Source organism: Nicotiana tabacum, chromosome 5 (assembly GCF_000715075.1).
Source record: "Nicotiana tabacum cultivar K326 chromosome 5, ASM71507v2, whole genome shotgun sequence".
In the NCBI taxonomy this organism is placed as follows: Eukaryota; Viridiplantae; Streptophyta; class Magnoliopsida; order Solanales; family Solanaceae; genus Nicotiana; species Nicotiana tabacum.
The window spans coordinates 4,819,293-4,891,381 of record NC_134084.1 but is presented as its reverse complement, the minus strand read 5'-3'; the positions used below and the strand labels follow the sequence as shown (position 1 = coordinate 4,891,381).

The window sequence follows — 72,089 nt, the reverse complement described above, 5'->3', positions numbered from 1 at the left end:
GTAATGTGAGTACTCCAACTCAGTGAGTAATAAAAGTAAAAGCAGCTGAGCGATAAGAAAACACGTAAAATACAACAAAATGCTACAACGAGGCAGTATAAAACCAATACAATGCAATAAAATAGTGAATGCTCGTAAGAGCACCTTAATTTAGTGAAAACCTTTTTAAAACATCTTTTAGCAATTTAAACGAGTGAACGAAAAGTAGTGAGAGTATATAGAAACATAAATCGGCCCCTCGGGCAAAATACCAATAGAACTAGCCCATCGAGCTATCATACAATCACTTGTATCAGCCCCTCGGGCAATAACATGGAACAACATCAGTTCCTCGGGCTATATCACATATCACACTAGGTACCCGCGCTCACTGGGGGTGTACAGACTCCGGTAAGGGCCCCTTACTGCCCAAGCGCAATATCAAGCCATCTCGTGGCATAATCAAATAGGCTCTCAGCCTCATATCAAGCCACCTCATGGCGTACGACTCAGTCCCTCGGCCTCATAATCATGAATCAACTCCATACCGCTGCGGTGTGCAGCCCGATCCCTTAATAACCTCACAACATAGGCCCTCAGCCCTACTCAATTAGAAATCTCTAAAAGCCACTCGGGCACAGTAAAATATGATGCTCAGCTCAAAATATCATTAAGATGTCAAAACAGAGTAAAACATGGCTGAGTTAAGAAAATAGTAGAATATAGCATGACTGAGTACAAGTATAAAGTCAAAACGGTGAGGAATAATAGTACAAATCCGCTAAGGGGTCCAAAACAGTTGGCACGAGGCCCAAATATGGCGTTCAGCCCAAAACATGATGATAACAAACAGTTTTCAATCAAATACGCAGTAAAACAATCATACGGGATGGACTAAGTCACAATCCTCAATGGTGCACGACCCCATGCTCGCCATCTAGCGTCTACGTCACCTCATAATAGCACAACGATGTGAAGTCCAAGGTTTCATACCCTCAGAACAGCATTTACAATCATTACTCACCTCTATCCGGTCCAAGCTCTAGCCAGCGATGCCTTTGCCTCTCGAATCGGCCTCCGGATGCTCCAAATCTATCCAAAGTTAGTATATAACCATCAAAATATGCTAAGGGAACAAAGCCCACTCGAAAGAAATCAAATTACAACACGAATCCCGAAATTAACCAAAGCCCAACCCCCGGGCCCACATCTCGGAATCCGACAAAATTTACATCAACAAAATCCTTATCAGTCCACGAGTTCATTCATATCAAAAGTCCCAAAATTTGACAACAAGTGACGCTTCAAATCCTCAAGTCCAGGTCTCCAATACCAAGCCCTAATCCCCAATTTTAAACCCTTAATTTCCATTAAATTCAAGCCAAATTAGTGAAATAACACCATAAAAACGAGTTTAGGATCCAAAAACCTTACCTCTATGAAATCCCTCTTCAAAATCTCCCAAAAAGCTCCAAAGCCGTCTTAGAAATGGTGGAATAACCAAAAATGCTCGAAAGAAATCTTTTATACTTTCTGGCCAAGGGTTTTCGCACCTGCGGCCCTCTTCCCGCTTCTGCGGCCTAGCCAACCGCACCTGCGGTTTTCACTTAAAAGCCCAAGACCGTATCTGCAATCGAATACTCGCACCTGCGCCATCGTAGGTGCACTTAGCACACCGCATCTGTGGTGTCGCACCTGCGGTCTCCAATCTGCAGGTGCCGAAACAACAGGAGAAGAAAATTCTGCAATTCCTCAAAAACTCCAAACTCTCCGTCAACCATCCAAATCCATCCCGAGGCCCCCGGGACCTCAACCAAAAGCACCGACAAGTCATATACCACCATCAAAACTTATACCAATCTTCAAAACCCCTCAAACAACATCAAATCAACCAAAACACATCGGATTCAAGAGGTTCCAAACACTTAGTTATCACTGTTTCACCACCTTCTTAATTAAGTAGATATCATGCCTATAGGACCCCGTCTAAACACTTAGGCAAGCCTTAGAGTAATAACTGTAAAATTGAATCCGCTTTTTTGTTAATTGCTACAACCAGCAGGCAGGCCAGATATGGACTTCTTATCTGAGTTATGTAATAAACAAATCTGCTTCAATAATCAAACTCCCCTCGTCTTTAGTATTTTAATCAGACCTAAAAAGTATGTGCAAGTCATGCTAGTTATGTGCTTTTGTTCAAGGAGGTGTATTTGAGCCTTTATCTGTTTATATGCTTTCTCAACATGCAGTATGTGTTTTGTATGTCGCCTTAGATTTTTATCCTTTGAAACCAACCAGCCTAATATCCCACCCTTTAGGACTAGTAGTCCTAAGTGCCTCCGGGACTGATAGGAATGGGACGGGTAATAGCATGCAATAATAGTCGAGACCAATCCGCACTTTAATACCTTAACGGGGTGGGAAGGGTAGATATGGATATGATGACTGGTGCTCTAATACCACGTGTAGCCCCTCTTTGAGGAGTGATTACCGGGTATTGCATTGATGTGATCCATATTACAAACAAACCTAGGACCCCTTTACATTCATCAACATGCTTAGTTATAACTCTTTTCAAAACTTTTGCTTTATTTAATCATTTTTCAAATACTTGTGTATTTAAAATCCCATCTTATTTGAGCCTTGTTTGTTTACTTGTTAATTACACAAATTCACAATAAACTGTATGGCCGGGAACCACGCTAGTGGATCCGGAGGGGTACCTAACACCTTCCTCTCGGGATAATTTCAAGCTCTTACCCAATCTCTAATTATCCAAACAAACTTAGAATTGAACCCCATTGGTGTCCTAATGCACCTCAAATCATTACGTGGAGACTGTTCAAAATGCAAAACCCAATTCCCAAAAGGAACGAGTTGCCCTCCAAATGTCATAAACCCGATTTCGCGAGAAAAAGGGTGCGCGACAGCATGGCGACTCTGCTGGGGACTTTAGGCTTTTACCATTTCAGACTGTTATTGTGAATTTATACCTCTTTATGTGGCAATTACTTGTTTGATTTTTTTTAAGCGTTCAATTCCCTTTTCAATTGCAAAACTGACTTGTCTTCTTTGTTTCTTTCCTTTACTACTGCTTTAAATTATGAAACTGCTGTATTTACTGCTTTCTTAACGTGCAAACACGTGCCAACATGCTTTTATTTATTGCATAATCATGCTCAACATCATATTTCACTCGTTCCCAAACAAATACCATAGCAACGCTTATAATGAGTGGTTGCGCTCTTCCTATATTATACCCCCTAAATCCGGAAAAGGCATATTTGTGGTAAAACCAGTCGATCAATGATGTAGTCGATGGTTCCGTACCTTTCCCCCTTGAGTTGTCCGCTCAAGGGTACCATTCTAAAACCTCATAGAAACCTTATTCTGTTTAAACTGTGAATGCATCATGGTCAAACCTAGCCGAGTCAGTCATGTTGTTCGCATAATGACTTTTTAAGATAGCCTTGTCCAAAGTCCACTGGGTTTCCCTGAACCCAAACGAACACCACCACGTTCTGTGCATTTATTTGGAGAACTAAATTGCTTCAACTAAATGCTTTATGCTAATTGTTGATGTTAAATAGTCGAGTCTGGTGGGGGTAGGGTCTTAACCCTTTTGTTTTGTAGAAAATGAAGAACGAGGTCCCCAGCTTTGGTATGGTTAGCATACCCTCACTCTTGCTAGACTGGTGGAGGAGTCTTCCATCAAATGACCAGATCAATGAGTGGAAAGAGAGGGCCGCCAAATCTAGTGAAAAGTTAGAATATCTGGAATATAGTCTGCTGGAATTGGAAGGAAAAGTAAGGAAAAGAGTCACCGACTACCAGAACGCTGAGGTAAACGAAGGAGAACACCTGGCAAAAGCATTTTTACTGGTGAACCTACACGAACTTGAGGATCTGATCAACGAGAGCATTCAACTTGAGGAAGGTCCTTCTGGGACCAAGTAGATAGGAGTTCATCTTTTTCACTTTATAAATGTAATAAGGTCAATGGCAATTAGTGACTTTTATTTCTTGCTTATTTAGTGTCGATTTGGGATTCGTCTGTTTTTATCAATAAAATGAGGCATTTAGCATCCTAAGTTCTCCAAATCAATCTGTCGCTAGGCCTACCTCGGGCACAAAGAGGTCCCAAAATTAGGGAACGATTCACATTCTCGCACTATGTGTTTAAATATTGCAATGCTTTTTATAAACCTCACTAACTTGGTTACCTTTTTGTTTTACTTTTTGTTTATTATTCCCCCCACCCCAAAGGTTAGTTCGTGCACTCTCGCAACATTATCTTATTCCACGAGATCCAGGGGCCCTCCACCCACATCTTCCTCTTAGTCCTGTCAAAAACAAGAACAAGGGGAAAATGGAAGATTTGAACAACGCCAGAAAAGAGAACTCAACTGAACGGGTAGAGGTCACTCATGGTCATGGTATTCAGGTTTCCAAAGAAAATGCATCCCAACTCGAACAAAAGCTGTTGAAATTCCAAGAAGAACTTCATCAGGTTCGGAATCTGGCAAATATGTCATTTTCCCTCACCACTCTAGATATCAATTTCCCAAATGCTCAGAACCCTACACCTCTATAGAATATCCCAAAGCAACAAAACCATCCCGCTCCTCACCACCACTGCAACACCTGTCATACCTTAAACAACATCCCATTGCTCATCCCAAAACTCCAAAACTCCACAAATGACCACTTTCACACCCACCATAACACCCCCATCTACGTGGAGACCATGTTACACTCCACCCAACCAATCTCAAGCACACACGAGTTTGATTATAAAGATTTGCTCATCAGGAGCTTGGCTGAAGAACTTAAGAAGTTGACTAGCCGGATTCAAGGCGTTGAAGGGAGTAAGGGAATTGAAGGGCTGAACTACGAAGATCTTTGCATACAGCCCGATGTCGAACTGCCCGAGGGGTACAAACCTCCGAAGTTCGAAATGTTTGATGGTACAGGGGATCCAAGAATACATTTGAGAACATACTGTGACAAGTTGGTTGGGGTAGGAAAAGATGAAAGAATCCACATGAAGCTTTTCCTGAGAAGCTTGAAAGGAGATGCTTTGTCCTGATACATTAGCCAAGATCCTATGAAGTGGTCGAACTGGGTAGGCATGGCGTCTGACTTTATGAATAGATTCAGGTTCAACATAGAGAATGCCCCAGATGTGTTTTATATTCAAAATCTAAAGAAGAAGCCTACAGAAACATTCCGCGAGTATGCTACTCATTGGAGGTCCGAAGCTGCTAAGGTCAGACCTGCCTTAGAGGAGGAACAAATAAACAAATTCTTCGTCCAGGCTCAAGACTCGTAGTATTATGAAAGGCTAATGATGATTGAGAGCCACAAATTTTCTGACATTATCAAGCTGGGTGAAAGGATTGAAGAGGGCATCAAAAGCGGTATGGTTACAAACTTCGAGGCCTTACAAGCTATAAATAAGGCCTTACAGTCTGGTGGTGTGTCCAAGAAAAGGGATGTAGGGGCCGTAATGGTTGCACAAAGAACCAAATCTCCCATCAAATACCAGATTTACCCAACACCTCCACTCACATATCAACCAACTCCGAACTACCTAGCATCCTCACCCTCCTACCAAACTCCACCACCCACTTATCAATCACCTCCACCTCCCACATATCAGCCTACTTCACCCACATATTCCCAACCCGCACATGTTTACCAAGCCTACAATGCTCAACCATCCCACTATCAATCCTCTCCTACACGCCAAAACTTCCCTAGACCTCGACCAAACTTTGATCGAAGGCCTTCGAAACAATATACGGCCATTGCTGAACCTATTGACCAATTGTACGAAAGACTCAAAGTTGTTGGATATGTCACCCTCATCCCTGCTACAACACCTGAGAACCCCTCTCAGTGGGTTAACCTGAACAAATCCTGTGCATACCATTCTGGCATGAAGGGACACACCATCGACGAATGTCATTCTCTGAAGGACAAGATCCAGACTTTAATTGACAACAAAATTATTATGTAAAGGAACTCGCTCCGAATGTACATAATAACCCCCTACCGGACCATAAGGTGGAGGTGTTCACATGATTGAAATAGAGGATTATTGGGATCCCGAGGGATCAATCGGGTTGATCGCAGAAGTTGATTACCCAAAGAAGCCAATAATTACTCTTAATCTGATCGTAGTCCAGCTTCAGCCCTCTGGAGACGCTGAGGTAAATATGTTCCTGCCACTTGAGTTTGAAGCAACGTCATCTGCAAAGACACCAGTGCCAATTGAGGTCAAATTCGTGTCTCCAGCAAATGCACCCACACCGTTTGAAGTTGCGGTTTTGCCACCCAAGGCCCATGATCCATTCGGAGTAAAGATAGCCATGCCGATCCCAGTGGCAATGTCGACCATGCCACCTTTCCATACGAAGGTTGTCCCATGGGACTATATGATAACTAGGGATTTTGACGCATTTTATGCTCCTTCTTGCTTGCGCTTTGATTATAAATTCATACAAAATAGTCCCAAAAGGCTCATAAATTGTGCTTGATTGCAGGTTTGATCAATAAAGTGATAAGATGTCAAAGATCAGCTCAAAAGGAGTGAAACTTGCACAAGTACCAAAGACAAGACAAACTCAGGAAAAACAGGCCTAGTGCGGCCGCACTACACTTTGCGCGGTCCGCGGTGGACCTCTGCGACCGCACTCCCATTCTGTGTGGTCCGCACAGACAAGGTTCAGAGAGATGCCAAGTTCAGTGGTTCAAGCCTGTGCGGTCCGTGGTCGAGTTTGTGCGGACCGTGCTAGAAGCCTCCGCGGCCGTAGTCCATTTTATGCGGTCCGCGGAGCCTGGGTTCAGAGAGTCAAGATTGCAAGTTCAAGAGCCTAGTGCAGCTGCACACCATTTTGTATGATCTGCACTAACCCCGCAGGGGCAATTTTGTCCAGTTTTTCCAGCTTAGTATAAATAGAACCTTTTTTCATTTTTTGGGCATTAGATATTATCAGACGTTAGTTGCGCTCGTGAGAAGACTTTTCTTAGCCATTTTGGGCATTTTTACTTAGTTTTTATCATTGAATCTTTGTGTTTACCTTAGCAATTAATTAATATGTCTTTATTTTCATCTATTTCTCAGTTTTTCTCTTCAAGCATGAGTAGCTAGACCCATTAGCTAGGGTTGTGGCTCAACCCTAGTGTGAGTAATTGATGGGTGTTGTGATTTAAGGTTAGATTGAATATGGGTGTTTGTTATTTGGGTTAATTTCATGGTTTAATCTATGAATTAGTGGTTGCAAACACTAGTTTGTGCTAAGTTGACTTGGGTTCTTCTTGAGAAAGAGAGCCTAAGTCTCCGAAATTGACCCAACAAGGAATTGGGATAGACTCAAGAGAATTGATAGTCCCAATTAAAAGGTTAAACCTCGAGAGAGTAATACCCGACTTGAACCCCAGTTGCTTGAGCATATTTGCCTACCTTATTGGTATTGAGAAAGTCAATTGGACAAAATCACTCTCTCTACCAAGAGGTGTGAGAGTGAGTAAAATTGTGCAATGGTTATAGCATATTTCCTAATCATATCAATCATGCCTTAGGTTCAATTACTCGTCAATTGGCCACCTAGGAGGATGCCACTACTCTAGTGCCTTTTAAACTATTAGATACAGCCTGTAGCAATTTACTCGTAGTTAATCTAGTAGCAATTATAATTTGTAGTTTGATAATAGTAGAATATAAAGAAAACCCAAAAATGATTAGAAGTGATATTTGGAACAAATACGCAATTCCAACCTAAATAGATACTCGACTCCATTCCTAGCTCTCTGTGGAAATCGATCCCGACTCACAAATCCGGTAAAAGCTATTACGACCCTCTCTTCCTACTTTTTAGTAGTGTGGAGTAGGTTGCGATCACTATACAGCCAAGGCAAGGAGGAAAGGCAAGGTTATAGTTCAAAGAAACTATTGCGACACAGGGTATGACGAAAATGGGTAGAGTTTATACCACTGAACACTTAGTTGAGTCAAGCAAGCAGGCCTCCAATCGGCCACCCATCATCGAAACCAGGCCGAATAATCTTTGGAGAAAGATACAAGCCAAAGAATACTCGGTCATCGATCAGTTGAACAAAACACCGGCGCAAATTTCCATCCTTGCTTTGCTACAAAATTCTGAGGCACACAAGAATGCCCTGTTGAGGGTTCTGAGTGAAGCATACGTGCCAAGCAACACCACTGGCGGGGAAATGGCTAACATGGTAGGATAGGTATTGGAAAGTCATAAAATTACTTTTCATGAGGATGAGCTGCCACCTGAAGGATTGGGTCATAACAAGGCACTACACATCACCGTGCAATGCGAAGACTATTTTATCACCAGAATCCTGATCGATGGAGGGTCCAGTCTCAACATTTGTCCGCTAGTAACACTCAAGAAGTTGGGTAAGGGGCTTCATGAAATAAAGGATGGAGCTATCAATGTGAAAGATTTCGACGGCTCCCAAAGGTCTACCATTGGGGAGATTAGTCTGTGTTTGCAAATGGGGCCAACTTGGTTCGATGTTGATTTCCAAGTGATAGATGTACCGACATCTTACAATTTTCTATTAGGACGGCCATGGATTCATGTTTCTGGGGCCGTAGCATCAACACTACATCAAGCGGTAAAATTTGAATGGAATCACCAGGAGATGATCATTCACGGCGATGGTAGAAACCCTATATACAGTCGCCAGACCATTTCGTCAATCGAAGGAAGAAGGAAGCTGGGTGGAGAGACGTACCATCACATCAAACGGGTAAATGCTGTTGATAAAGATAAATGGTGGGATAACAATATCGAGAGTATACTGAATTAGAGTGGGTACGAACCTGGCAAGGGGCTTGGCAAGAACCTCCAAGGAATCACTAAGCCCATAAAACTCAAGAAACACGGCACCACTTTCGGTCTAGGATATAAGTACACCTGGGAAGAATTCAACAACTGGTCGCCACCATGGCGCGGTCCTTACTATCTGCTGGAGCAGCCAATACCACATTTGGAGCAGACTTTCCAATCGGCCGACATTATTTATAGGTCAGAGGAAGAAGAAGTACTGGCAGCGGTGAAAAACTTGTTCTTAGAAGATAATGACATGGACTGTTGTGTTGTTCTCGAGAAGGAGGGGGAGGAAGGCCCTTCCATACAGGTTGTAAGCAGAGGGGTTGGCCTCAATAACTGGACCATCAGGACAACCAGAGCACAACGAGCCTCAGGGTAGCAAGGCTAAAACAAGCATCATGCACTGTTTTTATTTATTAAATTATTATTTTTTTTCGCATTTTTAATTTTCGCAATAAGATCTCCAATGTTCCAAAACAGTTACGCAATTTATCAAAGCATTTTAACTTTTCTTATGATTCGACGTTCATTATAATTTTTCTCTCATTACTTTACTTATACAACATTACTATTACTTATCTTGATGAACCAAGGACTGTGACATGCAACGAGACAACGAGAAAAACGGACATAGATTCAGAGGAAGATGACATACCGGAGGAGATTGTTAAAGAAGTTGAGAATTTTGAAAACAGACTGAAGTCCAACCTGGACGATACCGAGGTTGTTAACCTGGGAGATACAGAAAACGTCAAAGAAACATGAATCGGCGTCTACTTATCGCCATCAGAAAAGAAGGAATACACAGATTTTCTAAGAGAATATGGGGACATATTTGCCTGGTCGTATGATGACATGACTGGTTTAAGTACGTCTATTGTGGCTCACAAACTGCAAACCGATCCAATATGTCCGCCGGTAAAGCAAAAGCTCAGAAAGTTCATGCCTGATATGAGCCTGAAAATCAAGGAAAAGTCACTAAGCAAGTTAAAGCTAAGGTTCTCAGGGTAGTATAATACTCGACATGGTTAGCCAACATTGTACCAGTACCAAAGAAGGATGGTAAGGTTAAAGTCTATGTCGACTAGCGAGATCTCAACCGGGCCAGTCCAAAAGATGACTTCCCTTTGCCGAATATACACATCCTAATTGACAATTGCGCCAAGCACGAGTTGCAATCATTTGTAGATTGTTTCGCTGGTTATCATCAGATCTGGATGGATGAAGAAGATGTTGAGAAAACGACTTTCATTACACCGTGGGGGATGTACTGTTACAAGATGATGCCGTTTGGGCTAAAGAATGTTGGGGCCACCTACAGGAGGACCATGACTACCATTTTCCATGATATGATACACAATGAGATAGAGGTATATATGGATGATGTTATCATCAAGTCCAAGAAGGCCACTGATCCCAGGGAAGATTTGAAGATATTCTTCAATAGATTGCGGAGGTACAACCTAAAACTGAATCCCGCAAAGTGCGCATTCGGGGTTCCCGCTGGAGAATTACTGGGATTTATTGTGAGTCGCCGAGGAATAGAATTGGATCCATCAAAGGTCAAAGCCATTCAAGAACTACCACTGCCAAAGAACAAGAAGGATGTGATGAGTTTCTTGGGGATACTTAACTATATCTGCCGGTTCATAGCACAGTCTACAATTATTTGTGAGCCAATCTTTAAGATATTGAAGAAGGACTCCGCTACCAAATGGACTAATGACTTCCAAAAGGTTTTCGACAGAATCAAGGAATACCTGTCAACACCACTAATCTTAGTCCCGCTCGAGCAAGGTAGACCCCTATTACTCTACCTCACAGTATTGGATGGAGCTTTCGACTGCGTTCTGGGGCAGCATGATGAAACGGGGAGGAAGGAGAAGGCCATCTATTATCTTAGTAAGAAGTTCACCCCATACGAGGCCCGATATTCTTTGTTAGAGCACACCTGTTGTGCTTTGACTTGGGTAGCTCAGAAACTAAGGCATTATTTCTGTGCCTATACCACATATCTCATATCAAGGATGGATCCTTTGAAGTACATCTTTCAGAAGCTCATGCCCACTGGCAAGTTAGCCAAGTGGCAAATCCTATTGAGTGAATTTGACATTGTCTATGTGAATCAGAAGGCAATCAAAGGACAGGCACTAGCAGATCACCTTGCTGAAAATCCCGTGGATGGAGAACACGAACCCCTGAAAACGTATTTTCCTGACGAAGAGGTATCATTCATAGGAGAAGACATCACAGAATCCTATGATGGTTAGAGAATGTTTTTTGATGGAGCAGCAAATTTCAAAAGAGTTGGCATAGGAGCAGGCCTAGTATCATAAACCAGTCAGCATTATCCGGTGTCCGCCAAACTCAGGTTCCCGTGCACGAAAAACATGGCCGAGTATGAAGCCTGCATCTTAAGGCTCAAAATGGCCATTGACATGAACGTTCAAGAGTTGCTAGTGATTGGAGATTCGGGCCTACTTATACATCAGGTCTGAGAAGAATGGGCAACCAAGAACTGCAAGATACTCCCGTATCTGCATCATGTACAAGAATTGAGAAAGAGGTTCATAGAGACAGAATTCCAGCATGTTCCCAGAATCCAGAATGAGTTGGCCGATGCATTGGCTACCCTATCATCTATGATACAGCATCCGGACAAAAACTTCATTGATCCCATTCCAATAAAGATCCATGATCAGCCAGCTTATTGTGCCCATGTCAAAGAAGAAGCAGACGGAAAGCCCTGGTTTCATCATATCAAGGAATATCTGGCAAAAGGCGAATACCTAGAACTTGCAAATCCTACTTAGAAATGCTCACTTCAGAGGTTGTCCAACAACTTCTTTCACAACGGAGGAATCCTGTATGGGAGGACTCCTGATTTGGGGTTACTAAGGTGTGTCGACACAAAAGAAGCATCCAGGCTACTAGAGGAAATTCACGTTGGGACCTGCGGTCCACATATGAACGGTTTTGTCTTAGCAAAGAAGATACTCCAAGCTGGTTACTTTTGGATGACTATGGAAACGGACTGCATCCAGTATGTCCGGAAATGCCACCGCTGTCAGATACATGCAGACATGATAAAGGTACCTCCAAATGAGCTCAATGCAACAAGCTCACCATGGTCGTTCGCCGCCTAGGGAATGGATGTCATGGACCAATTGATCCCACCGCTTCCAATGGGCACATATTTATCCTGGTAGCAATCAGCTATTTCACCAAATGGGTCGAAGCAGCATCTTACAGAGCAGTAACCAAGAAAGTCGTGGTGGACTTTGTCCGCGACCGCATTGTTTGTCGATTCGGTATTCCAAAGTCAATCATTACTGATAATAGCTCCAATCTCAACAGTGACTTGATGAAAGCTATGTGTGAAACTTTCAAGATCAGACACAAGAATTCTACAGCCTACAAGCCTCAGATGAATGGAGCCGTAGAAGCCGCCAACAAGAATATCAAGAAGATATTGAGGAAAACAATAGATAAGCATAAGCAGTGGCACGAGAAGTTATCATTTGCTTTATTAGGATATCGCACCATAATTCGCACATCAACCGGAGCAACCACATATATGCTGGTTTACGGTACAGAGCCAGTCATCCCGCCGAGGTAGAAATTCTTTCCCTAAAGATCATACAGGAAGCTGAGCTTGACGACGCAAAGTGGGTGAAAAGTCGTTATGAGCAACTAGCCCTTATAGACGGAAGAGAATGAATGTAGTTCACCATGGTCAACTCTATCATAACAGAATGTACAAAGCCTTCAACAAAAGAGTCAAGCCAAGACAATTCACACCGGGGCAGGTGGTGTTAAAGAAATTTTTCCGCATCAAGATGAAGCCAAAGGAAAATTCTCTCCCAACTGGCAGGGTCCATACATGGTTCACCGGGTTCTGACAGGAGGAACACTCATACTTGCAGAAATGAACGGAGAAGTCTGGCCAAAGCCCATCAACTCAGATGCAGTCAAGCGTTACTATGTGTAATCTTTATGCTTTCCTATATGATGCAAATTGAACTACGCCTGAACTGATTCCCGTTTAAAAGGGGATACGTAGGTAGCCCTATGGGTTCGGTCACAATTCAATAAAATTTCCATTCTCCCCGCTATTGCAAAACTAGTCGCAATTGGAAACTGGGGCAGAATTTTGAGGAGGACCCTTAAAATTCCGAAGTAATTTCAGCCAATCGTCGCAAGCAACGGTCAGAAGCATCAACCCATTAACTGGGGCAGAATTTTGAGGACCCTCAAAATTCCATAGCAAAAGAGGTTGCAATGTCCTGAACCACATCACAATCGTCGGTTCATCTAAAAGTGTTTCTTAATTGTATACTTATATCGTATTTTTTACAAAATCATGCATATTTATTACTGAAATTGCCTTGTTTAGCAATGCTACCTCAATGATACATACAATATCACCAGATCAAAGCCGAGCAGGTCAAGCAGAGCCAAACTAACCTTCCCCCTTTACAAAACTCACAATTTTTTTGGATGCAGGCACTGGGATTACAAAAACATCAGACATATTATATACTCACAAGATAAACATTGTTCAAGAATACAACTCTCAGAACTGTCGCACTTACCAATATTTTCTATCCACACACGCCAGTGATATTCCGTATGCCACAATGTCCCCAGCAGTCACAATATCGCAACCTGCTATCAGCTAAGAAAGCTCTATTACCGATTGCCCTTTTATTTCTTGCATAAGGCTACCATTCTGCCTTCCGAGACTATACACTGTCTCCATCTACGTTTTCTGCATTGCATGAGGCTACCATTCTGCCTTTCGAGACTAAACGCTGTCTCCATCTACATTTCTGCATCACATAAGGCTACTATTCTGCCTTCCGAGACTAAACGATGTCTCCATCTGCATTTCTACATTGCATAAGGCTACTATTCTGCCTTCCGAGGTTAAGTTCTACCTCCATATTCATCTGCATGGTTGAAATATCGCCACTTTATTTGCATCTGCATGGCTGAAAGATTGCCACCTTATCTACATTTGCACGAGTAAAAGATCTCCACCCTATCTGCATCTACATGGCTGAAAGATCGCCACCTCATCAACATTTGCATGGCTGAAAGATCGCCACCTCATCTACATTTTCACGGCTGAAAAATTGCCACCTCATCTACATTTGCACGGCTGTAAGATTGCCACCTTATCTCCATTTGCATGGCTGAAAGATCGTCTCCTTATCTCCATTTGCATGGCTGAAAGATCGCCACCTACTACATTGCATAGGCTGAAAGATCGCCAAACCATCCGAAGGCGTCATTGTTCGGAGGCACCATTTTCATAGCCCGAGAATGCCATGTCATGGCCTGAGGACCCCTTTTTAATCTTTTGCATATCATTATTCAAAGGCATCATGGCTCGGAGGCATCATCCTCATAGCCCGAGAGAATCATTTCATGGCGTGCGAATCCTTTATTATACGCTTCATGGCCCAGGACATCATGGTCTAAGGACATCATTCTAACCATCCGAAGACAATCCTCATGGTCCGATGGGAAATTGCATCATGTTTAAATTTATGCACAATATATGCTTGTATTGCATATTTGCAGGTAAACCGGCGAGCAAACGACCATCTCAGCAGGAGAGATTCCGCTCCGATTCCCGCAGCCCTATCAGACCTTAACCATTCACCCCGTCCTAGATATTGCGTCCGTTCTTGAAAATCTCCATCGGCATACTCCGCCAACGGATTCTAAACTACATATGGACCGATTCCTATAAAACCAGGGATATGTAGGCAGCTCAGAAGCCAGGACACGGCCTAAACTTCTTCGAACCATCTCGCTCGATCAAAATTGGCAATCATATCTTTACCCGACAACTCTTTCATCCCTCCCGGGTAAAGAGGCACAGCTGTTGATACCCAATTTTTCCCTATATATATTTTCTAATATGCAAAATAATTTCAAAATAGCATACGTATGCATATATAAGTATATTATTTTTCCTTAATTTTTAAAAGGTTTTAAACCAATTTATTTCCTTATTTTCCAATAATAATTTCCAAAATTATTATTTTTGATGATTCATTTATTGAATTCTCATATTCGTACTAAAATATAGCTAATATATATTTGCATATTTTAACAAAGTCATTTAGTATTTTTAAAGCTAAATTGCATATAAATTGTAATATTAGCCTCTTTTAGATTTAATTGTGTTTATATTTATAAAAATTAAATCCAGTATTTTTAAATTGATAATTATGTATTACAAATCCTTTTAGTACCTTCAATTTGTTTTTAGAAATTAATTTTCTATTTTTTATAAAATAAATAAGGGAAAAGTGGCTATTTAAAATCTAGCCCCAATTGCATTTCAATTATAGCCTGAATTGGACCCCCAATTTAAACCCAATTACCCAGCCCAATTGCCATCTGAACTAACCCAAGCCCTAAATCTGCCTACCCGACTCAAGACCCGCTAAATCCTGGCTGTTGATCTAAAAGATCAACGGCCCTCACGATTCCTTTCCTTTTTTAATTCCAACGACCCCCAACCCTAGCCTCATTTCCAAACTTCGCCGCCTCTGAATTCCCCTTCTCTCTCAATCCTCTCTCAAATCTTCTCAAACCCTAGACTCCTCCATCAAACTACAAGCCTAATACCTCCCAAATTTATGGCTTTCGAGGTCATCGGAGACCTGTATCTACCTCCCATGGCTTCTACGTGTTCGATTATGTGATCTCATGACTAGATTGTGAAGGGGATTTGTCCAGTCATTGCTCGATGACTGTTTTCGGGTCGTCTCTGACCTTTATCCAGGCCATCCATGGCTATTCGAGTCAAACTTTTGACTTTCCTGCTTAGATCGAGGGTTTTCAAAGCCTTTCTCATCATTTGGGGCTCTTTTGAAACCCTAACTTCTAAGGTTCTTTCGATTTCTCTTAGATCCATTTCAGATCTATGTTTCCTCTGAACTTTTAAGCATTTTTCTCGAAGTTTCTTTTAAAACTCTGGTTTCAAAACTCCTTATCTTTTCAATTAGGGTTCTGTTAAGTTATTTCAAAAACTTTCTTTGATTTTTGACATGTTTTGCTGTGTTTGCTCGTATTATTCTTCTGCCTGAGTTTGCATGTTAAAAGTCTTAATTCCTTTTGAACTGTTTATTAGACTAATGCTGGGTTGCTTGAGTTTTGCCTGATTTGTTTGTTTATCCATCTTTTAAAATTCTTCTATTGTTGAAAACCCTATTGTTTTGGATCTGAGGCTGTTAGTTTAAGTATAAGGCTCGATTTGAAGTTCTTTATTTCGAAACCTCTATTCTTTTGTGTGATCCTTTTGATTCTAGGTTCCTATTTCCTCTAGAACTCAAGTATGCTCGAAACCCTAATTTTTAAAAAGGGGTTTTCCTCACATGCTACTGCGAGACCTTCGCATGCTTTTGATATTCTATGTTTCTTCACTACTGATTCAATTGACTATCATGCTTCGAGTGTTGCTATCCATTGAATTTTCTTTTTGTGCTACTAATGTATGCTATTTTCCTTTTGCCAACAGGTTTGGCCTCGCATGTATAATGCTTATGCACCTTATTTATATGCTGAGTCTCCTTCTTTGACTGATTTTCAAACTTGTGACTGATTTCAAACTTTTCCTTTGTGAAATTCTGATTTCACCTGCCTGTTAAGGTTAACTGATTTCTTTTCCTGTTTTGCCTTACTGAATCCTTTCCAAAATTAGAGTATTTTTGTACCTAGACTCTATTGTTTGCTTAATGTTTTACTACTTCTTTTATGGCAACTGTCAGCCTGCTGACAAATTGATTTCTTTCCTTGTTTTGAACTTGTCAATGCCCATTAAGCAAGTGATCCCTTAATTAAAGGGAATCACTTGTATAATTGATTCTGTATCATGATTGTTTCCATGTTTGTAGCTCATTACCTCTCTCTTACTCGTTTTCAAAAACTATAAATACCTTGTACTTCTTTTCGTTCAAAGACACACAAACACAATGCATAAACACTTGAGTTCAAACACACACTACACTAAACCTCTCTCTCTCTTCTTTACTACTACTATATTGCTGCCTTACCTAGCCGGCTAAAATCCAAGGCTAGGCTGTGGGGAAATTTGCTTATTTTCTGCATTTGTATTTCTTACTGGTATGTTCTAATTAAGTTTTCAGCACCAACAACAACATGCTTATTTACTATTTCTTGCATTTTTGTCTGCCTACTGTTTGTATTTAGCCCAGTACCATTGTTTAGCATGCTGTAATTTCCTTTCTCCTGTTCTGAATCAATGTCTTATGACTTGTGAATCCTAAATCCCTACCCCAATATGTTTAATACTTGTGGTTGGTTTGGGGCATGACAACATTGGAAATTGATGTGCATGAACCAAACTTGATCCTCCTAGGATCATAACCTCCATATTTCTCCTATGTTGTGTATTCTGGTTGATTTACAGGCATGTCAGCACTTCCTATTGATGTGCTTGCCCAAAGTTAATCCATGCCTAAGTGTATAGGCTCCTTGCAATGGATTCCCAATCCCCTGCCCCTTTATATGAAGTTATTGACTCCCTGAAATGTTAATGGTTGTCTCCCATCACCTTTCCCCTCTCCTTTATTCCCTCAGCTCCTAAAACTTAGTTTCTCCACTTTCGCTCTCTTCTTAGACTTAAGTTCTTCCCCCCTCATGTGAGCCTTGCCTTGGGACCCATGAGCTCCCTTTAAACTTGGACACATGAAGGCTGACATTTCCACAATGCACTCATCTCTATTCTGGTTATGTAACTTGGGTGTGAGCACTGTCGGGGATCCTATTGAGGCCCTTAGGGAACTCTGACACACTCAAGTATGAGAAAGGCTTTGGATCAATGGCATTTTGAGGTGGTTTATTCAATAACTCAGAGAAGAAGTAAAGAATCAGGCTTCCTCTAGTTGTAACTTTTCTTTGTACTCTTCTGATGTAATTCAGTATTCCTGGGTTGTAATAATTTGGAATGAACATTTGGGGATAGCTAGTGAAAAAGGGTTGGGTAGTTACGCATGCTCAAGGGTAGAAAACATGCCTATAGGACTGTTTTTTTCTACATGTTCAATTCGCATTTAGAAAATATGCCTATAGGACTGCTTTTAAATTCTGCATACTCACATCACATTTAGAAACCATGTCTATAGGACTTACTTTAAATCCTGCTTGTTCACATCTAGATAACCTGCCTATAGGAATTATTTAAAATTATGCGCGTTAGTCACTGTTTAGATATCATGTTTTTACCTAGTAGCATGTAAAAATCGGTATAATGTATAGAAATCATGCTTATAGGAATTTCCCAGTAAGAACCTGTATGTTTCCATTGTTTACTATATATTATGCCTATAAGGTTTAACGTTATTCATTTAAATACTTTGTATACAAAGGTTTAAAATCAGCAATTATGTCTATAAGGGTCTAAAATCAGTAATCCTAGATCTCGTGTTCATAGGAATAAAAATCAGCAATAGTGGATACTGTCATCTGCAGAAACTGAAACTAGTCTAATTTAAAATTCATCCATTCTGGACCCTTTTAACTAATCTAATTTCCTTATTTTAACAAGGTTTAGCAAGCATACCTATAAGATTTCAAGCAATTCGTTTTGAGTTATCACTGTTTCACCACCTTCTGAATTAAGTAGATATCATACCTATATGACCCCGTCTAAACACTTAGGCAAGCCTTAGAGTAATAACTGTAAAATTGAATCTGCTTTATTCTTAATTGCTACAACCAGCAGGCAGGCCTGATTCGGACTTCTTATCTGAGTTATGTAATAACAAATCTGCTTCAATAATCAAACTCCCCTCGTCTTTAGTATTTTAATTAGACCTAAAAACTATGTGCAAGTCATGTTAGTTATGTGCTTTTGTTCAAGGAGGTGTATTTGAGCCTTTATCTGTTTATATGCTTCCCCAACATGCAATATGTGTTTTGTATATCACCTTAGATTTTTATCCTTTGAAACCAACCAGCCTAATATCCCACCCTTTAGGACTAGTAGTCCTAAGTGCCTCCGGGACTGATAGGAATGGGACGGGTAATAGCATGCAATAGTAGTCGAGACAAATCCGCGCTTTAATACCTTAATGGGGTGGGAAGGGTAGATATGGATATGATGACCGATGCTCTAATACCACGTGTAGCCCCTCTTTGAGGAATGATTACCAGACATTGCATTGTTGTGATCCATATTACAAACAAACCTAGGACCCCTTTACATTCATCAGCATGCTTAGTTATAACTCTTTTCAAAACTTTTGCTTTATTTAATCATTTTTCAAACACTTGTGTATTTAAAATCCCCTCTTATTTGAGCCTTGTTTGTTTACTTGTTAATTTCACAAATTCACAATAAACTGTCTGGCCGGGAACCATACTAGTGGATCCTGAGGGGTGCCTAACACCTTCCCCTCGGGATAATTTCAAGCCCTTACCCAATCTCTGGTTATCCAAACAAACTTAGAATTGAACCCCATTGGTGTCCTAATGCATCTCAAATCATTAGGTGGGGACTCTTCAAAATGCAAAACCTAGTTCCCAAAAGGAACAAGTTACCCTCCAAATGTCATAAACCCGATTTCGCGAGAACAAGGGGGCACGACAGGTGGGTGATGGTGAAGTGGCTGGCGCTGAAGTCAATAGCTGACTCCTCTGCAGAGATGAAATCCTAAGACGACGAGGACACTGTCTCCACATATGGCCCAACTCTCCACACTCATAACAACTCTCTTGTGCTGGAGACAGGTACTGAAGGAAACCCCTAGCACCGAAATGACTAGCAGATGCACCTGGCATATAAGAGCCCTGAATTGATGGAGCATGAGACGAACTCTGGGCTGGAAGGGCACTAAGTGATGAATGGCCCTGATGAGAACTGTGAGAACCATGACCCGACGACACCCCACGATAACCTGGGCGAGCTGACTGAGCATGTCTGAATGGACGGCCTCTGCCGTGCTGAAACTCACCCCTCGGAGGAGCACCACCATAACTACCAGATCCCTGAGGCCTCTTGGCCTCCTTCTCATCTCGCTCCAGGCGACGAACTGACTCAATATCACGAGCAATGTCTACAACCTCCTCAAAAGTAGCACCAGACAGCCTCTCCCTGGTCATGAGAATACGAAGCTGATATGTGAGGCCATCAACGAACCTCTTAATCCTCTCTCTCTCTGTAGGAACCAACCAAACAGCATGACCAGCTAACTCCGATAAGCTCATCTCATACTACATCACAGTCATCTCTCCCTAACGCAACCACTCGAACTGCCTACACAGCTCTTCTCTGCGAGACTATGGCACATACTTCTCCAAAAAGAGAACGGAGAACTGCTGCCAGGTAAGGGGTACTGCACCAATAGGCCTACACCTCTCATAGGCCTCCCACCAAGTGAAGGCAGCTCCAGAAAATTGAAAAGTAGTGAAAGCGACCCCGCTGGTCTCCAGAATACCCGCTCTACGAAGAATCCTCTCACACTTGTCCAAGAAATGCTGGGCATCCTCGCCCTCTACACCACTGAAAGTTAGAGGCTGAAGTCTACCAAACCTCTCCAATCTACGATGCTCATCCTACGACATAACATGAGCCACATAATCCTGAACAGTTGCAACCGGTTGAGTTGAAGGTGCTCTCGGTGTCTAAATTCCCTACACGACCTACTCAGGTGTGCGAGCGGTGTCTGAATGCCTCTCCCGGCCTGAGAAGTAGTTGCAGTTGTAGTAACTGAGACTGCCTGAGCTAGGCCAGTGCATACTGATAGAATCTGAGCCAAGGCCTCCTAAAGACCCGGAATCACAATGGGCACAGTTGGTGCTTGAGCTGGTGCTGCTGGAGAATCCACAACTAGGACCTGATCATGAACTGGGGCGGCTGGTGGATTTGTAGGTGTTGCCCTAGCTGTTGTGCGGGCTACACCCCTGCCCCTACCACGGCCTCGACTATCATGACCCTAAATCCGGACCCGGTTGTGATGACGCCTCTCGTGAAGACAAATCCAGCCAATTAATCCCAATTTAGATTTTTAAACAGTTAAGCATTAACAATCAGTCTAAACATGAGTAAATAAGCCAAAGACTAAGCAAAAGATAGTATAATGTGCGGATTACAGCCCAAACACAGCCCGATATCGGGGTGTCACAAGTCACGAGCATCTACTAGGGTCTAAATACAACTGAAAAGTCTGAAATGTACAAAATACAGACTAATAAAATGAAGAGGGAGAAAAGCAGTGTTGCGAACGCCGGCAGCTACCTTGCTAAACTCTGATAACTCTGTCTCCGATCAGCCGAGGGCCTAGATTTGTTGCCATGAGATGGCTTGATATTGCGCTTGGGCCGTAAGGGCCCCTTCCCGGAGTCTGTACACCCCCAGTGAGTGCGGTTACCTATTGTGATGTAAGCGAGCCCGAAGGGATGATGTTGTTCTGAGATTGAGCCCGATGGGCTAGTACTGTTCTGAGATGTTGTCCGAGGGGCTGATTTGTTGATACTATGCCCGAGGGGCGAACTTCTATTTGTTTACTTACTTATCAATTACTTGTTTTACTTGTTGAAAAGGGATTTACCTGACTCTTCACTGTTTTACTATTTTAAGTGATTTTTACTGCTTTAGTATAGAATGCCTTGTGTTTTACGTGTTTTCTTACTTTCAGTCGTTATTTACATTTGTTACTCACTGAGTTGGAGTACTCACTTTACTCCTTTCACCCTGTGTGCAGATTCAGGCATAGTTGGTACCGCGACTGAGTGTTGATTCCTCTAGTTCCAAGCGGTTTTCGGAGACTACGAGGTAGTTGTTGACATTTGTAGCCCCGTGTCTCTACTGCTCTATCATTTTTGTTACCTTTCAAACACTTGTAGTAGTTTATAACTTTAGCAGACTAGTATTATGGTTTAGAGATGTTTGTGACTTGTGACACCCCGGTTAGGGTTGTGTCGGGTTGGACATTCCGCATTATTATCGATATTTCCGCTATTCAGTATTGTTTAAATCATGTTTAGACTATTTTTATGTTGATTAACTGCTTTAAAAGTTGAGTTGGGTTGAACTGGCTGGCCTTGCCTTCACGAGAGGCTCCATCATGACCGGGTTCGGGGTTAGGGTCATGACATCGACCGCGTCCTCGGCCTCTAGTGGCCACAGCTGGTGGTACTGGTGGTCATCCATCCTGACCGGTCGCTCGTGTCCTCACCATCTATGAGAAAATAGAATAATAGAAGTTTAGTACTCGGATCAACAGATTCGCACGACAAGAATTTCAAGAATACGAAGTTTTTCTAAAGGTTCTGCAACCTCTCGAGGATAAATACAAATGTCTCCATACCGATCCGCGAGACTCTACTAAATCTGCTCATGACTCGTGAGACCTACGTAACCTAAGCTCTGATACCAACTTGTCACGACCCTAAATCTGGACCCGGTCGTGATGACGCCTCTCGTGAAGACAAGGCCAGCCGACACAAACCCCAATCTCATTAACAGTTATGATAATTCATAATTAAGTTATTAATAAGTGATAAACCCCAAAATACAGTGAAATAGAATGAGTGCGGAAATAAACACAGACCGACATCGGGGTGTCACCAGTCATGAGCATTTAACATCTATCTAAGAGTATTAAAGAGACTATGCAGTTTATTACAGAACTAATACAAAAGAAAAATAAGATAAGAGGGAGAAGCACTAGGCTACGAACGTCGAGCATCTACCTAGTGAACTCTGAACCGCCTGCTGGAAGCAATCAACACTCGCTAGCGAGACCCGAGGCTCCTGAATCTACACACAGGGTGCAGGGAGTAATGTGAGTACTCCCACTTAGTAAGTGATAAAAGAAAAAACAGCTGAGCGATAAGAAAACACATAAAATACAGCAAAATGCTTCGACGAGGCAGTATAAAACCAATACAATGCAATAAAACAGTGAAAGCTCGTAAGAACACCTTAATTTAGTGAAAACCTTTTTAAAACATATTTAGGCAGTTTAAACGAGTGAACAAAAAGCAGTGAGAGCAGATAGAAACATAAATTGGCCCCTCAGGCAAAATACCAATAGAACTAGCCCCACGGGCAATAACATGGAACAACATCAGCCCATCGGGCTATATCACATATCACACTGGGTACCCGCGCTCACTAGGGGTGTACAGACTCCGGGAGGAGCCCCTTATGGCCCAAGCGCAATATCAAGCCATCTCGTGGCATAATCAAATAGGCTCTCGGCCTCATATCAAGACACCTTGTGGCGTACGACTCAGGACATTAGCCTCATAATCATAAATCAGCTTCATACCACTACGGCGCGCAGCCCGATCCCATAATAACCTCACAACACAAGCCCTCGGTCCTACCTAGTTGGAAATCTCTAAAAGCCACTCGAGCATAGTAAAATATGATGCTCAACTCAAAATATCATTTAAGATGTCAAAATAGAGTAAAATATTGTTGAGTTAAGAAAACAGTAAAATATAGCATGACTGAGTACAAGTATAAAGTCAAAACGGTGAGGAATATAAGTAAATATCCCCTAAGGGGTCCAAAACAGTTGGCACGAGGTCCAAATATGGCGTTCAACCCAAAACATGATGATAGCAAACAGTTTTCAATCAAATACGTGATAAAACAGTCATACAGCACGGACTAAGTCACAACCCCCAATGGTGCACGACCCCACGCTCGTCATCTAGCGTGTGCGTCACCTCATAATAGCACAACGATGTGAAGTCCTGGGTTTCATACCCTTAGGACAGCATTTACAATCATTATTCACCTCTATCCGGTCTAAGCTCTAGCCCGCGATGCTTTTGCCTCTCGAATTGGCCTCCGGATGCTCCAAATCTATCCAAAATCAGTACATAACCATCAAAATAAGCTAAGGGAACAAATCCCACTTGAAAGAAATCAAATTACAACACGAATCTCGAAATTAACCAAAACCCGACCCTGGGCCCATGTGTCGGAATCCGACAAAATTTACATCAACGGAATCCTTATCACTCCACAAGTTCACTCATATCAAAAGTCCCAAAATCCAACAACAAGTGACCCCTCAAATCCTCAAGTCAAGGTCTCCAATACCAAGCCCTAATCCCCAATTTTAAACCCTTAATTTCCATTAAATTCAAGCCAAATCAGTGAAATAACACCATAGAAACGAGTTTAGGGTCCAAAAACCTTACCTCTATGAAATCCCCTTAAAATCCCTCTTCAAAATCTCCCAAAAAGCTCCAAAGCCGTCTTAGAAATGGTGGAATAACCAAATATTTGTGAAGGAAATCTTTTATACTTTCTGGCCCAGGGTTTTCACACCTGTGGCCCTTTTCCTGCTTCTGCGGCCTAGCCCACCGCACCTGCGATTTTCACTTAAAAGCCCAAGACCGCATCTGCGATCGAATACTCGCACCTGCGCCACCGCAGGTGCGCTCAGCACTCTGCATCAACGGCTCCTGTCCTTCACGTCCTTGACCGTATCTACGGTCCTTTCTTCGCATCTGCAGCGTCACACTTGCGGTCTCTAATCCGCAGGTGTGGAAACAACAGGAGCAGAAAATTCTGCAACTCCTCCAAAACTCCAAACTCTCCGTCAACCATCCAAATCCATCCCAAGGCGCCCGGGACCTCAACCAAAAGCACCGACAAGTCATATACCACCATCCAAACTTATACCAATCTTCAAACCCCCTCAAACAACATCAAATCAACCAAAATACATCGGATTCAAGCCTAAGTTTCCAAAATCTTCCAAATTCCAGTTATGATCAAAAAGTCTAACAAACCACGTCTGAATGACCTGAAATTTTGTACACACATCCCAAATGACCCAACAAACCTACTGTAACTCCCGTAATTCCATTCCGACCCCTACATCAAAATCTCACCTATCAACCGGAAAATGCCAAAATTCCAACTTCGCCAATTCAAGCCTAAATCTACTTCGGACCTCCTAAACTCATTCCGATCACGCTCCTAAGTCCCAAATCATCTCTCGAAACTATCCGAAACATCGAAATTCACATCCGAGCCCTTTTTCACATAAGTCAATATCCGGTTGACTTTTCAACTTAAGCTCACTCATAAGAGACTAAGTGTCTCAAACCTTATCAAAACCTTTCCGAACCCGAGCCAACCAACCCGATAACACAAAATATCGATAACCAAAGAAATAAAAAGTTGAAATGGGTGAAACAAAGTGGTAACTCATGCAACGACCGGCCGGGTCGTTACATAGAACCTAACCCAACCCACTAGGTAAGCCGATTAACAACTATTCAATTCCAATTAACTTTACAAAACAAATAAATAAAAGAAATTATCGTAATCTTATAAATTTCCCAAGGATTGGTAGTACAAATCATGAGTTATAAAAATAAAGTTTACAAGCGGATATGAAATAAATAAATCATTTGTCCAAAAAGTACATAAACAGAGTTTTATGAATCTAAGGCTACCATGAACAATAGGCAGCTACATCCGGAATGCAGGTGTATCTTCAAATCCAGCTCTCATCGAGCATAGCAACATCAGCAGCCAACATCTAGACGCAAGGTGCTGAAGTGTAGTATAAGTACAACCGATCTCATGTACTCAATAAGTAACAAACCTAACCTTAGGTTGAAAGTAGTGACGAGCTAGAACAAAGGTCAGGTCCAACATCCAATAGCCAACAACAGTTCATGGTAACGCAAAGAAAGTAATAAAAGAAGTAACTCAGAGATAAAATTCTCAACGTTTTCATAGTTTTCCGAAAATAATTTTCGCTTTCCAAGAATATTAGTGAAAACTCAAATCCTTTACCGAAATAGTCAAAAGTATGAATAAGTTTGAAATCCGTAAATTTTTTCCAAAATATCCTTTCCACAATAAATAAGGCATTTCATTTTCTTTCCAGAAAGCAAGTGTGAAATACCTCTCTATGCCCATATATCAATATGTATAAGAAATCATGAATGATGTGATACAGTACAACATGAGGAAAAATGCATCTCTATGCCTGTATGTCATGTGTGCATGTCAATGCCATGTATCTCAGAGATGAACTCATGTACTCACACTCTCATAGTACTCAATCTCACTGTCTCACACTTTCCACTCATCATGCCTAATCACTTAGTACTGTATATGGCCAATACGGCCTAAGGAAGATCCATTTTGGAATATATACATCAACTAACCAATAGTCACTTAGTACTGAGTAGGGCCAAAATCCAGCCCGTGCGGAAGATCCATCCCCAGGTATATAAATGCTTCGGAAAAGATCCATGCCCAAGGAAGATTCATCCCTCAATATAATCAACTGCGCTCACTGGGGTGTGTGCAGACTCCGGAGGGGCTCCTTCAACCCAAGCGCTATCATAAACTAGTATAATCGTTGCAGCGTGCAACCCGATCCCATAACTGTCACTCATAATCAGGCTCCCAGCCTCACTCAATCATCAATCTATCCAGTCTCACTCACGGGCTCACAATGTCATGAAAACTAGCCCAAAAAAATGATGTGATGTATCAATAAATAACAATTGAGACGGAGATATGATATGAAATGAATGAATATGACTGAGTATGAAATATCAATAAAATCAATAAGACAACAACAAAAAACGACCACTATGGGTCCCAACAGTACCGACATAAAGCCTAAACATGATATCTAACATGTATCACTACTCAATAGCTCAAGTACATAGAGATTTCATGGTTACAGATAAGATAAGGTAACTACACAGTACCATAGAAATAACGGAGTCACAATTCATACGGTGCACGCCCACACGCCCGTCACCTAGCATGTGCATCACCTCAACAATAATCACATAGCATGTAATTCGAGGTTCCATACCCTTAGCACCAAGTTTAGAAGTGTTACTTACCTCGAACAAGCCAAATCCAATACCCAATAAGCCAAACGATGCTCCAAAAATGGCATCCCGCACGTACCGACCTCTGAACGGCTCGAAACTAGCCAAAAACAACTCAAATATATCAAATAATGCCCAAGAAAACAATTCTAATTTATAAAGATCGAATACTTAATCAAAACCCCAAATCGGCCAAAAGTCACACCCGGGGCCGTGCCTCAGAACCCAACAAAACTCACAAAATCCGACAACTCATTCAATTAAGAGTCCACCCATACTAGTTTCACTCAATTCCGACTCCATATCGCTGTTCAAAACTCAAAAATTCATATTATGAAACTTTAGGCGAAAACCCCCCAATTTCCTCTTTAAAATACACAATCCAATTACCAAAAATATAACCAAAACCGAGTAAAGAACACTTACCCCAATTCATATGGTGAAAATTGCTTTAAGAATCGCCTTAATCCGAGCTCCATAGTTCCAAAATTATAAAAATGGCCAAAATCCTCGAAATAGAGTATTTTATATTTCTGCCCAGGCATCCTCTTTCGTGAACGCAGGAAAACCATCGTGTTCATGATGAACAAAATATCAGTCACCCAAAAATACTCTATGCATTTGCGGCACAAGCCTCACGAACACGATACACACTGGGGATAGAACTACACGAATGCGGTTCCAACTACGCGATGAAGCAAGGCCTCCAACTCCAGCTCAACCCTACACGCAAACCCTCATACACGAACGCGAAGAAGACTTGCCCCAACTCTACGTGAACGCGAGACATACTTCGCTATCGCGAAGAACAATTGTAGCTACCATCAAAGTATACTACGCGTTCGCGATACTTACCACATGAACGCGATGAATAAATGTGACACAGGTACCAGAACACACCAGCACTGAAAACATGAAGAAAAATAGTCTAAAACTAATCCGAAACACACCCGAGCCCCTTGGGACCTCGTCCAGACATACCAACAAGTCCCGTAACATAACATGGACTTACTCGAGGCCTCAAAACACATATAACAACATCGAAATGACGAATCACACCTTAATTCAAAATCAATGAACTTTGAAACTTCAAATTTCCACAACCGATGCCGAAATTTATCAAATCACGTCTGATTGACCTCAAAGTTTGCACACAAGTCACATTTGACAATACGGACATGATCCAACTTTCAGAATCGGAATTCGACCCCGATATAAAAAAGTTCACTCCCGATCAAGCTTTCCAAAATTTCAACTTTCGTCATTTCAAGCCTAATTCTACTATGGACCTCTAAATCAAAATTTGGACGTGCTCCTAATGCCAAAATCACCCAACGGAGCTAACGGAACCATCAAAACTCCCATCTGAGGTCTGATACCAAAAAGTCAAACTTGGTCAACTCTTCCAATTTAAAGTTTCCTAGTTGAGAATCATTCTTCCAAATAAATTTCAAATTACCTGAAAATCAAAACCGACAATTCACATAAGTCATATAACATCACACAGAGCTACTCATGCCCGTAAACTATCGAGTGAAGTGAAATTTTTCAAAACAACTAGTCGGGTCGTTATGCCATATATCCATGATCCGAAAATATCATGGCGATCCGTCCCATGTGTTAGACTTTATCTCAATCAAATTGGATAAAGATATGGCTTATGAGGAGGAGCCGGTAGCTATTCTAGCTCGACGGGTCTGATAGTTAAAGTCTAAGAGTTATTCTTCAGTTCGGGTGTAATGGAGTGGTCAGCCGATTGAGGCAGCTACCTGGGAGTCTGAGTCGGACATGCAGAGTAAATATCCACATCTTTTCACCAGCCCAGGTACTTTTCACATTCCATTTGAGGACGAACTTTTATTTTAGAGGTGGAGAATGTGATGACCCAAAATGTCATCTTTAATTTAAACATTTATTTTTGTGTTCTATGACCTCGAGTAGCGTTATTCATCATTTTCCGACTTGCGTGCATAGTCCGTAAATTTTTCTGGAAAATTATTATATGAAAAATTGATTAAAATGTGAAATAGAGCTTTAAAACTCAATTGAGATGACTTTGGTCAATATTTTGAGCAAACAGACCCAGAACAGTGTTTTGACAGTTCTAGCAGGTTAGTATTATGATTTGGAACTTGAGTATATGCCCAGAATCGAATTCGGAGGCCCCTAGCTGAAATTATCGCCATTTAACGAAAATTAGAAATCTAAAGGCTAAAGATTTCCAAGTTTCACCGCGTATTTGACTTTATTGATATCAGACTTAGATTGAGATTCCAAGAATTAGAATAGCTCCGTTATGTAATTTATGACTTGTGTGCCAAATTTAAAGTTATTTCGGATTCATTTAATATGTTTCGGCACGAGTTTTGTAAATTGAAAAATTTTAAACTCATAAGTCTTAATCAAAGTGTGAATTGTAAATTTGACGTTATTTAATGTGATTTTGAAACCTCGAGTAAGTTTGTATTATGATTTGGGACTTGTTGGGATATTCAGACGAGGTCCCAAGGGGCTTGAGTTAGTTTCAGACCATTTTTGTTCAAGAAAACAAGGCTAAAAATCTGGTGCCTTTCATTTATGGTTTCCTTCTATGCAATCGCTTGGCTTCATCCCGATCGCGAAGGGACAATTGTGAACTGTGAATTTTACTCTTTGTGTTCGCGAAAAGATACACGCGATCACGAAGGGTTGGCTCACAGTGCATCCCACACGCGTAGATAGGACCACGTTCGCGAAGAAGGAATGAGGCAGAAGTTCAAGCACACAATTTGTGTAACGCGATTGTATGAAGCAATACGCGATCGCGAAAGACTGAGAAATTATGCTTCGCGTTCGCGTGAGCTCTTTCGAGTTCGCGAAGAAAATTTGGGCAGCCTAAAATTGTTCTTCGCGATCGCGAGGAACTGTCCGCGATCGCAAAGAGTAAAAGGATGCTAGGTAGAATTGTTCTATGCGATTGCAAAGGATTTTCCGCGATCGCAAAGAGTAAAAACCTGGGTAACAGAACTTAAGTTCTGGAAATGGGATTTCGCCCATTTTTTATTATCCACAATTTTGAGCTCGGGTAAGGTGATTTTTTGGTGATTTTCACGGGAAAACATTAAGGTAAGTGTTCCTTATCCTATATTGATTATATTTCACGATTCCATACTCATTTATTTTATGATTCCGTGAGTTTATGGAAGAAAATCAGATTTTTATAAAATCTTCATGTGTAACGACGTATAGGCGAGGTGACAAGTGCCTATACGTCGTCGAATTGATTGTTTGCATAATTATCTGAAAATCATAAATTATTTTAAATTGTGAATTAATTATTATATTAATTAGTTTTCTAAAATTTATTGCTCAATATCATGCTTTGAATCCATGCTATAATTGTTATATGCTTATTTGATTTATGTGACTCAATTGTTACTTGACATTTAGCATACTAGATATTAAATTGCCTATTTCCTCCTTAATTTCCACAATTAATTGCTACTTATCATCACTTGTTTCCTAAATAAATCATAATTATTGTATGCTTGTCGTCTTATAATTTCATATTAATTGTTGTATTTATTGGAGTAATTTCTTTTATAAGAATTGGTAAATTATATGATTTGAGGAGCAGATTGCACGCCGCAACATAAATAAAAGTGAATATATTGGTGGAGCGGGTTGCACGTCGCAACAGAATTGATTGAAAAGATATGTTGAGGATCGGGTTGCACGCTGCAACGAGTTGAATATGAATATATTATGGGATCGGGTTGCACGCCATAACGAAAATTGATTGAGATAATAATTGGTTATGACTACCAAATTGGCTTCAACTATTGAAATGATTTACATGTTTAATTTCTATTCCTATTTTCCTATTGTTGTTATTATTATCATTATTGCGTACAAGTTAATGTATGTGACATGCCTTAGCCTCATCACCACTTCGTTGAGGTTACGCTCGACACTTACTGAGTACATAGGATTTGTTGTACTCATACTACACTCTGTACTTCTTGTGCAAATATCGGAGTTGGTCCTAGTAGCGCACAGTAGACTTGAGGTATAGCTGCACGGCTTTTGCAGCTCTGAAGTCCGCTTCTACTTTATCTTAGTTGTATATTTCTTTCATACAACTTTATTTCTATTCAGACCTTTATTTGTATTGTTGTAGTAGCTCGTGCACTTGTGACACCAGCTCTGGGATGATTTTTAGACATCTCTAACATTATGGTTATTTACTTTATTTCAGATTTGTTTCTTCATTATTGATTAACTTAAAATGGTTTTAAAATGGCTAATATTATTCTAACGTTGGCTTGCCTAGCAAGTAAAATGTTAGGTGCCATCACGGTCCCGAAGGTGGGAAATTCCAGGTCGTGACATATTTGATCTTTTTGAGCTTAATTAATTGCTTATCACAAATAAAATCTATCTCTAGTAAACTATTTTGAGCCTATAGACTTTTATTTGACACCCACATTACGAGCCTATACCCCATTTATTCTTAATTGACATTATTTTGATCTTGTTACCTCTAAAAGTACTTTAATTATGAATTAAGCGCTAGAAGAAGTAAGGACTAAGTATGGGGTGACTTTCGAGTGGAACTAATGGTGCACTTATTTTGTAAAATAATACACTAATAGAGGAAAATGAAAAAGGAAAAAGAATAGTTGAAAGAAAAAAAATAGAAAAAAAGAAGAAGAAAAAGATATAAGTGAATAAATTATTGTCTTTTTCTTGCTAGTGGGGTAAGTAAAATAGTGCTTAAAGAAAAAGGAAATAAATTTTGGGGTGTGATATTGTTTGTGTAATTGAAGTGGATTGAAGAATTTGCGCTTAAAAGTTATCATGTGATGTATTAAAGTGTTTAGGAGGGTGAACAATTAATCCTAAATATATCCTACCCGTATCTTATCCCACGTTACAACCATGAAAAAGTTCTAACTAATTTTAGATCGAGTGAGCCTACATTAGTGGAGATTTACATTGTGGCCAAGCCTATGGTAACAATTGCATGCATGTGATGACTTCTTCGTGAGAGTGAAAGATTTTCTTTATTGATGTGAGTCCTTAAATTATATTTAATCATGAGATTTGAATGTGTGGACTCAACTTACTCTCTTATTCTTGTTATGAGGGCACATGATTTCACGGGGGATAAGTAACGTTATTAGACTTCTTTGTGATGTTGGGTGTTCAAGCCATGAGTGTATTGTGGTATTGAGTCGACTTTTGAGGCTAGGATTTTTATGAGCTTGTTGTTTTTGTTGTGAATATTTTTAAAGAATGACATAAGTAAAGGTAAGTGTAAGTGATGACGTAGACAACAATTTAATTATTGCTATCAACCATATTCAAGGGTAGAGTGTATGATTAAAAATTGAATAGCTCCTACATAATTGATATTTACGTTGATGAGGTGTAGTTATAGTTATATTGCTCGAGTGCGAGCAAGAGTACTAGTTATAGGTGGAGAATCAAATATGAAAATGGATCGTTAGAACCGACCATTACGATCTTTATCGGATGGTAGTACTATTTATTATTTTATTATATTATTTCTTTTTTAAGAAAGGGTGAAGGGAATTTTGATGAAGGATCCAAAAATTTAAATAGGGTTTATAAAATTTCTCATTTCCTTAGGACAGAAAGCGAATCAACATTTTGATGTGATACCATACATATGTCATGTGTGAAGTGAGGTTTTGTGTACTCTATGTTATTGTAATTGAGCCTAGAGTTTATTCGGTATGTGAGTTGAAGCAAAATTATAGATAATGCTCGATTTGAAAAATGATTTTACGTATATAAAAAAAAAGTAGCACAATACATGAAGTATCTTAGTATAATTTTACGACAGAGGGTAACCACCCTTCACTCTATGAACGTATACGCCACTTTTTTAAGTGTGCTAGTGTGTTGTTTGTGGGGTTGTTTTAATTAAAAGAATTGATGGGGTGAAAGATGCTTTTACTTACTAGCTGCATTGTGTTTATGACATCATGCATAATAAAAAATAAGTATAAAAACACTTAATAATATAATTAAATAATTAAAAGTATGTTCCTTTTAACCGATTAATAAACCTTCACATTCACACATTTTAATACTGCAACCCTCAGGTAAAGGTTTTAGACTCGAGTCTCGCTATTATTCATTATCAAAAAAATCAAGTGCATAGCTCATCCATGAAAGAATGTGCAATGGTGGGTAGTGAATGTCATATTCTCTATAACAGACTATGCACTTAATGCTATATAATATTTTTCATTAAATGATATCGGGTGACATGTATTTATTTTGCCTTTATTAATATCATTCTCTCCGACGACAAGCGAAATCACTGCTTCCGGGCCCGACTGTCTTATGTCTTCGGCACCACGTGTCGCTTTCTCATGTGATTATTAAATATGAACATATTTTACTCTATACAAAGAAAGCATCATGTATAACGTGCTAATTATTCCTAAAATATTTTGTTTATTGTAGCCCTTTATAAATGTCGAAGCGCCATTTGTTGAAAAAAAAAAAGGAAGAGTTGGATATGTTGGGAATTTGAAAATTCTACAGAAATTAAGAAAAACAAGGTTCAGTGTATAATATTTAGTTAAATGATTACTTTCTAGGAAAAAGTAGCTAGAGATATGAATTTCACCAGTTGAAGCTACTCTCATTCTCTAAACATGGTTGTATTAAGAAAAAGTTTGAATGATTAATCACCAATGAAATTTTCCACGAAAAAGTAGAGTACGTACTACTCTTAACTGTGTTGGAAGATTCTTGCACACCACTTAGCACTATCAGAAAATCGCCATTTACTGATTCTCTTTCTTTTGGTTTCGCACTCAGTGTTCTGTATCCGTATTAAGGTTTGACTACATTCGGATTCGTATCAAAAAGTCTCACATTGGGGGTAAAGTATTCCCTAACAAAGGCGATTCCATACCTAGGGCTCGAACATGGGACCTCTGATTAAGCATGAAAGAGTAATTTTCACTCAACCACAATCCTTGTTGGTGCCATTTAATGATTCTCGATGCTGTTCAGAAAGATTTCTATCCATCGGAAAAAGCAGCTAGTCAGAAAAAAAAAATGTCCGATAAATTCGGTCAAAAAATCATAAAATTAAAATTTAAAAATGACAAAACATTTTTTTCTGTTTAAACGGCTCACCTAATTAATATTTTACTAATTAAATCAATAAGAAACTATGAATAAATTCTAAACAAAAAAATAATAAATAACTTGGTATTAAATGTCATGAAAAAGATTCACTTCGCCACAATGAACTAATAATATCTGATCTCCATATCACTTGTGTTGAATCCCACCACATAATGCATTAGAACGTTTATTTATTTATCTATTGGCCATGCAATTAATTCTACATAACAACTCAGGCCTTTATGTCATTTAATCGCTAAGCAACAAATAATCATGTAGTTGCAAATTTCCTGGGGCCAGAAAATTAAAGTTACTATTCTGTATACAAATGTAATAGAAATTATATTGCATGTTCTGATGTTGATACCCATCACCCATTATTGATAGCTATATTTACTCTCAAGATTCCGATAAGTGTACAAAATCTTGTGATATACGTGGTCGCAACAATGAGTCTTCTTGCTTAGAGGCCTTAGGCTCGAGTCCCGGGAATAGAATGATCCTGATATGGAACGTGTCTTTCTTTAATAAGTCTTATGGGCGTGAATCTAATTAAATTAGTCTATGCCCTACGACAAATATCGTGGTGAAAAAATATATTTTTTTCCCACTAGCTTGGTGATTACGCTCAATAGATAAGAGATACTATATTTCGAGTAGGCTACCTGCTACCTACATCAGACCCTCTTAGAGTGCAACACTTTCCCGAATCGTGAGTGAACGCGAAATGTTTTATGCACCGCACTGCCATTATTTAGATAATAGATGCACTTGTCTTTATTTAGGTACAACTTTTATCATTTAGAATACCACATCAATAATAATAATAATAATTGCAGCTCAATCCCAAGTAAATTTGAATCGGCTATATAAAGATTCACTCATCATCTCACTTTGGTTAAATTAATCACAGTCAATATTATACAACAAAAAAAAGGTACTCCAACGATTATTAAAAGTGATTAAAATGCTAAAACTATACTTAGGGTATGCCAAATTCACTTTTACAAGGTAATTAGAGTAAGAATTCATGTGCATAAATAAGAATAGAAGTTAGTCAAATTACAATCAATCATTTTCTGTAGCATTTGATGCTGTGGACAACTTCTCATCCAACAAAAAAGATAAAAGAAAAAAAGGAAAGACAATCCTGGGGAGTTGCTACTGCCATTGAAAGTGGACCATGTGGAATAAAATATTTTTTGTGTATTAAAAAATGGCTAAAAATGCAATTGAGTTGCCTCTAGGCCATGGCTATAAAAGGGTAATGGAATCAAGTGAATCTGCAATCTTCTTCTAGTTTTTCCATATTAACCTCTCTTTTTTCTCTCATTGCTCATTGGGTCCAATTTTTGTGGGCAAAAGTGCAAGAAAAGTTGCTAAAATGGCACTTCCTGAGACACAGCAAGATTCAAAAGCTTTACTAGATGCTTGGGATTACAAAGGAAGACCAGCTCTTAGATCCTCCTCCGGTGGTTGGGCTAGTGGCGCAATGATTTTAGGTGTGAATTTAATTTTCTCTCCCTCTCTCAAATTAAACCGTCACGTTAAATGGCGTGATTAGATAAGGTAGGAGTCCATGTCAAACCTCTACCATCTCAAGGCGGCTTTAATAAGAAAAAACGGCGAGATTAGATGGGAAGAGATAGTCTTGTGAGTAAGCATAGCATTTCTGGCTGAATCAGAACAACCCAATATTACTATATGGATTGAGGAGGGAGTTTTAGTCTAACTGGCTGTACGGATATGCTAATAGATAGAGGATTTTCATGTCCCGAAAATAAGAAAGTAGTTTGTCTGCCATACTGGATGCTTCATTAAATGTGCTAATGCGCATTTTATGTAAGGGGTTGATATGTATCCTTACCTGATGATTAGGTCGAGTACCTCGTTGGACCTCGATCCGTCTAACCGAGTCTATTATGAATATGCATAAAGAAGTGCTCCTAGGTGTTTATAGGAAATAAAAATTCATAATTTTTCTGGCTTCTGTTGCTATCTATTGTCTATTTTCGTCTTCTTGAGCCGAGAGTCTTTCAGAAACAACCTCTCTACTCCTCTGAGGTAGAGGTAAGGTTTGCGTACACTCTACTCTCCCCAGATCCCACTTGAAGGATTTTACTGGGTTGTTGTTGTCGTTATTTTTTGCACTTTCCATTCTTTGATCTTTCTACTTCGTTTTTTTCAACCATGTTCTTGATTTTTGAATAATAGGTGTTGAAGCTGTGGAGAGGCTAACAACACTAGGGATTGCTGTAAATTTGGTGACATATTTGACTGGAACTATGCATTTAGGGAATGCTACTGCAGCCAACAATGTTACCAATTTTCTTGGAACTTCTTTCATGCTCACTTTACTTGGTGGTTTTGTTGCTGACACTTTCCTCGGAAGGTTCGTATATTATACTCTCTCCGTCTCAGTTTATATGATGCTGTTCAGATTTGGAGAGTCAAACTTCTTAATTTTGACCAACAACGAGGACATGCATTTGGATTTTTTTTTAACATCATTCCTATTTATCTTAATTTTTGCAGGTATCTTACAATTGGTATCTTTGCCACTGTTCAAGCAATGGTAAGTGTCAATTTTTGTTAATTCTTTTCCTTATGTGACGATTGAAATTAATGCATGTAATATTTTTAAAGAATCTGTGATGAGGAGACTCGAAATATTCAAGAAAGACTATATAGCATAAATTAAATGTAAGAGTCAAGAGGGAGATGAAGTTGATCTAATCACATTCAAAAATCAGTCATATTATATTTGTTGTGAAGAGGAAATTCGAGAAAGGAAAAATGAGAAAAATTAAATAAAAATAATGACACTTGATCTAATTAATTTGTTGTGAAGAAGAAGACTAATGATGATTCTACAAAGAGGAAAGAGGAGGAAGAAACATTTATTCATTACACTAGTTGCAGTTCTCACACATAACAAAAATTAATCTTTACATTGTCCGCATACATAATTCAGTTTCAAGAAATAATAATATTAATTAAAAAGATTTAATTTTAATGTCAAGGAAAAATTTATTTTAACATCTTATCATAGGCAGTGGCCGGAAGCAAGATTTCACTAAGGGGTTAAAAAAATTAAAAAGTAGAAGTCAAAGGGATTCAATATCTAATATATGTACATAAAAAAAATTAACCTTATATATATACAACATAACTTTAGGATGAAGGGGGTTCAACGCTCCGCTACTGCTCATAAGTTACCTATCTTATTATCTAAGTTACTGACTTCACTTATTATGAACAGTTAGTATAAAAGGTTTTTTGCAACTCTAACCACAATTTGTCATTTGTTATGATGAATAGGGTGTTACAATCTTGACCATTTCCACCATAATCCCAAGCCTACGACCACCAAAATGTGAACAAGTTGGTAGCTCATCATGCATCCCCGCAAATAGCAAACAACTTATGGTACTATACATTGCCCTATACATGACAGCACTCGGCACCGGCGGCCTAAAATCGAGCGTCTCCGGCTTTGGCACCGACCAATTTGACGATTCTGACAAAAAAGAAAAAGGTCAAATGATAAAATTCTTCGACTGGTTCTTTTTCTTTATTAATGTAGGCTCGCTCGGTGCAGTAACAGTATTGGTGTATATTCAAGATAATTTGGGAAGAGAGTGGGGTTATGGCATATGTGCATGTGCTATTGTTATTGGACTTGTTGTGTTCTTATCTGGGACAAGGAAATATAGGTTCAAGAAACTTGTGGGGAGTCCATTGACACAAATTGCTTCAGTTATTGTGGCTGCTTGGAAAAAAAGACATTTGGAATTACCTTCAGATTCTTCACTTCTCTTTGAAATTGATGATATTTTTGGTGAAGGAAATAAAAAAAGCAAACAAAAGTTGCCTCATAGCAAGGAATACCGGTGAGTTTTCCATCTACTTTTTCTAGTTTAGCTTTATATATGTTGACCTTAAGTGTATATAATTTATACGCTAGAAGATCACTAAATATATAAGGATTTTAATTATATACACTGATAGTGCATTAGCCTCTCTGCCTCGCCAGGTAGGGGTAATGTCTGTGTATATACTACCCTCCCCAGACCCTACTGGTGGGATTATACTGGTTATGTTGTTGTTGTTGTTGTTGTTGTTGTTGTTGTTGTTGTTGTTGATACTGATAGTGCATAACAACAACAATAAGCCAGTATAATCTCACAAGTATGGTCTGGAGAGAGTACTGTGTATGCATCCTTACCTCTACCTTTAGAATATAGAAAGACTGTTTAAACCTCGGCTCAAGTAAAATGAAAAAGAATCAGTAACAACCGCAAGATAATAAGAAAATAAAAATGAAGGAAACAAGGGACATTAATAGAAACCTAAGAATAAGAAATATAAGGCTAACATTGATCCTACTGATAGTATAAGATTTTTTAGTTAATTATTATTTATTTTTACGAGTCAAGATGATTAATTGAGTCCTAATTCTAGAAGTTAGGTAGATAGACATTACCCCAGTTGAATCTTGTACAGTAAAGATTCTTTTTTTTTTATCTTTAATTTCTTCTTTTTGAATAAAGAAGATTCCCCTTTAAATCATGAAAAATTTGGACGAAGGAAAATCATTGATAGGTTTCAGGAGACTAATATAAGCCACAAATGAGAAAAATAATTTTTCTACGTGCGACTAATATTATTTGAAGTATTGACTTTATCATTTATATTGTTTACAATTTTTCATAATAATTCAAAGTAGGTGTCTATGATAAGTAGGTGATGATTAATTTTTTTTAAAAAAAAAACAAAAGAGAAGTTGGTGCCAAACTATGAACTTATCTCCATATATAGTTGGCCAGTTTTTTATGGCTAACAATCAATCAATTTTTAAATATCTAAATTATTTCCATTTTGAAATAGACAGCCTATAAAGTATTATTTAAGATACTTTGCTATTTGACTCACTATTGAATGTATCTTTGTATACTAGCCTAAGTTTGGCGGGGTGTGTGTGGGGTGGGGGGTGGGGGCTGCCCCTAATTCGGAGTAGACAAACAAATAACCAAAAAGATAATTATATGTAACTGTGCGTAATAATTAAATAAAATTAGTTACCTAGAAAATAATACAAACAACATGACTCAACGTGATTAAACATTCTTTACATTGTCAGCGACTTAGCGTAAATATATATAAATATTTAATTACAAACTCGGTAACTAAGACAAGCTATAGCTATAAAACTTTTAAAGCCGTTGGTCATAAATCTGTCATCTACTTCAGGGGCGAAGCTATATGTTTTGACGGGTGGTCAACTGACCATCCTTTGTCGGAAAATTACACTGTATATTAGGTAAAATATTAGATTTTAGAGGTATATATTATATATTGACCATTTCTTTGTCGGAGATTGAACATCCTTGAATAAGTTTCTGACTTCGCTACTGCCTATATATGTAGGTCATAGTTTTGACCATGTGTTTGTCTTATTTTTGCAGATTCTTGGACAAGGCAGCAATTAAGGAAGATCATGATCTTGAATCTAATGGCACTAACGTTGTAATCAACAAGTGGAAATTAGCAACCTTAACCGATGTTGAAGAAGTAAAATTATTAATCAGAATGTTACCAACTTGGGCCACAACTATTATGTTCTGGACTGTCTATGCACAAATGACCACATTTTCTGTGTCACAAGCTACAACAATGGATCGTCACATTGGAACCTTTGAAATTCCACCGGCTTCACTCACAGTATTTTTCGTCGGAAGTATACTCTTGACCGTAATTTTCTACGATAGGGTTATCGTTCCCATTTGTCGTCGTTTCATGAATAAACCTCATGGACTTACCCCATTACAAAGAATATTCACAGGGTTAGTTCTTTCAATTTTGGCCATGATTGCTGCTGCCCTAACCGAGGTTAAGAGGCTAAAAGTTGCACATTTGCATGGATTGGCCAATGATGAAAATGCTACAATTCCTTTGACTGTATTTTGGCTAGTTCCGCAATTCTTGCTAGTGGGGGCAGGTGAAGCATTTACATATATTGGCCAACTTGATTTTTTCTTAAGGGAATGTCCAAAAGGGATGAAGACAATGAGTACAGGGCTATTTTTGAGTACACTTGCACTTGGATTTTTTGTTAGTTCAATTTTGGTTACAATTGTGCATATTGTGACTGGGACAAAAAATCCATGGCTAGCTGACAATTTGAACCAAGGGAGGTTATATGATTTCTATTGGCTTTTGGCAATATTGAGTGTGTTTAATTTGATGTTTTTCTTGTATTCGTCGAGAAAATATGTGTACAAGGAGAAGAGACTTGCTGAAATGGGGATTGAATTGGAAGATGATGGACCGGTTTGTCATTGAAATACATAAAGACTCTATCATCAACAACAAAGGGTATATCGGAAACTACCTCTCTATCTTCGATCGTATTGGATATGCGCTTGTTACTCCATCATCAACAAAAAAGAAAAAGAAAAATGAGATTTCATTTTTTTTTTTTTGGCTTTAACTTTTGCCTTTTATTGATTGAGCTTGTGAAAACTCTTTATTGGAAGAGTTATGTAACATAACTTTGCTTTTAATTATATGTACAAAGAATGGGAAAGAGGTAAGATAATGAAAAGGTCTAGAGCTCTTTTTATTATTCCTTTCCTTTTTTACTATATACCATAATAATGTAATGAATTGCAATGCAACACTAGGGTTTCATACTTCTGAAACCTTTTTATTTTGCTTTAATTTCTATCTCACTCATTTCTCTTTTCCCCTTAAATTTAATTTGTTTCATGTCACACAAACTGTTTTTTAATCCTTCGATTATCCATTCAACAGAATAGGCACACAAAAAAAAACGATTGAATTTTCTTTTAATTGTCAAAACCAGCGGCAAAGCCAGGAATTTTTCTTAGGGTGTTCCAACCTAAAAGAAATAAAAAAAATCTCTGACAAAGTATGTTCAATATATGTAATATACCTGTAAAACCTAATATTTTACCTATATACACAGTGTAATTTTCTGACGAAGTGCGGTCAATTCTATAGTATAGCTTCGCCCATGGTCAAAACCCTAGATGTGAGGGCTTACATGTTTATATATTGGCTTTAAATATGTCATGTCATTCCTATAAGGGAATGTTACTAAGGTAAAAGAGTATCACCAGAGAAGGAGCCGAAATTTTCATTTATTGGTTCTGAATTTTAGAAAGATGATTTTAAGTATTAATAATTGAGTTATAAATTTAATATTTATACATATTTAATGAACATTTAAACACAAATATGCCATTTGAACAAAAGTTACAGGGTTTATCCGAACCTGTAGCGAGGTGCTAATTCTGCCCCTAGGTATTACATAAATATGCCAACATGCACATGCAATTGTGGTAACTAGGCTGATAGTGATGCAATAATGTCGAAATATGTTACTTATTTGTTTAAACACCTTTGGTGTTTTCTCTACTATGTAAAAACATGGCTATAAATTTATACAACTATATCACCAACTAGCACCACTAAATTCGAATTGTTTGAATCACTATAAATTGGTTATTTGACAAGTCCTTGTTATGGGCCAAAAACGAGATGGGCAGCTTTTATTTTCCCATTAAATGTAATGAATTGAATTACCAGATGGCAATAGAAATCCCCCTTTATTGCTGTCCATATAAGCTTATGATCAGCCATTTTTGCTACATCCCCATCTGAATTTCTGTAATGACAGATTTGAAAAGCATCAAACTAGCTTGTTATCATATGACAACGTTTATCATATTTGATGTGTGAAAAATGGAAAGTGATATGAAAATTGAGGATTTAAATTTTATGAATTCAATTTTTAAGTTTTTTAACATTGAACCCGTTATAATTTTAAGTTATAAGTTCATATCTACTATTTTTATAATTTTCGTGAATTTTTACACATGAATTTATATTATGCTTTTAAAATTATGGTTCGATTGAACCAGTTAGTAAAATACTACATTTGCCCTTGTCCAGAGGCGAATCCAGAATTTAAACTATATGGGTTCAATATTTTAGGTTCCTAACATTGAACTTACCATATTTTAAAAGTTATGGGTTCATATCTATTATTTATTGCAATTTTAGTGAACACGCAAATATTTATGTTGCCTCGAAAGTTACAGGTTCAATTAAACTCACAGGTACAATGCTACATTCGCCCCTGCCCTTGTCCGCAAGATAAGTATAAGGTCTGCCTATATACTATCCTCCCAATGTGAGGATATACTGAGTGCATTATTGTTGATAATTACCAGTTTAAGGATCTCATTTCCTTTTGAGATTTATTATTTAAAAAAAACACCACCTTTTGTTGTTCCATTTACAGCTTGTTTGGATGGTTGTTACTCATTTTATCGTATTGTATTGTTATCCCAAAATAATATTTGGTTTGATTGTTTTGTTAAAATTAATTGTAACGACCCGACCGATCGTTTTGAGCATTTTCACTTCGCTCAGTGGTTTGAGCACATGAGTAGCTTCGTATGATGTATTATGACTTATGTGAATCGTCGGTTTTGGTTTGAGGTTATTCGGAATTGATTTAGAAGAATGATTCTCAACTAGGAAGCTTTAAATTAGAAGAGCTGACCAAGTTTGACTTTTTAGTATTTGACCTCAGATTGGATTTTTTATGGTTCCGTTAGCTCCTTTGGATGATTTTGGACTTAGGAACGTATCCGGATTGTGATTTAGAGGTCTGTAGTTGAATTTGGCTTGAAATGACGAAAAGTTAAATTTTTGGAAGTTTGATCGGTAGTGAACTTTTTGATATCGGATTCGGATTGTTGTTCCGGGAATTGAAATAAATTTGTTATGTCATTTGGGACTTGTGTGCAAAATTTGGGTTCATTCCGGGTTGGTTAGCTATGTTTCGGCACGAGTTATGGATGTTGAAAAGTTTAAAGTTCATCAAGTTCGATTTGAGGCGCGATTCATTATTTTGTTGTTGCCATATGTGATTTGGGGCCGCGAGTAGGTCCGTGTTATGTGATGGGACTTGTTGGTATACTTGAACGGGATCCTGAGGGGCTCGAGCATGTTTCGAATTGATTTCGGATCATTTTTCTCTATGTTTTCATTACTGGTAGCTGTTGTTTGCGCGTGTTTCAAACCGTCTTCGCGATCGCGAAGATTGGCACGCAATCACGTAGTATATCAGAGGATTTGGCCTTTTCCTTCGTTGCGTTCGTGCCAGTGGCATCGAGTTCGCGAGCCTTTGTGAGGTTTGGGCATTGTCACACCCCTTTTTACTCCTCCAAAGGATAATGAACGTTATGGATTGTAGGTTAAAAAGTTTTTCCAATTAAAGTGACAAACTTGAGTAGGAATTATTTTATTTACATAGTCGCCACTTGGAATTGATTTTTAGGTGTTCCAAGTTACCTTTTATTTGAATCCCTAGTCAAAGGAAGATTTGACTCTATTTTTTATCGGTCTCCGAAAATAAAGTTCGGGTAAGAAATTCTGTTGACCGGGGAGAAGGTGTAAGGCATTCCCCGAGTCCCGGGGTTCTAGCACGGTCACTTTATTGACTATATTTGGCTTAAATTAATTTTGGATAAACTGTGATTTATTGGTTTTCATGCTTTTCATATGTCTGCTTTTATTTATTAAAAAAAATAAAGAAACGATTTGAATAATATTGAATTGACCTAACCGTAGCACGCTAGCGAATGCATGATCTAAACAAAATTTACTAATTTTGTAATAATCACCTTACGCAAGTGAATCCGCAGTTGTGACAAAAGATTATTAGCACGTTATTACTCTTGGAAAAATATCTATATTTTATATTGCTTTATTATGGACAATAGGCCAACCAAAATAAGTTCATTTGGCCAAAGCCTGTTTCTCGTAACCCCGTTTAAGAACTAACGTGAGAGATAGGCTAAACTATAAGCAAATAATTAACTAAAGATATAATATTAAATACTAATAGAATATACTAGGATAAAAATTATTTAAAATTCCTATGGCCCACTAATGTTACAATTAGCCTAAACCCACAATCTTTTACTTTCTGTCAAGCAAACACATGGCCCATTATTCAGTCAGCTATTCCCTTCCCCAATATTCTTAACAGAATTAATTCACAAAGAGATCCTATACTCATGACATTAACAGAAGAAAAGTAATGGACAAACATCCATGAATGATAAATAAATTAATAGAACGACCAAGGAACTTCAATAAAAGTGGTAAGTATGAACCTTTACATTCAGCGAATAAGCCTCTTCAATAGATCCAAACATGAAGCTCCAACATCATCAAAGATATATGAAAACCCGAAGCTACAACCCGGAAAAAGAACTCGAACAGGACCTGCGACACGAGACTGCATCGGAACCTCGAAACTCAGTAGTAGAGAAACACAACAAAAAGATGAGCGATTTGTGATGTTGATTGGGGATTATTTCGCTGAAACTTTTGGGGCTGATTTATGTTGGTATTTTGAGGAGGCTTCAAGGTGCCTAAAGGTGTTTGAGATGGTGGGGAAGATGGCTAATTTTTAGGCATTTTGCAGCTGATTTTTGGCTGGATTTAGGGGGGCCGTTTTGAGGTGGAAAAGAGATGATATCTGTGAAGAAGAACTTGTTCCGTCGTGTTAAGCTATCTCCTCTTATGAAGTTTTTAGAGGTGCTTTTTATGGTAGAAAAATGGATGTTTTCAATGATCAAAACAAAAAGAAAAGATGGGATCCCCTTTTTTTTTAGTCCTATTTGTGAGGGCTTGTTCTCCTCCTTTTTTCAAGTGGAGACATCTCCTTTTCTTAACTCATTTACTTTTCTAATCTCCATCCCCTCTTTCATGCCCCTTTCCCCGTTCATATTTTCTGCTTTTTTCTCCTCTTTGAAATCCTTGATCAAGAAAAAAGAAAAAAGAAAAATATGTGGATCCCCTGCTATGATTGTGTGTGAGTCTTGGGCCCAAAGAACGTGGGTCAAAGTGAAAAGAACTAAGAGAAATATTTTTTCCTTTTTTATGTAATTGGCATGTGAAAATGAGGTATTACCTTTTCTTTCTTTTATAAGAATAAAAACTATAACTCTAAAAATACAACTCTTTTTGTGTGATTTTTAATTTTATCAAACAAACCTACTAAAAGTATAAAATATATAAATTAAACTTTAAAATATTTATACTAAAAAAAGGTATGAAAATTCAAATATGATCAAAAATTAGGTGCTCACAGGCTTCGCGTTCGTTCCCTTATGACGGCATTCGCATATAGCAGTGATGAGAAGTTGGGACTGGGGAGAATGCCTTCGCGTTTGCGAAGTAGCTTACGCGATCGCGTAAGGTGGAGCTATTGTGAATCGCGTTCGCGAGGGCTATGTCACGAACGCGTAGAGTCTTTTGTTGGCAGTTTGATTTTGTTCATCGCGAACGCAATGGATTTCTCGTGTTCGCTTAAGAGAAATGCCTGAGCAGATTATAAAGTACTTTATTTCGAGGGTTTCAGCTATTTTTACATTTTTGGAACTTTGAAGATCAGATTGAGGTGATCCTCAAAGCAATATTCACCATATGAATTGGGATAAGTGTTCTCTACTCGGTTTTGATTATATTTCGTGAATCTATCTTCGTTTTTGGTAATTGGATTGTGAATTTTAAAGAGGAAATTGGAGGTTTTAGCCTAAAGTTTCATAATATGAATTTTTGAGTTTTGAACATCGATTTGGAGTCGAATTTGAGTGAAACTAGTATGGTTGGACTCATAATTGAATGAGTTGTCGAGTTTTGAGAGTTTTGTCAGGTTCCAAGGTGCGGGCTCGGGTTGGACTTTTTTGGATGATTTTGGGCTTTTGATTAAAGATTCAACATTTATCGATGTGTTTATTTCCTTTGGCATTATTTGATGTATTTGAGTTGCTTTTGGCTAGTTTTGAGCCGTTCGGAGGTCGGTACGCGCGAGATGGTATTTTTGGAGCATCGCTTGGCTTGCCGGTATTGGAATTGGCTTGTTCTAGATAAGTAACACTTCTAAACTTGGTGTTGAGGGTAAGAAACCCCGAATTTACGTGCTATGTGATTGGTGTTGAGGTAATGCACATGCTAGGTGACGGGCGTGTAGGCGTGCAATGTGTGAATTGTGACTCCGTTATTTATGTGGTACTGTGTAATTACCTGATCTTACCTATAACCATGAAATTCCTCCGTATTTGAGCTATTGAGTTGTCATCCACATTAAAAACCATGTCTAGGCTACATACTTATCCTATTGGGACCCACTGAGGTCATTTCTTCTGTTATGTTATCTGCTTTCATTGCTTTATATCCTCAGTCATATGCATATCATATCTCAGTCTCTTTTACCATTTATTGGCATATCATATCATAATTTTGAGCTAGTTTCATGGCATTGTGAGCCCGAGTGACAAGAGAGATTGATGATTGAGTGAGGCTGAGGGCCTGAGTGTGAGTGATATTATGGGATCGGGCTGCACGCTGCAGCGGTTATACTGATTTATGATAGCGCTTGGGCTGAAGGAGCCCCTCTGGAGTCTACATACACCCTCAGTGATCACGGTTGATTATATTGAGGGATGGACCTTCCCTGGATATGGATCTTGTCCGAAGCATTTATATGCCAGGGGTGGATCTTCCCCACGAGTTAGATTTGGCACTACTCAGTACTGAGTGACTGTTGGTTAGTTGATGTATATATTCCGGGATGGATCTTCTCTAGACTGGATTGGCCATATACAGTACTGATTAATTGAGTATGATGAGTGAAAAGTGTGAGATAGTGAGATTGAGTACGCTAAGAGTGTGAGTACTCAATCATCTCTGAGATACATGGCATTGACATGCATACATGACATACAGGTATAGAAATGTATTTTCCTCATGCTGTACGGTATCACGTCAGTCATGACTTCTCACACATATTGATATATGGGCATAGAGAGGCATTTTACACTTGCTATCTGGAAAGAAAATGAAACATCTTATTCATTGTGGAAAGGATTTTTGGGAAAAAATTATAGTTTTCAAACTTACTTATATTTTCGATGATTTCCATAAAGGATTTGAGTTTTTACTGATATACTTGAAAAGCGGAACTATTTTTCGGGAAACTATAAAAAAGTTGAGTATTTTATCTCTGAATTACTTCTTTTATTACTTGCTTTGCGATGTTATGAATTGTTATTGGCTATTGGATGTTGGACCCGACCTTTGTTCCAGCTCGTCATTACTTTCAATCTAAGGTTAAGTTTGTTACTTATTGAGTATATGGGGTCGGTTTTACTCATACTACACTTCTGCACCTTGCGTGCAGATGTTGACTGTTGATGTTGCTGTGTTCGAAGAGGAGCTGGATTTGAAGATGTACCTGTGTTTCGGTTGTAGGTGCCTCATGTTCACGATAGCCTTAGATCCATAAAACTCTGTTTATATACTTTTCAAACAGATGATGTATTTTAGTTCATACCAGCTTTGTAAACTCTATTCTTACAAGCTCCTCATTTGTATTACCATTTCTTGGGGAATGTATAAGATTCAGTCAACTTATCTATTTAATTGTTTTATTGATTTCATTGGAATTGGTTAGTTGTTAGTTGGCTTACCTAGCAGGTTGGGTTAGGTGCCATCACGACTAGTTGGATTTTGGATTGTGACATTAATTATATTGTATTGTTAAATTCATTATCCCAGAACAATGAAAAGACCTATTTTTTGAAACAATCAATTTCGTGTGGTGGGATTGTTTCCTATTTTTCTTTCCAATTATGTCATAACTTATTACTCCATAATTCTATTTTACCGTTTACCTTTTTTTATTTTAACTCCGAATCTCACACCTATAATCTACTTTGTTTTCATCCCATTTTTTTTCCAGAACTTCTGCAGCTTCCAACTCCAACGTAAAATTGCTAATTTTATTAGAATATGCATGAATTTAGTTGCTTAATCTATTTATAAGACATATTTGGTGATAAATTAGTAGAAAAGTGTTTTCTTAAATTATTTTTATGCGTAATTCTTGATAAATTTATATTTAAAAAATTGAGGATATTTTAGTAAACTTATCAGTTACAGTACAATATGATGTAGTCAAACCAAACATCAAAATATTATTTAACAACCACAAACAATACAATCTATCCAAACATTGTATTTATAAAATGATACAATACAATATAACACAACACAATATAATACATTATAAAACGATGGGTACAACCATCCAAAGAAGCTGTTAGTTGTAAAAGAATAAACATGGAAGAGAATAATTTGCCCACTTCAACTTCTACACAGGCATACATACAGTAGCCCGGAAACAAACCAGGTAATCTAGCACGAGTTTTGTACGTAAGTTTAACTGAATTTATTGCTTTCGAATATATATATATATATACCTATGTACACAAAGTGCCAAAAAAAAAAAAGAAATTAAAATATATGCATATAGTAAGATCACGCATATTCTGGCCTATTTTAGTTCTTATCATATTTTTATCTACTATTTATCCATTTTATTTTGGTTTATTAGTTTATTCTAGGTGTTTGTTCATTTTGTTTGGTTTTGTATGTTTGCATGCAACCTGTTTATTGTTGAGCACATGCCTCTTATGCTTGTATTGGGCTGTGAGAAGTGGGAAAGGCCAAGTCTATTAGCAATTGAATTTTGTAATTTTGTTTACATGTCTAAAATTGGATTTGGTCCAAATAAATGAAGGGATCTTTACATAAAAAGCCGTCAATACTCATTGTTTACTTTTTTAGTCATATACATAAATCATACATTGATTATATACAATTAGGGGTGTTAAACGGGCCGGGTCAACCCGGTTCCGGACCGGCTCAGCCCGGTTAAAACCGGAACCGGCACGGACCGGTTAAAGGGGGTTGGGTTGGGCTGGATTAGGGGGGACAGGCGGGTTGGTCCGTTTACCATTAAAATATCGGTTACCCGGACCGGTCCAACCCGTTAGGTGAACAGTACCCGTAAACCGGTTAACCGGCCCAGTCCGGCCCGGTTTAACGGTAAAAAAAAAATTAATTTTTTTTTAAATTTGGGCCAGATCTGACCTTTGGAAACGGTCCATTTCAGAAAATGGCCGTTGTGAATTGTACAAATAGCCCAATTTTGTTTTTTTTTTTTTAAAAAAAATTAACCCCCTTTTCAAAATCTATAAATACACCCCCCCCCCTCTTCCTCATTTTTTCACTCATCTCTCAATTCTCATATTCTCTCATTCTTCAATCTTCATTCTTCACCTATTAAAGTGCAATCAACTATTTGGCTATTTTTTTGGAATTTAATTTATCGTTGTACTTATTTTTCGAAGTTTGAACAATTGAACTTCAAAATTGGAAGAATTGACGTTTCTTCGTGGTAACATTTGAGTTGCGGAATCATCAAGTGCTCAATTTATTGCCGAATTCGGTGCACTCCCTCCAACTCTTTCTCTTATTTACTATTTTACTTGCATATTTATTTGTTTTGTTGCTAGTAGTTAAATTTTTACAATATGTTTAATGCTGCAAAAAGAGTTTGTAACAAAGTTACTAATCGGGGAAATAAAAAAAGAGGCAGTACTTCAGGTTCAGCATCTGGTAGTAATTTAAATACCTCTCCAAATATTCCTGAAATATTACCTGATAATAATATAGACTATGAACAATTGCAGGAAGATTTTGGTATAGATGATAATGAATTAGAAATGGAAGATGAGATACCACTTACACCTAGTAGTGTTAGAGCTGCTAGCAGGGGTGGTGGTCGTGTTGCTAGTAGTAGACCACTTGTGGCCCCGACTAGTAATCGTAGAAAAAGAAGTAAGGTTTGGAAATTTTTTGAGGAAATGGAAGGTACTGATAGAGTTAAATGTAATCTTTGTAATGATATTTTTAAACATAAGACTAGGGGTCAATTAGGGGGGACTGAGACACTTAGTAGACATATGAGAATTGAGCATCCTATAGAATGGGGATCTGATGGAGATGGAAATCAATCAACTCTAAACCCTACTAATGGTGGTCTTGTGAAATATGATAAAATAAAGGATCGTGAGGAGTTAGCAAAAATGATTGCTTTGGGTTGTCTACCTTTTTCTTTTGCTTCTTCGTCATATCTTATTATGTATATTCAAAGGATTTACAATCCTTTATTTAAAGGTATCCCTAGAAGTACTTATAGAGCTGATATCTTTAGACTTCATGGACAATATCAAACATACATACGTTATTTGTTTAGTCACCTTCCTTGTAGAGTTTCTCTAACTTCTGATATTGGTCATGCTGTTAATGAAAATGATTATTTGACAATTACATGTCATTGGATAGATGATAATACTTGTATGCAAAAACGTATTATCGCTTTTAGATATGATGAAGATCAGAGTCATACTGCTATGTTTATAAGTAGTACTATTTGTGAAGTTGTTAAATTTTATAATCTCAAGCAAAAAGTATTGTGTATGTCTTTTGATAATGCTTCTAACAATAATGCCGCAATTTCAATATTAAAACTGCATTTGCAACCACCTCTTGATGAAATTTTTCATGTTAGGTGTGCATGTCATGTTTATAATTTAATTGTTAAAAGTGGCCTTGATTTATTTTCAACTGAGATTACTCATGTTAGAAGAGCAGTTGGTGTTTTTCAAGGAAATAATAGACAATCTAGAATAAAGGAATTTAAGAATAAGTGTGTCCAGTATAACCTTAAACCCAGATTCATGTCAGACGAAATTGTTACTAGATGGAATTATACATATATATTTTTAAAATGATGCTACAAATATAGATTTCCAATAACTGAAGTTGCTAATGCGCATTGTACTGATCCAAATCGTATGTTAACAACTACTACTTGGGAGGTCATTAATGATGTTGTTAAATTTTTACATAAATTTTATACAGCTACTGTTGAGTTTTCTGGAGCATATTACCCTACTGTTACTATGGCTTTAGTACATATAGCTGAAATTTCTTTTCTACTCTTTGAATTAAAGAAGAAAGAAAAATATAGGGATGTTGTTGAAAACATGCAAGCAAAATTCAAAAAATATTTCTTTCCAATTCCTCCGAGTTACTTAATTGGTGCTGTTTTAAAATCCTTCTATTAAGATATCTGATTGTCACCAATTAATGAATGCTTTATATACTTATATGGAGATTGGACCAACTGAAACCCCAGATTTATATACTTGTATGAACAAGCTAAATGAATATTTATAACAATTATACAATTATTATGCAAATGTAATTGATGATGCTGCTCTTAATGTAGGCAATGTTAATCCCATTATGCATTGTACCACTTCTGCTACTGTGGATGATGAAGAAGACCTTGATAGTTTTAATATTTTTTCTACATTTTCTAACACTCAAACCAGTAGCAGGAACATTGATGAACTTCAATTCTACTTGCAGAAGCAAAAAGAGCCTCACACAAAGGAATTTTCATCGTTGGGATGGTGGCATGAGAATGGAAAGCAATTTCCTATTCTTTTTGCTATGGCTCGGGACGTGCTGAATGTGCCAATTTCAACTGTTGCATCAGAGAGTGCATTTAGCCAAGCAAGACAACAACTTGGAGACACCCGTCACTCATTGGGAATCAATGCTTTGGAAGTTTTAGTATGTTTCAGAGATTGGATTAGATCGGAACGAAGAAATCAAGGACGTGAAGATGTTGATAGCCCAGAAGACGAGGAACTTGGAGATATATTAACACATGGTAACCCATCCGAATTTAACACTCCAGAAGAAGGTCATTCAGTTCATATTGATTATGAAGAACTTAGTCAACTTACTAAGGCAATGCAAAATCTTTGAATTTATTCTTTTTTGGTTAATTTACTTGTTAAATGTAAACCTTTCAATTTGTAAGTTTGAATTTTGAAATAAATGTAGCACTTAAAATTTATAAGTGCAATTTTTTTCCATCTTACTTGTATTCTTTATATTAATATAACTTACAATAGTTATACAAAATACAAAAACAAAAATTAAAAAAATACACTAAACCCGGCCCGGCCCGGCCCCCTCAACCCGTAACCCGTACGGTTCAATTTTTACCCGGATAAATCCGAACCGGTTAAACCCGTTAAGAATCAACCCGTAACTGGCCCGGACCGTAACCCGTACGGGTCCCAAAAAAAGCGCCCCGGCCCGGCCCACCCGTTTAACACCTATATGTACAATTATACAATTATACATATATAAAATGTACATATATTATACCTCCACTGAATATTTTTAATTTAAGCGATTGAGTGGGCGACTATTTTAATTAATTCTTCATAAATGAAATCATATGAAATAAAGGAGTATGACCAATCATGCTAGAACCACGAGCGGGAATAACCTTAATGTCTATTTTGTGTGCGTACTCGCTTGTGTTTGTGTTTATCCTATCGAGCTTTTATTACCATGTTAGAATCAGAGGACTCAACAATTTCTTAATCGGCTTTTGCGCAAATCAATGTGGAAATGACAGTAGTTAAGCACTTTTAAGTATGTTATTTAAAATATATTGATAATTATAATGTATTTAGAGATTAATTAATTTAGAGAGTTTAAACCTCAAAATTCAAACTCCAGAATATTAGATCCTAAAATTCGAAAATTGTATTTAGAAGTTCAAATTTTATGTTCTGAATTTTAAATTAGTAGTTCAGAAATTCAGGACACTTAGTCTTAAATTTCAAATTAGCAGCTCAAAAATTCAGGACACTAAGTCTTGAATTTCAAAATTCAGGATACTTAGTCCTGAACTTTGAGTGAATTAACTTAAATACATTATAAATTGTGAATATATTTTAAATAGCGGACTTAAAAATAGCTATTGCTGCCCTCGGCCTAAATCAATTTTGGAGTCAATATTATGTTCAAAATATTTCACTTTCTTTAATAAAAGATGAGTTGCCACACGAAGATTCAATATCAAGTGACGACCCTTTTCTTTAAATAAAATCCTTTTTTTTCAAAACATTATCTTTTGGTAGATTTAATTTGAAAAGCCTTTGGTCTTTAAAATAAGATATTTCTTTCTTTTTCAGATTTTCAAAAAAGATGTGACATTATATTTCACGTACGGAAAAGGGCCAAAATTGCACTTAGATTGTTCGATTTGGTACAAAAATGACCTACACCCACCTATTGAGCCAAAAATATTCCCACTATTATGTTCAGAGGCGGATGTAGTGAAATAATTACGGGTAACTAAACCCATAACTTTCGATGCGGAGTAAAAATTTGTATGTAAAAATTCATTAAAATTACAAAATAATAGATATGAACCCATAATTTTAAAAATATAATGGGTTTAATATTAAAAATATTAAAATTGAATCCATAGGATTTAAATCCTGGATCCGCCTCTGATTATGTTAATGGCTCAATTATGCCCTTATTACTAATGAATTTATCTAAAAGAAATAGAAAAGTTTAATGAATATCCATGTATTAACGTTTCATTGGTCTAAGTATAAACCCTTTCTAAATTAAAAAGTAAAACTACCATAACTTGGGTTTTGATTTACCCGTACCATTTTAAATCCTATTAATCCAAACCCAGTTTTAAAAGGCAATGTAACTTCTTCTTTATCGTTTAGATTCTGCAAACAAAAGAATTTGCGCCACCACAACAACAAGAAAAGTAACAACTAAAATAAGAAAATGTTGAGTTTGAGAATGAAATAAAATGAGTATGAAAATAAAATTGGGATCTTGACTTAGGAAGGAATTCATTAAATGAAATCAAATGGGTATAAAACGGGTATGAGATAAAAATTGATTATCTCCTCCTCTAATTCAATTTCATAGAGATTGGAGAAGAAATGGGGAGTTGGCAATGATGCATGTCCTTTTTTCGGGGGAGTTTGAAGAAACCATAGTGGGTGTTCTTTTTTTAAAATTTAGTAAAGACTTAAATTTAGACCAATGGGATAATGACACGCAGATATTAATTAAAAATATTTTTCAAATAAATCTGATAGTTAATAAGGGCAGAAGTGAGCCATAAAGATAACGGTAGGGACATTTTTGGCTTAATAGGTGGACGAAGAATATTTTTATACCAAATCAAATAGTGTAGGTGCAGATTTGGCTCTTTTCTGTTTCACGTATACAGTTATTACCTAATACTATATCATAATAACTTAAACATTATTCTCGCTGCAATTTATCACTTAATCGCTAATATGATTTGATGTAAAACCTGTGCCGTTGTTTAGTTGGTAGGACTTATTAGTGGTGGCGAAATGTTAAATGATTAAAAGAAAACAGTTAACCATCCATAATACTCATTTAAAAATGGGTTGGATAATAAACTTTTTAAAAATGGATTAAATATGTATAAGAATCATATTATCCCTTTAGAAAAAGGATAACCAATGGATAACTAATAGGTTTAACTCTTATATTTGTAAAACTTTAAATTGGGAGTTCCTCAAGTTTGGGAGATTAGAAATTCTCTCAAAAGTGATAATATGCAAAAAACCATGGATAATATGGTTACTCATATTATCCTCTGGTTAATCCTTTTTATTTGTACTAGTCTTACAATACGCGCGTTGCACGTGTACTCTATCTCAATAAATCTAATTTTTAATTACATAAATATTATATTTAAATTTAAAAAGGTAAACAATATTTTGCAATGCGTTTTAAAAAAGTATCATTAAATAAAATAAAATTAAAAAGGTGTGAGTTCTTAAAAATGATTAATATTGATTGTATACTAAATTTACCGAGATTGCTATTCACTTGAGCCAATTCGAGTTCAAGAGTGTAATTATACTAAATAATAATTCTAAGTGGTAACTAAATTATCAAGCAGTAAAATGGTTATTGTGTATTCAGTAGAGACAAATATTCCAGGATTGTGATCGATTCACCAATCCTATTGTGTTCTAGTTAACTTACCTTCTCATACAATTCACTCATGGTTGCTAATTAATCGAACAATTGCTCTCATACCCTTTTCCTGAAGTACTACCCGCCTATTCAAAATAGATTAACGCCTATATTCCTATGAAATCAATCTATTAAGAACGCATTAAGATTACGATATTTAATTAAATACGGTGACTGGGTATATTCCTATCCTAACCACAAATCTGCCTCCCCTCAGAGTTAAGATCGTGCTCTCTTTAATTCTTATCTAATCTAAACATGGTTTTTCCAAGCATAACATAGATAGTAGATAGTACCTAACTACTGGCCAAACAATTAAGCAATCAATCACAGAATCAAAGAAACAACTATATATTGGTGAATTATAGTCAATGTTAAGTCAATGTTAAATAACAATATTCATTTCTAAATCACAACCCCAGAACTGTGGGTTTTAGCCACTCATGGTAGTATCAAACAAATTCATAAGTGTTGGATAATTGAAAATACTAAGAAGAGATAAAGAAATCTGAGATATCCCTGCTCTCGAATATTTTCCGTGTGTAATTCCTCTTCAAAGTGGTGTCTCCCCTCTAAAAATAAGCTTGGTCTTGCTTTTATACGCGTTGGGTAGGTTTAGGGCCGAAGTAACCTTGTCCCGGGCAAAGTTGGACAATTTTCTCGTCAAGAGCGACCAGCCCAACGCCCCACGTTGTCCCTAGCGCTGGTTTATTGTGCATACTGTCTCTGGTGCTACAGGTGGTATGGAGCACTGCCTATGGCGCTGAGAATCCAATTTTTATGTTTTCCTCCATTTTGGCTCTAATCTTGCACATTTTGCCCCCAATTGCTTCCGGATGATTCCTACATATAAAAATACATCGAATTAATATAAATCAGCACATTTTACATCTAAAATCTACGAAACACGAGTAAAATATGAGGCAATATACATATAAATATATACTCCCTCCGTTTCGATTTATGTGAACCTATTTCCTTTTAGGTCCGTGCAAAAAATAATGACCCCTTTCCTTATTTGGAAACAATTTACCTTTATGTAATGATTTATAGCCACACAAAATATATGTGCCTCATTTTATACCACAAGTTCAAAAGTCTTCTCTCTTTTCTTAAACTCCATGCCCAATCAAATGAGTTCACATAAATTGAAACGGAGGGAGTATATACTTTAAGCTAAATATTAACACCTCACACTTAGACTGTCGCTCGTCCTCGAGCAATGGGACTAACAACTCTATCCCAACTACGTACAAATCTCAACTATAGAGGAGTACTTTATTTTTAACCATACACTCTACCCTTGACTATGATCGATACCGGCAATCAAGCATGAACACACAAAATTCACATTTTTTCAGTTTTAAATATGTCCAAGTAGTATAACACTTTGATTTAATCAATTCAAATAACCTATCCGTAACCACCCAACCTCAAAGTCGACTTGTAACCGCTAAGCATTCTCAATCGCGCACTTACCCAATAAGAGAAGTTCACAACACTACCAATCATTCATGAGATCATGTGCCCCCACCAACAAACGAAAGAGTGATTATAGACTAGTCCACACATTTGAATATGCCTTTTGAATATAAATTAAGGACATCACACAATTGAACAAAATTCACTCACTCTCACAAAGAATTCATATGCATCCCGTGGTTGTACGATAAGCTTGCCCATAGTGTACATCTCTACTAATCTAAGCTAGCCAAATCTATGATCAATTAGGACTTTAAGGTTGTAATGTAGGTTAAGGGACGTGTATGATACATTTAAGAATAGTGACTAATCCTCCTAAGCACTTTAGTACACTATACTCACAATTCAAACACATATTCTTCTCAACCAATTCACTTGCCACAAACCATATACAACATAACCCTTATTTTCGTTAAGCACTTCTATACTCCTACTAGCACAATTTAGTAAGATTGAGAGGTGTGTATTTTTTTCTACATACTTTAACTATCATTTTTTTTCTTCTTTTTTATTTCAATTTTTCTTTTTCTTTCTTCCTTTTTTCCCTTTCTTTTCTACACACACTCCATATATTAAAGTTTATTGGCTAGTAACTTTTGATTTCAACTTTAGTTCACCAAAGAGCCCTTCTATGGTTTCACTCAAAAGCTTCTCTCCAATCTCTCACTTTTCTTCTTTTAGCGACTAAGTGCCTTAGGAGGTAAAGGTTCAACAAGCTCAAATTAAGAACAAAATAGGGGTAAGGCTTGTAATGTGGGTGACAAAGAGAAGGTCTATATGCTCAAAGGTCTAGCAACGAAAGTTTATTATTATGTGACAAGCACATCTATGATCAAGCAAGAAACGCCTACATCATCTCCTAGATTAGCACAACTTAACAATTTTGCTTCGATTAACACACGAGGCAAATTCTAAACTACACATGATAGCATAGAGACTCACAATTTCTCACACACACATTGCACATGACTCAATCAAGACGGTTCTATTTAACTCTCAAGTCAAGCAAGTACATATGATTGAGAAAATTAAGCAATAACGCACTATGTGGCACACAAGTCGAACAATTGAGAAAAGGCGTCAGAAAATAGGTACTTTACTCAGGCACCACAATTCAAATCAAATTCACGAGAAGATAGAATGTATGTCATAGCCTAATATACCAGTATCAACCACGTCAATGAGTATCTCAAAGCAATTCAGTTTCTTCCTAACCTACTCCTAAAAAAATAAAGTACTTGCTTTGAGCTACACTCTTGGAAAAGAATCGACGCCCAAAGAAAAACTAAGGGATACTACCTAACTATCCTAAAAAAATCTTTTCGGTGTTTTTAATCGTACTTTATCCCTCAAGAAAATTGTCCAAAAGATCTATCGTCAGGAAAAGTCCGAGTTTTTTCTAATATTTTTTGTTTCTTTTGTTTTTTTCTAAAACAAACTAGAATAAGTAACACTAATAAAAGAAACATATTGATACAAGATATACAAATTACACCACAAGTAGTAGTCTCCTCACACCACACTTAGTCTATACATAGCCCCCGATGCATATAAAAATATAAAATAGAGTAGGGTGAAAAAAACTCCCTATAAGTCGGAGTCCTCCTCCTCAGCGTGCCCTCCATCCGTAGCTTTAGGAACATCATCATCAGGTCCTAGAGGCACTAAAGCCATGGGTCCCGTAACATCATCACCAACCTCGTCCTCCGTGTCAGAGCCTTTGATAGTGTTTGCATCCTCTAATGAGTGAACTGGGCTGCCAGATGCAATCCCCAACAACTCTTTGGATGAGCTCGACAAGTCATTGCATAAATGGATATGCTCCTGGTCGGCCACACATCTTACTCATGAGTAAATTTAAAGAGTTATAGAGGTACATGTTGAAGTTCTCGTCTCTTTCGTTCCTTGCGGCCTGAGTGAGCTTAGACGACATCTCCAACAAGGACGTAATGTCCAACAGCCCTGTAGGAACCTCCACCACCTCATCATATCCTAGGTACTCCAGCACCTCCCGGGAGATCATGTATTGCGTGAGAAAGTTTCCGAAGAAAAACCTCTTAATCTGCCGCCCAAATCGCGTGCGGGCTCATCTCCCCCAGCATGAGCTCACCCATATTAATAGGTCTACCATTCATCAAAAAGTGGATCACACACACTCGAGCTTGATTGCACTTGCTGTTATGTTCAGGTGGCATGAGACTAGCTTGCACAAAATTCTTCCACACTTTGGCGATCTTGTTGAAATCAGAGTGAACCATCTGAAGGTGAATATCGCCTTGCTTCCTGGTCCACTTGGCATTTGAATCAATGCCACAAAGAGTGTGACGTATACTTGTGTAGTTTGGGCTTCTGACAAATTTCTGTTGCCTCCTTGGATCAGCATTGTCAACCCCAAAAAATGCACAAAAGGATCGCCTATCCAGTGGTACGTCCTTCCCACATACATGTGACCTGATCAAGCGTGCATTCCAGTTGGCGTACAGTTCCCGAACCATGCTCAAATTTGCATGCCCGGGGCATTCTCTGAGTTTGTCCATGTTTAGTGCGTGCAACCGGTCAAGTACATCCCGGAAGTTTCGTTTTAAAGCTTTGACATTAATCCCCATCTCACAGACATACCTCCCATATGGTACAAAATCCCTATGCCATGCAATAGCCGCATCAGAGATTAGATTCAAGTGAGGCCTCAGTCGCAATGGTGCCTACTGTGATCCCTCAGCAACTTGTTTCCCTTTATCTTGCCGCAAGGAACCTTCTCTTTGCCTGCGTTTTTTGGGCGTGGGGCAGTGGTGGAGGACTTTCCTATTCCCTTGCCTTTACTTGCACTATCACGAGCCATAGCAGCCTGCAACACAAATTAGCATGAATGTGAGAACTAATGAAAAGATACACCTAAGGTTGTCGCGCGAGTCAAAAATGATCCTACACTTAAAATTGAAGGCTCAATGTACAATACTTCACAATTGTGATCTAAAATGCACAAGTGTTGCACCTGTCACGATCCAGAATTTTCACCGTCGGGACCGTGATGACGCCTAACATTGTACCTACTAGGCAAGCCTATATTAGAATTATAATCACCTCTCTCCTTTATATTTTTATAGATAAATTTAACGAAACTAAATCAATAGAAATAAAATGCAGAAGTACGTAATTAAATGAATATCATTATACTATTAACAGAAGCCGAACCAATAACCACCAAGAATTTGGAGTCACAACTCACGAACATTCTATGAATACTACAAATAATGGTTTGAAAGAAAACACATCTGTCTCGAAGAAAATAAAACAGAAATGAAGTAAAGATAGGAGGGGACGCTAGGGCCTGCGGATGCTTGCAGGGCTACCTTGGGTCTCATGAGTATAGTAACAACAACCAACCTCTCAATCAGCCACTAGCTCCGAAATCTGCACAGAAAGTACATAGTGCAGTATCAGTACAACTGATCCCATGTACTGGTAAATCCCCAGCCTAACCTCGACGAAGTAGTGACGAGGTTACGGCGGGGCATACCAATATATATAACCTGCAACAGTTTATACTAAGACAGAAAGGAATTACAGAATGAAATATATCAATAACTTGCTTTAAGTAAAACAGAACCCATGCTTTCTATCATTACTCAGCTATAACCAATCCTTAAGAGAATTTCAACATCACAATAATGAATCTCAGTAGAAAAGAATACATAAATATCACTCGATGCGGCACACATCCCGATCCTACCATATAATCAATGACAGTATGAATATTCACCCTTATTACTCCTTGTTTTGGCGTGCAACCCGATCCCACCTGTCCACCCTTATTACTCCTCAATATATATATATATATATATATATATATATATATATATATATATATATATATCACCTTTTATTCCTCCTGTTGCGGCGCGCAACCCGATCCTACCTGTCCACCCTTATTACTCCTTGTTACGGCGTGCAACCCGCTCCCACCAGACAATCACATTTCACCCTTATCCCTCATGTTGCGGCGTGCAACCCGATTCCAACATATCAGTACCAATCACGAAGATAAAACAGGTATTTCACAGTTTAGCTCAACCCCCACAACATTTATACCTCAAATCATAACCACGGAAGATCCATACAATTATGAAACTTCAACAGTTATTACTACACAGCGAGACCAACCAAGGTGTACCATGGAGAACCAACAAATCAACTAAACCAACCAGGTATATAAATGTAGCTACGAAACAGTTAATACTTCAATAGAGAAAACAATAGTTAACATGAAGCAATTAGGCATGGAAACATTTATGACAGTTAACATGAAACAATTAGACATGAAAACATTGATGACAGTTAACATGAGGCTATTAGACATGGAAACATTTATGATCAAGTATCAATTAAGACTGCAGGAAGCAATATAATAGGAAACGGGGAAGGGAACATGCTAAAATGATGATTTGGTGGCGCATAAGTACTCGTCACCACACCTATACGCCACACACATGGAATTTCACATAGAAAATAAGTCGGGGATCCCTAATCCCTCAAATCAAAGTTAGACCAAACACTTACCTTAAGCCAACAGGTATTTCAAAGCTCAAATACCGCTTTACCTCTCGATTCCACTTCCAATCCACTCGTATCTAGTCATAATTAACTTAACAACATCAATAAATGCTAAATAAATCACTTCCAATGCATAATTATAGGTTTCCCAACATTTTGACCAAAAATTCAAAAATCAACCTCGGGCCTGCTTGGTCCAAACCTGAAATTAGGACCAATACCTGATTACTTATTTGCCCCCGAGTCCTGTTGATACCCAATTTTTTCTGTATATTTTATATATGCAAAATACTTTCAAAATATCATATGTATGCATATATAGGTATATCCAAACGTTTTAGTATTTTTCCTAATTTAAAAAAAAATTAAATCAATTTATTTCCATATTTTAGCAGTACAAAAACTAATAATTATTCCCAAAGTCATCATTTTGGTGAATAATTTATTTTATTCTCATATTTATACCAAAATATAGCTAAGGTAAATTTTGCACATTTTTGTAAATTTATTTAGTATTTTAAAAGTTAAATTGTATTTAATTGCAATTTTAGCCTATTTTAAGATTTAATTGCGCGTATAACTATAAAATTTGTTCCAGTATTTTTAATATAATATCTATATATTATTAATTAATTTAGTACCTTTAATTTATTTTCAGAAGTCATTTTACTATTTTTATAAAATAAAAAGGGAAAACTGGCTATTTCAATTATAGCCCAAATTGATCCTCCAAATAATCCAATTTCAAATCCCAAATTACCCAACCCAATTTCAATTTAACCCAACCCCTGACCCGCTTATCTGATCTGCCCGGCCCTCTCTTTTAATCTAGGTCGTTGATCATTTTGATCAACGACCATGATCATACCGTACCTTTTTAATTCCCCAATGACTACCCTAATCCCCTCATTCTCTTCTATCAACCGCCTATGAAATCCCTCTCCTCTCAAACTCTCTCGAACCCTCTCGAAACCCTAGCCTCTCTCACTGTTTTCTACCTCAAGCTCACCGGAATCCATGGCATCTCAAGCCATGAATGGCCTAAACTCATCTCCCTCTGCTCTCAAACACTTGGTATTCGAAGGTCCTAGGTCTGACCTCGAAGGTGTCCGTTCAGATCTCTACAGATCCAAGGTTCTATGGCCCTTGCCGGTTTTGCTCCATCGTACAATGATGTTTTGAGCATGGTTCTATCCTCTCCGACTCAGATCGAACCTTTTCAAAGCCTTTCTCATTTTAGGGTTCCCCTGAAACCCTAAGCTATTCGAGGTTTTCTCTGATCTTTTCTTAATCTGTTCTATATTTGTGCTCTACTTGAGTTTTTAAATGTTTTCCCCAATTTTTTCTATTAAAAAATTACCTCTTCCGATTTAGGGTTTCTGAAAAAGCTTAAAATGTTTCTCCGACTCTTCTTTTCCTTTCTTTGTGTTATTTGTCACGCATGTGCTTCTACTGCTTTCTTATGCTATACATGTTCTTCTGTGCTTTGTTTTTCTATTGTGTTTTGTACCATGCTCGCATGTTTATCTTGCTGTATTTTCCTATATGATTTTTGCTATGCTTTTCCGGTATTTTTGTGTTCTTCTACTGTATGTATTTCCTACTGAGTTCTTAAGTTTTGCTTGCCTTCTACTGAACTCTGTTTAAGTCCCCTCTAAAGGTTTTCTTAAACACGTTTCTTTTATTGTCGTGACTATTCTCTCATCATGCTCATCCACTCTGTCTGGTTTGAATGTTATTTGTATTTGCTTGTCTTCTCATGAGATTCTGAAAAGAAATCTCTGAGCCTGTTGCCTCCTCATCTCTGTATTTAACTCGAGTCGGAAACCCTAGAATTTGGGGGTTTCCTCCGAGTTTGGTCATATGATCAAACTAGGGTTCTGTTTGAGGACCCTTGACTCTTTCAGATTTATTTCTGGGTCTATGAACTAAGTGTGAACTTCTTTTGTTTGCACACAATTCTGATTCTCCTACACTAGACTCTTCTATTGAATAGCATGACAAATTTCTTCATGTTTAACGTGTCTGTGTGCTTTTATATATGAGGAATCTTTCTTCAAAATGCCTTTCCAACTTGTGATTGATTCAGAATTAATAAGTTTAATTGATTGGTACTGATTTTCCTTAAGTCAAAATCCTTCCCATCTTTCTGACCTGGTTCATTCATACGAAATCCTCAATTTCTGATTTACTAGCTGTTAACTGATTTCCTTTCCTTATTTACACAAACAGTGTACTATCAAGACTTTGTCCTTAAATAAACCTCTATGTATTTACCCCTCTTGTACTACTCTGGAAAAGTGTTTGATTGACCCATTTCCTTAATTATTTTGCCCGTTTGAAATCAGAATCCCTTAATTAAAGGGAGACCTTGTGTAATTGATTTCCAAACTATTTTCTTACCTATTTCTACTTGTTTTCTGCACTATAAAAGGGCACGACCCTTTTTCAATTTAGGACACCTTCAATTCGATACTTCTACACTTCAGACTTCACAATTCTCTTCTAAACTCATAGCATTCTGATTGCTCATTTGCACTTTGGCTTTACAAGACTACTGCTTTCTCTTTGTTTGTTTTCTCTGAAACCGGTATGTCCTAATTTTAGTTTCAGCACCACCCCAATGTGTTTACTTAAAGTTTTTATATCCATGGCTACCTTACTACTTATGTAGAGTTCAATATTTAACTTAATATGCCTATGTTCTACTGCCTGTTTCTACTGTGAATCTTTACTCCCTACCCCATTACCCCTATGTGTTTGTAAGTGATGACTTAGGGCATGGCAACATGAGTTATTGTCCATGACTTGAGTTCTGAACTAGTGAGGTCCTAACCTCTAACAGGCTGGAGGGTGTGCTAGCATATCCCATTGCTGAGTATTCCCATTAGCCCGCTTCTCTTGTGTTCTTGCAAATTCCTTACTCCTCTATACCCCTATATGCACTGATTTTTAAGTTGTTCCCTTTTCCCTTTTCAAAATTTCACTTCTGCACTTGCACACTCTCCTAGCTTATAGGTTCTGCCCCCCCTCTTGTGAGCCTTGCCTTGGGACCTTAAGTTCCCTCTGAACTTGGACACTTGAGGGATGACCCTTCCATACTGCACTATGTTATTAATCTGGTAACATTTGGGTATAAGCACTACCCGGAGTCCATATGAGGCTCTTAGGAAACTCTGACACATCCAAAGATGAGAGGAAGGCTTTGGATCATGATCTTTAGAGTTGGTTCATCTCATATTTCAGACATGGAGTCTGAATTAGGCTCCCCTTGGTTGTACTTTTAATTTTGCTTTTCTTATTTCATTCCGGGCTGTAATAACTTGTAATAATTATTGGGTATGGCTAGTGAAAATGGAGGGAATCATGCATGCAAAGGGGTAGATATCATGTTCATAGGAAATCATTATACTTCTGCACTTCTGCATTTCATATAGATATCATGTTCATAGGGAGTCATTATACTTCTGCACTTCTGCATTTCATATAGATATCATGTTCATAGGGAATTATTATACTTCTGCACTTCTGCATTTCATATAGATATCATGTTCATAGGGAATTATTATACTTCTGCACTTCTGCACTTCTGCATTTCATATAGATACTATGTCCATAGGTTTTTGCACTTCTGCATTATATAGAGACCATGTTTATAGGTTTCTGCACTTCTGTATTATATAGAGACCATGTCCATAAGTCATTTCTGAAATTCTGCATATCATATAGATAATATGCCTATAGGACTTCCTGCCATTTGCATGTGCATCTGTCATTAGGCAAACCTATTTATAGGAGTTAAATAACTAACTGCATATAGATGACTTGCCTATAGGATTTCTGCATATCAATAACAATGTTTTTAAAGTCAACAACGTCTAGAAAGCATGCCTATAGGAATTAACAACCTAGTATGAAACGTTTTCGTTCATCTATAAGTCTAAAATTGGCAAAATCATTATCCAACATCTGCAGAATCTTTTGTCAAAACTCGTCTTCCCTGAATAACTGACGGCCTCTTCTAAAATCAGTACACTTCATCTTTTCTGAAACCAGCAGATATCATGCCTATAGGTTTCGTCTAACACTTAGACAAGCCTTAGGATAAAAGTTATGACTGCACCAGTTTTTTATCATTAATTACAACCAGCGGGCATGTCTAATTCGAACTTATTATATGAAAATATGTGATGAATCAGCCTGCTTTAGCCTTTTAAGTTTTAATCAGACCCTAATCAGTACGTGTAAGACATGTTAAACTATATGCTTTTCTTTGATTTGAGGAGGTTTATTTGAGTCATACCTGTTTATGTGTTTTCCCAATACTTGCTATACATGTTTTATTTGTCGCCTTAGTATTTTTACCTTTTGAAACCACAAATAAGCCAACTTTCCATCATTATATGATTAGTAGTCCCAAGAACCTCCGAGGATGATAGGATTGGGGCAGGTAATAGCATGCAATAAGTAAACAAGACTATTCCGTGCTTTAACACCTTAACGGGGTGGGAAAGGGTAGATATGGATGTGATGACCACGCGATAATGTCACGTGTAACCCCTTGTCGAGGAGAGATTACCGGACATTGTGTGGGGTGATCCGTATTATTTAAAAACTTAGGACCCCGCTTCCCTTTACTTGTTTATTTCGTTGTTTACCTTTCAAAATTTTAAACCGTTTTCTCAAATTTCAGCTTGCCTTTCACTTCTTTTAATTTTATCTATTTGCAACCATTATGTGAAAACCCCTTCATCTTTGAAACTCTTATTTGCTTACTTAAAGTCACAATTATAGTATGGTCGGGAACCACACAGTGGATCTTGAGGGGTGTCTAACACCTTCCCTTTGGGCTAATTTCAAGCCCTTACCCGATATCTGATTTTCCTAAATCAAACTCTTCTTAGTGTCCTAATGCACTTTAATCATTAGGTGGCAACTCTTCTCTTTTAATACCCATTAAAAGAGTTGTTAATGTCATAAACCCTATTTCGCGAGAAAAAAAAGGGGGCCCGACAAGCCCGGATATATAATTGGTTTTTTAATCCGACCTCAATTTGAGGTCTAAGTCCCCAAATTTTAAAATTTCTAAGTTCTACCCAAAATTCTCAATTCTACCATGAAAACCCTAGATTCTAGGAAGAAATCTTGTAAAAAGAAGCTAAGGAGTGAAAGAAATGAGTTTAAAATCACTTACTTATGATTTGGGGAAGAAAGAGTATTTGAAAAATCGCCTCTTATGTTTTTGGGTTTTGAAAAATTGAAAAATGGATGAAAAGTTCCATTTTTATAGCCCTCTCCGATCCCCAAAACGTTGACCGCAAAATTCCACCGTAGCCGCGAACTTCACCGCGGTCTGTGGAGTATCAGGCACGGACACAATACTTGGCCTTACCCTCACCACTGACCGCGAAATCCCACCGCAGTCCGCAGAACCCCACTGCGGTCTGCGAAGTTTCCGGCGTGGCCGTGAAATTCTACCATGGTCCACAAATTTTACTCCGCGGCCGCACTTCTAGGTTTAGAGACGTGCAATTTTTCTGGAACTAATCAACACAGGTCTTTTCTAAGTCTACACATCATGTAGCCTATCCGAAACTCACCCGCCCTCGGGGCTCCAGATCAAACACGCACACAGGTTTTAACACATCATATAAACTCGCTCGTGCGATCAAATCGCCAAAATAACATAAACAACAACAAATTTAGCACCAAATTGCATGAAATTTCAAGATAGTTTGAAAATTTTGAATTTCTCAACCAAAGGTCCGAATTACATCAAATCACTTCCGTTTTTCACCAAATTTTACAGATAAGGCTTAAATATTATAATAAACCTTTACCGGGATACAGAACCAAAATACGGGCCCGATACCAACAAGATCAAATCATTTTCGTTATTGCATTTTCAGTCTTATCAATTTTCTTCAAAAATTCCTTCCTCGGGCTAGGAACCTCGGAATTCAATTCCGGGCATACGCCCAAGTCCTATATTTTGGATAAACGGACCTGAACCCATGTTCCGACAGTCCCGGAGGGTCAAATAGAGGAGAGATAAAGGAGGTTTTTAATACCTCAAAACACAAAATTAACCTTTAAATAACAAGATGACATTTTGGGTTATCACAACACCACAAGGCCATGGATACTCAAGACTTTCCCATGACACACAATAGATAAAAGGAACTAACGATGCCACATAAACAAGTGATTTATCATGGCCAAGTGAATTCACCTCAATGCAAACAAGTGGCATATGGTGCTTTAATCTCCACAACTACTTCAACTAAACTAAATTTGCTAACTCTACAACATTCTACAACATACATCATATAGGATACATGGTGTGGGCAATATGTGTGCATTGAGACCAAGCTCCCTAGCATCTAAAATCTGCCCTACACACCCCATACTTAGACCAATATCATATACAAATACACTCGATTACTCAGACTTCACCGGTGTACAAAATATCCATTCAAACATTTTAACAAACACCTTGTGGGCACGAAGTGTCTGCATTCTAGTTTAACAATGGTAGAACATGGTGGCCCTACCAAATTTCAATGAAGTAGAGGGAATTCTAGTTTACTACTCCGTATAGAATACAACCACAACTAATTTCGGCTAATAACTAGACCACCCACCATAGAACAACTCTTAAGAAGCACTTAGGGAAAATTGGGGGATTAGGGAAACAGGGAGATGTGGTGTTCATTATCATCTACTTATTAAGAAGAAGAAGAAGAAGAAGGAGAAGGAGAGGGAGAATGAGAAGGAGGAGGAGGATAAGGAGTAGAAGAAGGAGAAGGAGGAGAAAAAGAAAATATACCTATAGAATTTAGGATGAGAGGAAGAGAAGAACTTGAGAAATTTGAGAGAGAAAGCTCATGGAAGAAGCTTGAAAGCTGGAGAGATAGAGAAGTTGAAGAAGAAGGAGGAGGAGGAGGAGAAGAAGAAGAAGAAGAAGAAGAAGAAGAAGAAGAAGAAGAAGAAGAAGAAGGAGAAAGAGAAGGAGAAGGAGAAGAAAATATACCTATAGAATTTAGGATGAGAGGAAGAGAAAAACTTGAGAAATTTGAGAGAGAGAGCTCAAGGCAGAAGCTTGAAAGCTGGAGAGAGAGAGAGAGAGAGAGAGAGAGAGAGAGAGAGAGAGAGAGAGAGAGAGAGAGAGAGAGAGAGAGAGAGAGAGAAAGAGAGAGAGAGAGAGAGAGAGAGAGAGAGAGAGAGAGAGAGAGAGAGAGAGAGAGAGAGAGAGGGTGGGTATGAGTAATAAGATGGGTTATAATGTTAGTGTATATGGTTATATTGGTTGGGTTAATTGGGCTTGTTTATTAATCTAATAAATAAATGAAAATAAAAAATAATTACCTGGCTACCCCCAAGCCCAGTGCTCCACGCTATACCTGGCGCTGGGGTGTTTTGATACACTGTTTTGGGTGCCCTAGGTAGCGTGGGGCACTAGCCTGGGCACTGTTTCGACGATTTGTTTTTGTATAACATCCCGATCCCCGAGCCTTTTATATACCAAATTTGCATGTTCCACACTATTCTACCTATAATTCTATGCCTACAAAGCAAATGCAAACTCTATTCTACGCTAACTAAAAAAAAATTAAGAAGCTAAACTGTGAAAGCAATAAAAACTAGGTTACCTCCTAACAAGTGCATGCTTTAACGTTGCGGCACAATGCAGGGCATCACTTACTCATCAGCGAGTACAACTTTGGTCTTCTCCCGATCAATTATACCTCCCTAATAGTGCTTTACACTGTGTCCATTCACTAAAAATTTTCTTTCACCATTTAACGTGCGCAACTCAATTGCACCATAATGAGTGACTCTCTCCATCTCGACTTTAACTTCCTAGGAAACAACTTGAGCTTAGAATTGAACAATAATACTTGTTGGCTTGGCTCGAAGTAGCGTGGCTTGATACGCTTATCATGCCATCCTTTTGTCTTTTCTTTATATAGCTTAGCATTTTCATAAGAGTGCAGCCTGAACTCATCTAACTCATTCAACTGCAAGAGCCTCTTCTCACCCCACGGCTTCAAGGTCCATATTCAACTTTTTAATGGCCCAATATGCTTTGTGTTCAGTTCAACAGGCAAGTGACATTCCTTCCCATAAACAAGCTTATAAGGCGACACCCCAATTGGCATTTTATATGTAGTTCTATATGCCCACAAGGAATCATCAAACTTTGCAGATCAATCCTTCATATTCACACTCATCGTCTTCTCTAATATTTTCTTTATTTCTCTTTTAGACATCTCAGTCTATGGCGGACTCGGTATTTAGCTAGAAGATTATTCAACAACCGATTGCAAAAATGTGTCCCTTCATTAATAATCAAGGAACGTGGAGTCCCAAACCTCAAGAATATGTTCTTTTCACAAATGCATCTACCACCATGACATTATTTGTTGGCAATGCAATCGCCTCTACCCATTTTGACATATAGTCAACTGCTAGCAAAATGAATTTGTTTTGTAACGACCCGAATAATTATTTTTCTTTCTAGAACCCTGTTTTCCTAAATAAGATATTCCGTACTTGCTTTCACTGATTTATGACTTGCGGAGATGGTTAGTTCAAGATTTGAAAGAGTTTGGGTTGAAATCAGAGCACTTAGTTCTATAAGGTTGGCTTAAATGGCCAAGTTTGACTTCGGTCAACATTTTGAGTAAACAACCTCGGAATTGGAATTTGATGGTTCCAATAGGTTTGTATGGTGATTTCAGACTTGGGCGTATGTTCGGATAGGGTTTTGCATGACCAGGGAGTGTTTTGACGCCGAATAGTGAAAGTTGGTTCGTGAAGGTTTTGAAAGTTCTTTAAATTTGGTTTGGAGTAGGTTTTGGTGTTATCAAGGTCCAAACGGGATTCCAAGACAGGGAATAGTTTCGTATTGTCATTTAAGACTTGCATGCAAAATTTGGTGTCATTCCGAGTAGTATAAGTACGTTTCGGCGTATTGGAAGTAAATTGAAGAACTTGATGTTCTTAAGTTTGGTTCGATTAGTTTTAGGGTACGATTCTTAGTTTTGATGTTGTTTCAGGCGTTCCGTGAGTTCGAGTGAGTCCGTTTTATAATTCCTTTGGACAGGGTCTTGGGGGCTCTAGGTGCCATTCAAACGATGCGCGAGTTGAGTTTGAAACTCAACAGGGCTGCTGGTGCACCAGTTCTGGTATAACCGCACCTGCGATCCTATTCTTGTAGGTGCGAGCCAAGCCCCTCAGATGTGATCCAAGGATGGCAAACCAGGTTCCGCATATGCAGTTCCCTATACGTAGAAGCGGTACCGCATAAGCGGTAGCCCGTCCGCAGGTGCGGCCCCAGCTGGCCCAGCCAACTCCACAGAAGCGGACATCTGGTCCGCAAAAGCAGATCCGCAGGTGCGGCCTATGCACCATAGGTGAAAAAATTGCTGGGGCAGAGAGGTTCACTTAATACGGGACTTAAGCAATTTTCACTCATTTTCTCTCACTCTCTAGGCGATTATTGGAGCTTCTTGAGAGGTTTCCACCTAGCTTTTAGAGGTAAGTAATTTATACTTTTTGTGAGTTCGATACATAGATTTTGGGTAGATTTCAACATGAAAATTGATAGAAATCATGGATTAGATGAAAAACCTAGGGTTTAATAAGAATGAGATTTTTACGATAAAATTGACCATGAAACTTAGTGATAATCATATATTTATGTTCTTTAGGTCATGGGAAACAACTTCCTTCGAAAATTTCTGGAATCCAGACACGTGGGTCCGGGGGTTAATTTTAGGAATCTTGTATTTAGAGTTGGGAAATTGCTTTAATAGTTAGAATATGAACTCTTGAACATATATTGATTAGTTTTTACACAATGTGAATAGTTTTGGATCATTCGGCTCCGATTTGAGGGTTTGAGCACATTCTTGAGTTTGGAAGTAGGCCTTGGGACGAGGTATGTCTCTTTTATAACCTTGTAAGACGAAAATTTCCCATAGGTGAATTAATTAAAATGTGATTATTTGTGGGGGCTACGTATGCACGAAGTGACGAGAGTCCATACGTAACTACTATTCCTGCTATGTCCCAGTAGTTTTAGGCTTACACCGTGCTTTATGGATACTGCTATCTGATCATATTTGTTGAATTGCATTGAATGGAACTAAGTGAAGGAATTTAAGATTTCAAAGGTCTCAAGTAAATTATTATTTTGAAAAGAATTGAGAAAAGTTATGTTATATTTACATTTAACCGCGTCGCAAGTATATTCTGCGAGCGGGGGACTATTTCCACTACTCTTATGGGAGCGGGACGTTCACCTTGGTAGATTAATAGATGCATCTATAGTTCGCGCCGTTCGATCCTCAGCAGTGCACAGTTCACATTTATGTTGGATCGGGCCGAACATCCTCGGTGGTATTCGTGTGTGATACTAGAGTTGAAAACTATTTAAAACCTGTATAAACTATTGTTGAGAGATCACTTGTTTTAAATAAAGGAAACTTTTTATTGTTATTCTTAATTATGATGGGAGAATTGTTCATCTCTAGATATTATGCTCAAATTAGAAACTTCATATTGTTATATTGTTGGCCTTAGTAAGTGTCGGAGTCGACCCCTAGTCACTACTTCTTTAAGGTTAGACTAGATACTTACTGGTATATATTTTTATGTACTCACGTAACACCTCTGTACTTGATTGTACAGGATTTGAGGCAGGTGCATATGGTCACCATTCCGGTGCGTAGATTCGACCCCCAACTCGAGAGTTTCCCGGTGAGCTGCCGTTTTGAGCCATTCAGCAACAGCTGGAGTCTCTCTTATGCTTTGTTTTCTGTCTATTTCCTTTCAGACAGTAGGCTAGCATTCTTTTGTATATTCTACTAGATTTCCCACAAACTTGTGATAGCAGGTCTTGGCACACACACTAGTAGACTTATAATTTTTGGTATTGTATACATGATTACAGCTTGTATTCATTGCTTCCGTTTAATTTTGTTTCATTGGTAAATTTATAAACCTTTTAGCAAATGAAGAATTTTATCCACTTAGTAATTTATTTAAATGGGAAATCACTAGTTGATCAGTGTTGGCTTGCCTAGCAATGGTGTTGGGCGCGATCACGGTCTATAGTGGAATTAGGTCATGACAGGTTTCCTTTGAACAATGGGAATGGTCCCATAAAATCTATCCCCCACATATCAAAAATCTCAACCTCAAAGATATTATTCAAAGGCATTCATGCCTCCTTGTGATTGTTCCTGCTTTCTGACACTGGTCACATTTCTTAACAAA

General features: G+C 38.0%; 1 protein-coding gene across 1 annotated transcript; it reads left to right on the top strand.

Annotated features, from left to right (window-relative positions):
* The first annotated feature begins 35,174 nt into the window (after positions 1-35,174).
* Positions 35,175-40,610, top strand: LOC107776652 (protein NRT1/ PTR FAMILY 6.3-like). The gene is made up of 5 exons (XM_016596563.2): positions 35,175-35,389; positions 36,102-36,279; positions 36,423-36,462; positions 37,209-37,780; positions 39,356-40,610. The coding sequence occupies exons 1-5, from the start codon at positions 35,272-35,274 to the stop codon at positions 40,230-40,232; spliced, it is 1,785 nt and encodes a 594-aa protein (XP_016452049.2). The 5' UTR covers positions 35,175-35,271; the 3' UTR covers positions 40,233-40,610.
* Positions 40,611-72,089: the final 31,479 nt, after the last annotated feature.

What these genes read in the sequence shown, in the direction of transcription:
- LOC107776652 (XM_016596563.2), top strand. Translation starts at nt 35,272, where the DNA reads ATGGCACTTCCTGAGACACAGCAAGATTCAAAAGCTTTACTAGATGCT. An exon ending in GCTGACACTTTCCTCGGAAG is followed by an intron (nt 36,280 to 36,422) that starts GTTCGTATATTA and finishes TAATTTTTGCAG; the next exon opens with GTATCTTACAATTGGTATCT. An exon ending in TTGCCACTGTTCAAGCAATG is followed by an intron (nt 36,463 to 37,208) that starts GTAAGTGTCAAT and finishes TATGATGAATAG; the next exon opens with GGTGTTACAATCTTGACCAT.